Source organism: Lytechinus variegatus, chromosome 3 (assembly GCF_018143015.1).
Source record: "Lytechinus variegatus isolate NC3 chromosome 3, Lvar_3.0, whole genome shotgun sequence".
NCBI lineage: Eukaryota > Metazoa > Echinodermata > Echinoidea > Temnopleuroida > Toxopneustidae > Lytechinus > Lytechinus variegatus.
The window spans coordinates 70,151,913-70,224,001 of NC_054742.1; the positions used below are offsets into that span (position 1 = coordinate 70,151,913).

The window sequence follows — 72,089 nt, forward strand, 5'->3', positions numbered from 1 at the left end:
CAAAATTTCTTTCTTCGTATTGTATTGATTCGACTTAGTGGCTTGACTTCATACTTGCCTCAATTTAGTAACTGCATTTTACCTGTTCCAATTTGCATTTTAGAAGTTCCAAAACTTCTTTATCTGCATTGTATTCTCAAACTAAATATTATACTTTTATTGAGTTATTGCATTTTAACTGTTCCAAGCTGCATTTTACCTGTTCCAAAATTTCTTTCTTCGTATTGTTTTGATTCGAATTTACTGTCTTGACTTCACACTTGCCTCAATTTAGTTACTGCATTTTACCTGTTCCAATTTGCATTTTAGAAGTTCCAAAACTTCTTTATTTGCATTGTATTCTCAAACTACATAGTATACTTTTATTGAGTTACTGCATTTTAACTGTTCCAATCTGCATTTTACCTGTTCCAAAATTTCTTTCTTCGTATTGTATTGATTCGACTTAGTGGCTTGACTTCACACTTGCCTCAATTTAGTAACTGCATTTTAACTGTTCCAATCTGCATTTTACCTGTTCCAAAATTTCTTTCTTCGTATTGTTTTGATTCGAATTTACTGGCTTGACTTCATACTTGCCTCAATTTAGTAACTGCATTTTACCTGTTCCAATCTGCACTTTACAAGTTCCAAAATTTCTATCATACATTGTATTATCTAAATTACATAGTATACTTTTATTGAGTTACTGCATTTTAACTGTTCCAATCTGCATTTTACCTGTTCCAAAATTTCTTTCTTCGTATTGTATTGATTCGACTTAGTGGCTTGACTTCATACTTGCCTCAATTTAGTAACTGCATTTTACCTGTTCCAATTTGCATTTTAGAAGTTCCAAAACTTCTTTATCTGCATTGTATTCTCAAACTAAATATTATACTTTTATTGAGTTATTGCATTTTAACTGTTCCAAGCTGCATTTTACCTGTTCCAAAATTTCTTTCTTCGTATTGTTTTGATTCGAATTTACTGGCTTGACTTCATACTTGCCTCAATTTAGTAACTGCATTTTACCTGTTCCAATTTGCATTTTAGAAGTTCCAAAACTTCTTTATCTGCATTGTATTCTCAAACTACATAGTATACTTTTATTGAGTTACTGCATTTTAACTGTTCCAATCTGCATTTTACCTGTTCCAAAATTTCTTTCTTCGTATTGTATTGATTCGACTTAGTGGCTTGACTTCACACTTGCCTCAATTTAGTAACTGCATTTTAACTGTTCCAATCTGCATTTTACCTGTTCCAAAATTTCTTTCTTCGTATTGTTTTGATTCGAATTTACTGGCTTGACTTCATACTTGCCTCAATTTAGTAACTGCATTTTACCTGTTCCAATCTGCACTTTACAAGTTCCAAAATTTCTATCATACATTGTATTATCTAAATTACATAGTATACTTTTATTGAGTTACTGCATTTTAACTGTTCCAATCTGCATTTTACCTGTTCCAAAATTTCTTTCTTCGTATTGTATTGATTCGACTTAGTGGCTTGACTTCATACTTGCCTCAATTTAGTAACTGCATTTTACCTGTTCCAATTTGCATTTTAGAAGTTCCAAAACTTCTTTATCTGCATTGTATTCTCAAACTAAATATTATACTTTTATTGAGTTATTGCATTTTAACTGTTCCAAGCTGCATTTTACCTGTTCCAAAATTTCTTTCTTCGTATTGTTTTGATTCGAATTTACTGTTTTGACTTCACACTTGCCTCAATTTAGTTACTGCATTTTACCTGTTCCAATTTGCATTTTAGAAGTTCCAAAACTTCTACCTTTGTATTGTATTCTCAAACTACATAGTATACTTTATTGAGTTACTGCATTTTAACTGTTCCAATCTGCATTTTACCTGTTCCAAAATTTCTTTCTTCGTATTGTATTGATTCGACTTAGTGGCTTGACTTCACACTTGCCTCAATTTAGTAACTGCATTTTAACTGTTCCAATCTGCATTTTACCTGTTCCAAAATTTCTTTCTTCGTATTGTTTTGATTCGAATTTACTGGCTTGACTTCATACTTGCCTCAATTTAGTAACTGCATTTTACCTGTTCCAATCTGCACTTTACAAGTTCCAAAATTTCTATCATACATTGTATTATCTAAATTACATAGTATACTTTTATTGAGTTACTGCATTTTAACTGTTCCAATCTGCATTTTACCTGTTCCAAAATTTCTTTCTTCGTATTGTATTGATTCGACTTAGTGGCTTGACTTCATACTTGCCTCAATTTAGTAACTGCATTTTACCTGTTCCAATTTGCATTTTAGAAGTTCCAAAACTTCTTTATCTGCATTGTATTCTCAAACTAAATAGTATACTTTTATTGAGTTATTGCATTTTAACTGTTCCAAGCTGCATTTTACCTGTTCCAAAATTTCTTTCTTCGTATTGTTTTGATTCGAATTTACTGTTTTGACTTCACACTTGCCTCAATTTAGTTACTGCATTTTACCTGTTCCAATTTGCATTTTAGAAGTTCCAAAACTTCTACCTTTGTATTGTATTCTCAAACAACAAAGTATACTTTTATTGAGTTACTGCATTTTAACTGTTCCAATCTGCATTTTACCTGTTCCAAAATTTCTTTCTTCGTATTGTATTGATTCGACTTAGTGGCTTGACTTCATACTCGCCTCAATTTAGTAACTGCATTTTAACTGTTCCAATCTGCATTTTACCTGTTCCAAAATTTCTTTCTTCGTATTGTATTGATTCGACTTAGTGGCTTGACTTCACACTTGCCTCAATTTAGTAACTGCATTTTAACTGTTCCAATCTGCATTTTACCTGTTCCAAAATTTCTTTCTTCGTATTGTTTTGATTCGAATTTACTGGCTTGACTTCATACTTGCCTCAATTTAGTAACTGCATTTTACCTGTTCCAATCTGCACTTTACAAGTTCCAAAATTTCTATCATACATTGTATTATCTAAATTACATAGTATACTTTTATTGAGTTACTGCATTTTAACTGTTCCAATCTGCATTTTACCTGTTCCAAAATTTCTTTCTTCGTATTGTATTGATTCGACTTAGTGGCTTGACTTCATACTTGCCTCAATTTAGTAACTGCATTTTACCTGTTCCAATTTGCATTTTAGAAGTTCCAAACTTCTTTATCTGCATTGTATTCTCAAACTAAATATTATACTTTTATTGAGTTATTGCATTTTAACTGTTCCAAGCTGCATTTTACCTGTTCCAAAATTTCTTTCTTCGTATTGTTTTGATTCGAATTTACTGTTTTGACTTCACACTTGCCTCAATTTAGTTACTGCATTTTACCTGTTCCAATTTGCATTTTAGAAGTTCCAAAACTTCTTTATCTGCATTGTATTCTCAAACTACATAGTATACTTTTATTGAGTTACTGCATTTTAACTATTCCAATCTGCATTTTACCTGTTCCAAAATTTCTTTCTTCGTATTGTATTGATTCGACTTAGTGGCTTGACTTCATACTCGCCTCAATTTAGTAACTGCATTTTAACTGTTCCAATCTGCATTTTACCTGTTCCAAAATTTCTTTCTTCGTATTGTATTGATTCGACTTAGTGGCTTGACTTCACACTTGCCTCAATTTAGTAACTGCATTTTAACTGTTCCAATCTGCATTTTACCTGTTCCAAAATTTCTTTCTTCGTATTGTTTTGATTCGAATTTACTGGCTTGACTTCATACTTGCCTCAATTTAGTAACTGCATTTTACCTGTTCCAATCTGCACTTTACAAGTTCCAAAATTTCTATCATACATTGTATTATCTAAATTACATAGTATACTTTTATTGAGTTACTGCATTTTAACTGTTCCAATCTGCATTTTACCTGTTCCAAAATTTCTTTCTTCGTATTGTATTGATTCGACTTAGTGGCTTGACTTCATACTTGCCTCAATTTAGTAACTGCATTTTACCTGTTCCAATTTGCATTTTAGAAGTTCCAAACTTCTTTATCTGCATTGTATTCTCAAACTAAATACTATACTTTTATTGAGTTATTGCATTTTAACTGTTCCAAGCTGCATTTTACCTGTTCCAAAATTTCTTTCTTCGTATTGTTTTGATTCGAATTTACTGTTTTGACTTCACACTTGCCTCAATTTAGTTACTGCATTTTACCTGTTCCAATTTGCATTTTAGAAGTTCCAAAACTTCTTTATCTGCATTGTATTCTCAAACTACATAGTATACTTTTATTGAGTTACTGCATTTTAACTGTTCCAATCTGCATTTTACCTGTTCCAAAATTTCTTTCTTCGTATTGTTTTGATTCGAATTTACTGGCTTGACTTCATACTTGCCTCAATTTAGTAACTGCATTTTACCTGTTCCAATCTGCATTTTACAAGTTCCTAAACTTCTTTATTTGCATTGTATTCTTAAACTACATAATATACTTTTATTGTTATTGCATTTAAACTGTTCCAATCTGCACTTTACCTGTTCCAAAATTTCTTTCTTCGTATTGTTTTGATTCGACTTTACTGTCTTGACTTCGCACTTGCCTCAATTTAGTAACTGCATTTTACCTGTTCCAATCTGCAGTTTACAAGTTCCTAAACTTCTATCTTTGCATTGTATTCTTTAATCTACCTAATATACTTTTATTGAGTTATTGCATTTTACCTGTTTTAATCTACATTTTGGAAGTTCCAAAATTTCTATCTTTATATAGTATTGATTCGACTATACTGTCTTGACTTCACACTTGCCTCAACTTACTGCTTTATACGCATTTTACCTGTTCCAATCTGGCTTTTGCGAGTTCCAAAACTTTGTATTGTATTCTTTAAACTTCATAATACACTTACACTTGCCTCAATTAAGTGACTGCATTTTACCTGTTCCAATCTGCATTTTACCTGTTCAAAAATTTCTATCTTTGTATTGCATAGATTCGACTATACCTATATCAATGTTTTGACTTCGCACTTGCCTCAGTTTAGTTTCCGCATTTTAGCTGTCCCAGTCTGCATTTTGTGTGTTCCAAAATTGCTATCTTTAATTGTTTTGCATTATTTTCACTAAAATTTAGCATTTTACCTGTTCTAAGTTACATCTTGCTAGTTCTAAGATTTCTATTTTCGTATCTTGTAACGTTAGCGTAGGGTTGTGTACTAGACTTATTCACAGTAACACTTGGCGTATCAAGCTTGCCTGCCATACCAGCACCAGTCTGAGATCTTGTGTCAGGCATTATTATTCTTTACGATGAAAGAAGTACAATAAAAGTACAAAATATGTCTAGCAAGTTTCACCTACAGACCATATTCCAAAGCGCCCTCTACATGATATACTTCTATTGAGTTATTACATTTTACCTCTTCCCCCCTTCAGTGTTCCACTGTCCTACATGCACATGATAATTAACAAGTTCTTTCTAGAAAAGTGAGTCTTCCATATGTTCTTAAGTAACTACCAGGTTAACACTTTCACTCCTTTTTCAGAACCTTGCACACCTTACAAATGGTCTAGTTCTTCAACTGGAAATTGTGATAGGATTGGATATTTATAATTTGAATTATTCCTGATTGGGGTGACGAAATGTCATCAGTGATATATAATTTAATAAGCCGTCATTGCCCTTTGAGTTTGAGAAAAGGCCTGATCACTCAGCGATTGAAGTGATGTAATACTAGATGTTAGCAAATATAAATTTTTCTATGACAGAATTCCATTTAAATCAGGTCCTCAAATACTATCTACATATTGTAAATCCACATCTGCTCACATCTCAATATCTTTCGAAATTTAATTGTTAGTAAGGTGTGCATGGTCTATTTTGATCACATACTTGTACCTGATTCTCAAATATAAAAAAAACAATAACAAAACAGACGGTAACATTTGTTGGAAGGTTTTATTCCCAAATATCATTATGTGACATTCAATTATGGGAACATTTAACAATACACTTTTCACCTTCATTTGGAAAGTAGACATATTTTGTTTGTTGTAATGAGTGCACATTATATCACTATCTTCTTTTACTCGCAAATCTATTCACAAAGTCTACCACCTCATGTAGTAATTAGAAGTTGACATAGCATAATACATAAAAACAAAGAGGAGTGTATGCAAATGGGCAGGTTCTCATTCCATGCATTCTGTACAACATTACAAATCCATGAATGACAACAAAATTTCAAAGGTGATGATGATTTGATCAAAATTGGTTAAGTAATGACTGAAATATCACAGAAATAAACATTTCAGTTTTTCAGGGTACTGGTTGAAAGTCACTCACTTGTAGAACCGATGAGATTTCTATCTATTTGACATGTATACGAAGCACAGTGCACAGCTGTACAGGAAACTACTGGTGTGAGTGCCAGTAGCACAGCGTAAAAAGTAGAGGTCAATATGTGATCATTTGAATGACTTTACTGAAAAGTCACCAGAAATCATGAGTGGAATATCAGGTGATCTCTCCATTGGATCTTTATATGGAATCTTACACGATATGAGACTATTTTCAATCAGCTTCATGCCACTTTCCCTTTTGCTATCACTTCTGAATCGTATCTATAACGGTAAAAAGGTTCGAGTATGCATCAATCACTCTGTTTAAATTTGATTGCTTGTATGTGCATGTACAACAGGTTGCACTGGAATACAATTCTTTTGACTCTCTGTTCATAGTAATCAATCTAAAAACTTAACCTATAATAATGCTTGCTGGTGTACTACTTCATTAGGATGCACTTTTTACTGGTGTGGACAAGCCATTGGCTGAATGGCTTCAGATCGAGCTTTGAGAAGATCCCAGTGCTCTTATGAGATTTTTAATTATACCTTATTAGGCATATACCTTCCTATGAGGTGTAATAAGTTCATCTGCAGAAAAAAATTGAAATTTAATCGGAGATTCCTGAACATGTGAATGTACAGCTCTGAAATGTGAACACTAGTGATTGATGTTTGTACACGGCACATTTGCAAACAATGTCCGAGGTTTCATGATAGAGAAAAGTTTTAAATGCTTGGCAATTTGTGCATAAATTACTGAAGTGGTTAAAGGAACTGCATAGGAATGGTCAGATTTTTTAGCTGCAAGCCATCACTGTGTGTGTACGCCATTAAAAAGTAACTTTAGAATGACAAATATGAAATTTTTTTAGCTTTAAAAATGACAGCATATTCCCACAATCCGTCAGCTAAAATCTACACACCTTTTCTTTTCTGTCTCATATTTTGTGTATGTGTGTGTGTGTGTGGGGGGGGGGGTTCCTGGAAAAATCTTCCGCAAACTTCCTCCAGTTGAATGAAGTATGATCTTTTTCATTGGAAAGGTGTTTAATGTTAATTTTAAAATATATGTAGTATATATATTACCAAATGATGTAAAAATTGTTGCAAGAACTAATTTATACCTTTAATAGCTTAAAGTTACTAGAAGTGCTTATATTTGCCCAGCATCAGTTGGGAATGGCAGCTATAGCACAAACCATGGGGGAAAAATCCATACAGAACCGTTGATATTATCAAATTGGATCAGCAATTGCTCATCTCAGACACATAATGCCTAATATGATCAGAAATAATACCAATAATTTCATATTTTTTGACAGACTTATTTTTTTCTGACTTACAAGATCATTTGATTCATGGTATAAATGGTACATCCGCAGGTCATCATTAACCACTACATTGCATAGGTTACTAAATTTTAGCGAACACATTCGCTATATTTTCATTTCCATGAGCACTGTCCACTGCTGCAGTCCTGCTCTTACTCTTTTTATTGTATGATTTCACTTTAAGACCAAAATCTTTTTTGTCATTTCCCCCAAGAACTGCTGCCAATCTGTAACCTTTTTACTCACTTTTTCTGAATTCTAAATCACATGTTTGGAAGCTTGAGTGTTTTTTTAAAGTGCAAAGTTTCCAATCCATTCTTTTGCTTGTTACCATTTCAAGTCACTTACTGTCAGTTCTTTGTACAGAACGAATGCATTGTCACATCAGTGAGTACTGTGATGTCATCCATTACTTCAAACTACTTTGAGTGTGTATATTCATATTTCCATATTCATATTCCACAAATCATGCAAGTACATGTCACAATACATAAACATTCCAAATGGGGTAAAATGCATATTCTAATACATATATATATATATATATATATATATATATACAGATCATAATGATTAGCAATAAAACAAGGTGGAGGGGTCTAATGGGATTGCACATGCTCCAAACTGGTCATGTGACTAAAACTGGGCGATATTCAAAAGAGCTATCACCCAAGTTGAAATTGAAGGTACTATGACTTTGCAATTGACTTGCCTTTGACATCGGATGAATTTTTAAATTAGCCACTTATATTGTACTGTACACATAGGACTGATATAATTTTAAGGGGAATATTAGCTAGGCAAAATGCCAATATGGGTTTCTAAAAAAACATTTTGAGGCAAAACATATACCGGTAGTGGTAATTCAAGCAGTCTACTTCCACCATACTTATTTTATTACCTTTTTTACTAACCGGTCTTAAACCTGCAATAAGACCTATTTAAGATTTACATTCATACAATACGCACAAAAACATTGATAAAGTTGATATAAGTCAAATTCCTTCAGCAAGAAATTAATCCACAATGTGCAGCACTCGACCCAGGTGAGGTAAATGGGGGCGTAGTAGGTTTTCATTCATTGAAATGCAGAGTGCCTCACAGCTGCTCTGCTAAAGCTGGGGTAATTATGCTGCATTATTTATAGTGCTTAGAGACTTCTGATAAAGTGTTAGGTGCTATATTGCTTGCTTGCTAGGTGCCTTGTCTGTTCCAGACATTGGCAATCAAGGCTTTCCATCCACTTCTATCTCTGATTATTTGCAATGTGCTGTTATTTCTGTTGCCAGTCAGCCTAATGAACTGGTCCATGTACTTTATGCATTGCCTCCCTCTATTTCTCTTTCCCACAAGTTTTTTGTACCTTCTCTTCTCATGGTATGCCAAACACACTGCAGTTGTCTTTTTCTTACGGTGTTAAGTGCTACATAAGCATGTACAATCATTATTATTACTATCATAAGTAACAAAATAATGTTGCATGCTCTTGAGTGGAATACACAAAATATCCAGCAAGATGAATGTAATATTTTGCATACATAGCCCTATACCACTAAAGAAATACAACATTATCAAGTTACATACCATTTGAGGCAACTAACATACACACACATTACACAAATATATGTAAATATGTATTTTCTTGTTTGATTTTATGCCATGGCTCTGAGGAAGACCAGTTTTTATGTACTGAACAGACCACCCTGAGAGAATATGTGAACTAAATAAATAAGTAATAAATAACACACACACACAAAATACATCTAATACAGAATAGGCAAGGAAAACTACATTGGAAAGCATGGAAAATCACAAAAATCTCTTTCCACTCTTTTTTCTCTGGGTTTTGCCATTTTGACATCAGATTAGAATACTGCACACTTAGACAATTAAGGTGAAGAAAAGCTTGCGTGTCCAAGTAGGTAAACAGAACACCCAAGATATAGTATGTTCTTGTACAGCAAATTAGCACAGTAGCCAAAATATGTCCATTACTGCATATGACAATCAAGATGAAAAAAAAATTGCAATCAATCCTATTCACATAAAAAGTACCATTTTCAACGATAGAATACAGATTTCTCAGCTTTATCTAATTGGCTTCATACTTGGCAATTATATCTATTTTGAGATGATCCATGTCTGTAGAGCCATTTTTGAAATTTGTACTCTAGGACTGCAAGATATGATGATAACATTATAATATTGTGACATTGAAACTTCAATGAATAGACAATAATGGGTAGACGACATATCACCACTCGCCCTATTGTAAAAATGGAGATTTTACTTGTTTCAGACATCAAAACTAGCCCATATTACAATGAATCTGTGACAGCAAGTCATAAAACCAAGACATCCCTAATCCAGCTCAACAGGGTCCAGGGAAAGGGTCATAAAAGTGTCCCCCTTCCAATGAATGATGTCTGTATGCTAGCCTAAGCAGTAAATAATATGGCATGTGAACATTGTTTGACAATTACTTATGGGGGATGATAAATTGCCTTATCATGATATTACGGCTGGTGATAATCGAATACCCAAATATGCAATATTGTGCAGCCCTATTGTACACCTATAGTTAAACAAAAACAAAAAAAATACATGAAAACTTAAATTATATAAAATTTGTTTCCCACCAAAATTGATTTAGGGGAAACAAAACCAATACCAGAATCTAGATCTTGAGCTGCAGTTCATATCTTCACCTTATAGCTGAAAGTCAAACAGCTGTTCCCATGACAACTAATAATGTGTTGAATGTGTTTGAAATAAAAAATAACTAGAATTTTTTCATCAAACATAACTAAAATTAAATAAAATAGGTAACCTCACATCTAATCAAAACATGAAGGGACCCCTCAATCATTTTGTGCGAAATTTGGTTTTAAGTGGTTTTCAAATGTTCCAGTTAGTGCAATTTGAAAAAGGTGAACTAAAATTTTGACAAGCTTCTGCAATGTGACCTAAAAATCACCTTTGACCTTGGTAAGAAATCTCCTATGACACGAAGGAACTGAAGTAAGGGCTTTCTGAAAAAAGGGTGAACGAAAAATTCAAAAGAATGATGGACATAAAGACTTTGGAATATAAGTGCTTCACTGAACTTTCATAGACACAACACAAAAATGTTTGCTTTACTATGAGTCCTGTTAACACATTGTAAGATGTAGCTACTCATACTGTGCTGTACAGATAGGGCAGATAAAGTCTTTCCTCTCTTTGATGGGAGATGTCAGTGATACGCATTCCTGGTGCATCCATTTACCACAGACATCACAACATACCCATGGCTTGTACTTTCCTCTTTGAGAAGACGCGAACTTGCATGTGAGCATGTCGCAGATCTTCTCTTGGTCCTTCGGGCTGACAGCATGCTCTAAAAGCTTATTCTGCACGAAGATGCGCATTGCGCAGGGGTTTGGTGCAATGGAACGAGGTTTGAAGCCCTTCACTATGGCAAGTGCATTCTGCAGAGAAAACAAAAATTGTTTTCCACAATTACTGTCATTATTTTTCAACCATTTTATCTTCAACAAATTCTAATGTGTTTCAATATATCCTGAATGTTTATACATAGCTCGATTAATTCAAACAGTGGTGAAAAAGTACATGCAGATTTAAAATAGTTTTTTTCAATGAATTAAAAAATCAGAACAGAATCACATAAAAATAAGATAGAATTCATTTTTGAAACTGTAGTTAAAGCTCAATATGGGTTACAGGTGTACTAATTCAAGTACAGTACGTTGTCCGTCCACAATTTAAAAATGCTTCTTCTTCGCAATTTCTTGTCAGAGTTCAATTCCGTTAGCTTTATATGATAGCACTTAAAATTCATTATATATATTATATTTTACGTGCCTTTAAAAAAAAAAACATGAAAAATTCCTCTTCATATGTGATCTGATTTTGAGTTTTTTAATTTCCATCAGGTAGAGTTACTTGAGGTACACAAAACTTCTGCAAAGAATTTTGACAATTTGTCTCAAACAGTGTTTATTATGATTTATGATGCTAATCTGTGCAAAATTTATTCAAAACCCAACAAAAATGCTTGATCTCCTACATTTGTCGACCGATTTTGATTTTTTTTTCATAATTCACTCAGTGAAAATTAAAAATTGTGTTAATTTCTTTGCCGGATGAGCCCAAATCATTGATGTGCAAGTTATTATTATTATTATTGAAAATGAATTAGACAATGGGTATGGTTAAAAAACACAAGTAAAATAAGAATGAGTACATGTATATACCCATCCAGGACACCAACTTAAAATTAAATGTGTATTTACCATCATTACGAATGCTCCACATGAATGACCATCCACTTGACTGGCTGATTGGAGACTCCCAAGGGTCCATTGCTTCTCAACTAGGTCCCCTGTTACGCTGGCCCTCTTCTCCATGTAACATCTATGAATGGGGGGGGGGGGGTGGAATGAATTGTGTAATATTACTTTTTGTTCATTTGTTCATAATATGCAGCATAATAGCAATCTTGTGATCAATGATCAAACGGTCACATTGTGTATTCCTTTTACCCATCTAAGGCTCTAAGGCTTCAGCTTAACTCTTTCCATTTCTCATTTAACTATTTTCAAGCATTAGCTCTACAAGAAACTAAAAAAAAAAATGGAAATCAGACTTGTTCCTAAGACTTGTTCTATTATGTATACTATCTTGAGTATTTGCCACTCCACAGGAAAAAGATACACATCATGCATAGAGCCATGGACCCTCCATGTGTCCAAACTCAAAACACTTGTGTACATATAAGTACTTGAGGCTTTTGCTCAATGTTAACAATAAAAAAAAATTAGGTGTTTAAGTTATGAAAATTGTCATTTTTTCAGAAAAAAAGCTGTAAAAACAAAGAAATTACAGTTTCTTGCTCAAGTTTTCTTTTTTAATATGGAGCTTACATATTCTGCATTAGAAAATGAAAGGAAGCATTGAAAAAAAATACTGCTACATTGACCACTGGACTTAAATTTGAAATAGATAAAAAGTGATACGGTAAGGGAAATTCACTTTTTCTGCAGTTTGCTGTCCTCTACATATCAAACTGGGGAAATTAAAGCTCAGCCACTACTTTTTTCTAATAATTTGAAGGCTATGCAAGACTTCTGTCAGGGTTTCAAAATGAAAAACACAATTTTAAAGTTTGGTCACTTTTTCTACCTAGTTGCACCATTGACCTGAAACAAGCATATATGAACCAGAAAAGAAACTTTCAGGTAAAACTTAACATTGGGCTCTGAGAGTTTGTTGACCCTTGCTAAAAATTGGATTTACAACTTAACATCGGGCTAACATTTTTTGCCATCCAAGTTTGGTCACAAACAGGCATACAATGTATATGGATACAAAGTTATTATGACCTATGACAGACTTGGTTGCCAAATTCAACATTGGGCTCTACAAGTTTGTTTACCCTGTTGGTGACCTTTGACCTTTTGGTGACCTTTATCTTTCTGAAAGACATCTACCAAGATTGTTCCCAAACAGGCACATGGATGCAAAGCTATGACCCATAATTGAAACTTGGATGTAAACAATGAGCTCTAAAAATTCATATAACCCCTGTCAGTGAGATTTACCCTGCAGTGACCTTCATACTTGGCAAAATGTTTAATTTCATTAGACAAATTATCCATCAAAGTTTGATTAGAATTTAAGCATTAAGTACATTGTTAATAAAGTGTTTTCAAAGATCAGACAATATTTTTTCATCATTTATCGAGTACAAACAATATAAAGTAACACATGGAACACTTACACTAAATCTTAATTGCAACGTACTACTCTGACATGAAAATAGGGACACCCAGGGTTGAGAAATTACCTGAACTTTTCAAAGTAGAAGTTCTTCGTTGCCTTGTTTGACAGGGAATCAAGGATGGACACCTCACCTTTCATTATTTCAGCTACCAGCAGAACCCAGTGGTTCCTGTTTACAACGATGGGGAGAAAAAGCCAGGAATACTTCTCCATGTTGACCTGTAATTTAAAGTAAGCACATAAATTACACATTTGATATCAAAACCGATTGACAAAAAAGACCACAAATTGTGGTCAGCTGTATGGCCAAGGGAAACGTGAAATAAAGCAAAATTTAATGTATGTCAATGGATTAACAAATATTATCTTTGACAATTTGAAAAAACACTGAAGTAAGTCTAGAACGGCTCTTCAACATATTATTACCTATTTACTATCAACTCCATTACCCTAAACATAGAAATGCAAACATAATGCTTGCCATCATACATGAAACAAATTATGTATTCTGAACTGGCACACATAACTATTAACTGTACGAATACTTACAGCTTTGAACATCCAAGAATCAAAGTGATTTCTTTCCCAGTGAACTGCGGCATATGATGGAATTGTGTACAGGTGATCTACATTGTTTTTGTTATTTTCTCTTTGAAGAGTCTTTAAATAGGCATTGATAATCTGAAAAGAAAAATCAAGCAACAATATGATATCAGTTTAAAAATATAGAAGGAGAAATTGAAATTAAAGCTTCTTGATAGTTTGCAAACAAACAGCCAGTGCATAATATCACGACACTGAGGCAATAATGCTCTTGTCTGTCTTGAAGAATAATTTGAACTCCAGAAGCTAGCTCAGTGGACACTTTTACACAAATGTCATCCACATGAATTGTACTCTGGAAACGGGCAATAACTTTTTTTTTTAGGAAGGAAGAAGTTAAGAATTTAAGCACACACTACATAATATTATGCAGTTAAGTTTAAAGCAAACACAATAAACTTTTGATGGTCAAGAGGTCATTCACAAATATATTATGTAAAACACTTCAAAGATTCTTCTGAATGGTATGAAGACTGAGAAACAACTTTTTTTCTCACAATCAAAGATTTACTGCCGATTAGATTTTATCTGCTCATTATACACATCTTCCGAAATATTGCTAGACTGATGAGATTGTGTTCATTTTTTAGCATACATGGCATGCACTGAAAGTCTGAATGATTAGATCAAATGCACCATTTGGGCTTGGGACTCTGAAATATTTTCCTGATGGGTCAGAGAGGCCACTTGTACATACACAAAGAGATTTCCAAATCTTAAGACAATTTCCATTACCATCTATGTGAGACCAATATTGAAATGAACACAGGGCTATCAATAATTTCAAATTTTTTGGTTTTTGGTTCTGGTATGAACCGCCAGGGATTATTTTGTTCTGATTTTGCACTCCCCCCAAAACACTATCCCAAACAACAACTTCACAGGAGTATCATTCACTAGAGGAAATATTTTATTTTTTTTGCAAATAACTTCTCTAGATGAACTCTCACCCTGAAAATTACTTCTTGCCCCCCCCGGGAATTAATCTTTGGCGAGATGTGACATGGAAATCATATCCAGCAGTAACCTATTATGCTGAGTTTACATTTTTGATACAACGGAAATGATAGTTCATATTTTCCCACAATGTTTTAAGTCTAAAATACACCATTCTCTCTCATGCATGTCATCTCAGCTGAAAAGATGCTGATCTCATCAGTCTGGCAATTTATCTGAACATGTCTGCAGAACCAGCTAATTAATCTACAGGTAATTTTTTTTTTATTGTGACAAAAAGAAATTGCTTCTCAAATCAAAAACATTTCCAAATGTTAATACCAAACTAAAATCGAACACACAAATAAATCTAATTTCATCCCACTTAAAGGTAGTAGCCCACATTTGAAAACCACCCAAAACGAAGCATGATGAAACGGGTCCATTATGACTTTGAAAGATAAGTTATAAGAGATTCATACCTCACCTCTCACCTTTGTCAATAATATTCAATTTGAGAGATATAACCAGGGTTTTAAAATCATTTCCAAACCGGATCGTCAGGACGCTTTTATGAACGTAAAATTAACCTTGAACAAGGGTAATTTGAGGGAACACGATGTTTCATTTTAAATTGTTTTACCCCAAAGTAAGAGGCTGATTACATGTTACTGTAATCATATCCAAATTCCATGCCAACTATGAGAATAATGACTACTGTTTTAAAATATTTTGCAAATGTGGGCTACTACCTTTCAAGAGACAAGATACATGTAGTTCTGCTCTTTGATGGAAAGCTAAAAGATGGCAGATTTTTGTTTGTTTTTGAATATGTATCATTTCATTGAACTATATCAACTATGAAAGCAATGTTCATTGTTTCATCACACACAACTAGTTTCCTTTTCAAGAAGCTACATACTAAAATGTTCCTAAACACATTTTTACATGTAATGTTCCTGCATGCAGTGATACTTTGCCATTGAACATCATTACATCAAAGCAAGTCATCATGATTTGATATAACTGTTGTTTGATTTTTTTTCCTCATAGTGTGCCACACTTTCTGATGATTAAAATATAGGTGATTTTACCAAAATTATTCGGTAGATTTCCTACATATGTAATAAATGCTGTTCACATGTTTAAATGAAAAAAAAAATATATTACCTTGTCATTTATCCATGACGGATACTGGAGAGATTTAAAATCTCGTAGTTCAAGGCTCTCTCCACATACATGCCATCTAGCATCTTCATGAGATAAAGGCAATGGTGTTTGGGTAAGTCCTTGTAATTCTGGAAGAATCTGTCCTGTGGTTGAAATTGAAATTTGGAAAAAAAAGAGGAAACACTCAGAGCACACAGACCTCTGCCAAGCAGTGCGATCCCCCCCCCACGCACACACTCTTAGATTTTCTCAATTTTTTTTAAACATCAATTTATATTGTTCAAACAAAGGAAATTTCAATAGCACAGGGCATTTTCATTTTATCTGAAAATGCAATGCATTAAAAGTACACATGAAATAAACCAAGTATACTACATAGTGAGGAGCTAAAGATACACACACACAACATGGCAAGTATAGCATGACACTGATATTGAAACATATTCTTCTTACTGGACAAATCAGCATTAAGGGTCATCTTTGTTCGTCTACAGGTTGCCTTCTGCTTTTTCTTTTGTTCTGTACATAAAAAGGCAAAGGAAAAGATGGACTTGATTTGAAATTAAGAAAGTATATGTATATGACCTTCAATTCTGCCAAAAAAGAGTGGTTCCTATACAAAATACATCATCACCTTTTGGCTGATATATTCGTGCCTTTAAGTCTTTGTTAGTGTTCAATACAAACGTATGGATGGACAGATATACTTTAACATTTTAAAAAATAAACGATCATTATTAGTTGGTTCTTGAGATATTGCGATAATGAGCAAGCACGACAAATGGAGGGATCACCATAAACATGATGCCTCTCGCTATACCCCTAGTGGTGAAGGCATAAAATGTGCACAATGCTTCAAGGGAAAAGATCATGAAATTAATTCTTAACATTGAGAGTTTAATTGCAAAACATATGGAGCTCTATCCTCCACCCCCCAAACACACACACATATTTCACCTGTTGGCTCATGATGATCAAGTACGTCCAATGTCCCAAGAGGAAGCTTTTGTGAATTACCTGGAAGGGAAAATCAAAAAGAATACATTCATGTAAAATCAATACAATGCATATCTAACCCAATTTTATGTAGGCTTGGGCTATTTTTTAGAAATTAATGATATACATGTGTCTTGGAAGTTGCATTCATTAATGTCTAGCCATGATAACTGTCTTTACTCCTTGCCTAATTAAATGTCATTGTGTGTGAAGAATGCTAATAATATATATTGGTACATCAGGAAACTATTGAAATTTCTCTTGAAAATTGAGAATTTGTAAGATCTGAATTTGTTATAACCCGTGTGGGTCCCTATTTTAGACGAGCCTCGATGGGTTCTTCCACAACAGAAAAATGAAGAAGCAGGATAGCAACATCGAAATTTACTGTTTGGTAGCTCTAGCTAGACTGCACTTTGCTGGGGAGCATTTGAGTTTTATTCGCTGATTTTTTTTTCTACCATGCATATACCTGAAATGAGCAAATAAGTATAACAATGCTGATTTTTTTTCTACCATGCAAATGCCTGAAATGAGCAAATAAGTATAACAATACACTTTACATAAATATTCATTTCAACATATCCACAACACAAAAACCTAATCAGAATTTAAATGATCTAATTAATATTCATAGAAAAGTAGACTAATTAAAAGACAAAGTTGTGGTGTGTCATGTGACTGGTATGGAGGGAAGATTGTTATGGGGTCTGTGTTTGGTGTCATCCTCTTCAACTACTATAAAGTGATATTCAGTGGAACCAAGTCTTGTATTGTAGCTAAGTTAGGTAATTATTAAACTCCAAATAATATAAGTGTCATCATTCCATCCATGTGTTCTGTGCTCTGTTGTGCATTTGTAGAGACATTTAACCAAGTAAAATCAGTGGTCTGTTTCTAACTCCGCCATTACCCATCACCACATTCATAGTAGTTCTTGACCATAAACGATTTAACTTTACCTCTGTTCAACCTCCTCCTCTTCCCGTCATATTGTTTTGTTGCTTCGGTAAACCGCACACGTTTCTTTTTACGAAGAGGAAGTGATGCCTCAGACCTGGAATTGGACAAAGTCCCTCGAAGCAGTTTCTTTGAATTGCCTGAAAGAGATATAAAACAATTCAGACAATGTGTCTCCTTTATGCCTCAACCCCTAACCAGTAATTTCAGATAATGAACTCAGTGAACTTTCATCTAGTCAATTCTTAATCTAATTTGACCATCTTCCTTTGGTGATACAAGTAGATGATATTAAGTTTAAGGTTCATATCTGAATTGGTTCTTGAAATTTTGGCATAATGAAGTCTAAACGTTTTTTTCTATAAGTTGACCTCTAAGACCCTTGATATCTTTGTACCAAAATCTAATCAGATCTTTCAGTGGTGAAACATACGATCATCAGAATTGAAGTTCACTTAGGTATGACATCATCAAGTTGCTCTTGAGATAACACCATAACAAGAAAGCAGGGCACAGCCTTTAATTTTTTTAATGAATTAATTCAAGCCTCATCTATTAATGTATAGCCATGTTCAATGTCTTCAATAATTGCCTGATTGCATCTAATTACAGGCAAAATGCCACTTACATTATATATTGGTACATGGGGGAAACAATGTCTTAGGGCAAAAAAATGTAAACTTACTTAAAATAATGCAATCTTCTTTAGCATAGTTAATTCAAAGCGAGTGTAATTTTCATGATACCATCTGAGCGGAACAAACTTTGAAAACAAATTCTTTAGTGTATAGCCGAAGTGGTTATCAGTTCCTATTCGTCCCTCATGGTCTTACACCAGATTAATTTTAATTTTAAATATACAGTCATACAATTTCCTTTTTTGTGCTGGTAATTTCCTCTTTACAATTTTTACCTGTAGCTGTATTTTCGTTAAGGAGTACGCCTTCTTGACGACTTCCATTCTGTCGCATGTAGGCCAATGTTGATTCTAGCTGCAGCATTACCTCCTCAAGCACTAGCCTGTCATTGGAGAGATATGTTAACTCTTTGATGAGAGCTAGCTTCTCACGGCAGCCAGCTGCAGCTTTCGTTGCACTGCTCGCTGCTGATGCTATTGGAAGCAGCTGCATATCTTGGTCATCACTTTCCTGGAAATTAGGTGGAACATCCTCTCCTTCGTCTGGAAACATGCAAACATCCTCGTCCAGTGTATGAAATGGGGAGTTGCGGTAGGCTGCTGGAAGACTCTCCCAAGACAAACCCTCCATGCAATTTATTACCCCAAAAATGTGCTTACACGGAAGCTTCGACTTTTTCCATGAGAGACATTCGCACTCTGGGGACTCCTGTGCATTTAGTTTCACCAAGTATGCACAACGGCCTTGAGCACTTTCACTTCGCACCTGATATTAGAAAACATATTGAGCCCTATTAACAGATAAATGTTTTCAGTGTTAACACAAGAAATTGTGACATACAAAATGTGTAACTAATTCATACACACACAAATTAAATGTTAATATCAATTAATTCGGTTGAAATATATCTTTCTTTTCACAGAGACTGCATAAGCATAACTACAGTGACATATGATCTGTGACCCTATATCTAATCAGTTCATGATTACATAATGGTTGACATTAGACACTTCATGAAATATTGCTCATAGAACAAACCCCGTCAAGTTTAGTTTCATAGACATACATGTAGGATCACAAATGATGGAAAAAAGGTTTTGTATTGACAAGAAAAAATAAGGGATTTAATACATGAAGCTGATGAATAACTATTTCCTACGACTTAAGATATTTTTTTCAGAAAATACCTTGAATGTGTTTGAGGAAACTTCTTGAATATCTGCTTGCGATATTGCATAAGATCCTTCAAGCTTCTCCATGCAGTGGATCACAAAATTGGGGGGTCTGTTCCAGAGAAAGCTTGGAACATCAGGGCCATATGCCCGTCCATACTTGGTGTTTGCTTTGACATTTTTCATAATGTACCTATATATAGTAAAATGTACAGTAATTGAATTTATGTATGCATTATATTAGCACATACAAAGACAAGACAAAAATGAATGTTCCCCTTACAACAAATTGCATTTTTTTTTAAATCATGAACCTTTGGTGAAATCTAATTCACAGCATTTCTCAGCTACATTTCCTGTGAAATTTAGGGCAAACCCTCAGTCATGCTTCAATGCAGATGAATTAAATGTAAAATGGTCACTTCTTGAAATTCACAAGCCTTATACCTTGACACTGATGCAATGATATCGGAACAAACTTTAAGTTTTCAGTGTTTGAAGGCATGCAACATAAATTTTATCCGCTCCCTAACATACCAAATGACTTGTGCACCAAATTTCATGCTTGAGTGAGCAAGAGGTGAAAATGGCATAAACTGCAGTTTTGATATCTTTCCCACAGTAAATTTGATCTAATGCAGAGGAATTCATGTTTTGGAATGGTGTTACAATTATTCGCAAGTGATACTATAAATTCGGCATTGAATTAACACAAACTAAAAACAAAATAACACAATAATGAAATTATCGAGTACTAACTGCTTTATTTCTATGTACTAAAAATCATATTGATAACACTTTTAGCATGTTTATATGACTGGTGTACATGTATCATTAATCCTGTGGCATTTGTATGGAAAGTTCATGCTTCGATGAGCATGTTGGAATGCAAAACCTCTTTTTTCATGTATTGACCAAATTTCAGTTGCTTGATTTGGTCAACCCTCACAAGTCTTCTGAGGAATTTCATCAAAATCCTCAATATCTTATGCTTCAGTGAGCACATGAGATGAGAAAATTATGCAAATGAGTAAAAAGTTTGGAGCTTTGTCCCTGCTCCGCGCCGCATCAGATACTTAATTTGACATTGGATCCGGTTAGTAAGTGACCTCAGGAAATTATGTGCCAAATTTCATAAAAAAAACAAACAAACTAACAATAGAATGAGAATCATCAGGACAAATAAGTGAGATTTCCCTTTTTTTTCTCCTCCCACCATGACAATATGTACTGTCAAAGTGTCAAGGAGTAGAAATCTAACAAAAGTGAGTTTGCCTATTTTCATTGATGATTATTGTTCATTCTACTTAGTGGTTATTTCATGAAAATTAGCACATATCACACAAATATGCAACAAAAAAATAGACACACATTGAACTAAACACAAATGTAAAAACATACTTCTGTGTCATGGATGGAATGTAGCTGGAAATGAGTGCATCCACCATTCCTGAGAGGTTGCTGCTTTTTTTCTGTTCAAGATAGGTGTGCTTGAACACTTTATTTTGCCGCTCCAGCCCATTGTTGGTGTAGGCCAGAAGATTTTCTTGGTATCTAAAAGCCCATGCCCAGCGCTATGTAATGATAAATCAAAGCAAACATGAATTGTTAGAGGAACAATATATTACATATGGTGTGCTTAACGTTTTATATTAAATGCGACTGAAAAAAAATTGCATTAATTTAAAGTTTTCAGGTCGATTATTATGCCTCTAATTTGCTACAATATGCTAGATAATCATTACCTTTTTATCTTAATCCACTGTTATGGTTATTGTGACAAAATATGTCTCCTGATTGGACAGTTTTTAAAGTAATTTAAAAAAATTGAGAGCCACACAAAGCTAGTCCAAAATTACAATTGCATAATAAGCAATCTGCTTACAAATAATACAGTTTTTTATGTGACCATCACTTTTTATGCCTCTGCCACATAAGATGGTGCCAGATCTTCCGAAAGCATTATGTTTATGGGTTGTCCATGCCCCTTTCTCCTTGATAATTATCGGGATGTATCACTATAACATTCAATTACTTTTTGGAGTAAGCAGGTCAAAAGCTAAAGATCAATAGTCACAGACTTACAACAAGGCAACGTGCAGTATGAACTTCAAACTTGATGATAATAAGTCCCACCACATGAAGACATTTGATCAGAATTTGGAGGAAGTAGGTCAAAGAAGGTCAAGAGGTCCACTTATGAATGAACTTCAAACTTGATGAGATCACCATAGGCAGATGATTACTGTAGTAATTAGGTCTAAGGTCAAAGGTCACAGATATCAGTATCTGAAAATCCTAGTTTTAAGGGTGGAGGCATATGAAGCAGCCACTTTTGTTATTTTTAAAATATCCATCTGCAGCAATATCATAAAGAGAATGACATAATATCATCTGATAAATACCATGCAATGGGGCAGCCAGGTCTTGGTAAACCAGCGCTGAAGCTTCCCATTCTTTTTCCAGGCTTCAGATTGTTGCAGATGGGTCAGTGCATCCTTGTATTCACGCTCAGTTGGGGCATGAGCGCATCTTCTGAGCATGGCCAAGACGGTGTCATGGTACACAGCAGCACAGTTATCTTTCTTGCTGGTCCACCGACCCCAAGCCTGCTCTCTATGGAAGTCACACAGGAAGACCCGAGTACCTATAGTTCAGAATAATGAATTTGAGTTACAGAAAGCATGAGTTAATTTATTAATACTTCAGGTATTCAAAAGCTAGGCCTCTCCATGTCATCAAAGCTTTGACCCCCCCCCAAAAAAAAAAATTAGATGAATCCTCAACCGCACATGGTCAAATTTATGACTCCGCCATCGCCAGATAATAAATATACACATATGAGCCAAGTCTGCAAATGATTCATCAAATGGTTCTTAAGCTTTAGCGATCAGAGCCATTTTCATGTATACAATGACCTCTATGACCTTTTACCTTGAGACCCCCAAATCTAATCAGATCACTGTCCATCCTATATGCATACATGAGCCAAGTTTGAAGTTGATCTGTCAAATGGTTCTTGAGTTATTGTGAAAACAAGCCATTTCATGTTTATAATGACATCGATGACCTTTAACCTTTGACCTTGAGACCCAAAAATCTGATCACATCATTGTCCCTCCCATATGCATACATGAGCCAGGTTTGAAGTTGATCCGTCAAATAATTCTTGAGTTATCACGAGAATGGAAATGGGACGGACAGATGGATGACCCGAAAAAATAATGCCTCTGACACCCACCTCCAGTGGACGGAGGTATAAAAAAAACACAGGAAGGCTAGTTCTACCATTTAATGTTGATATAAGGGTAACATTATTATAATAAATGTCTGAAATTGAACTTTATTAACCGATTCATTACCAAATTTCTGATAGGTGCCTAACATAGCAATGCACATTTTGAAAGATCTTTCAACATTTATGTGCAAAGGACAAGTAGATGTAATATAAGGACTATGTGCAGCCAGAGAATTTCCCTATAAACAAAAATTAGTCAATAATTTGTCAACCTCCAAAAGCATTATAATAATGTTTATGGGTATTAATCTATTTATCAAAAACTCATTACAAAAAATTGAGGGATATATATACACATGAACATAACAGGGGTATACAATATGGAATGCCTAAAATATTAAAAACATTCACCAGGGAAGGTTTCTTCAATGGCTTGAATTTCTCTTTCACAGAAATCAGTCATGAAATATTTCGGTTTCCAGGTCATTTTCTCCCTCTTCATCCAATCTTGTATTGTCTGCAGTCCTTGCTTAATAGCATCCTTTGTCTCGTATTGTACCACAAACTCAGCCACAACACTGTATCCAACATTTGTCTTCACGGCTAAGAAAAAGAGAGGCAGAGCATATTTGGTCGTTCTGTAAGTGGCATCAAGTAGGCATAGGTCGTTGCCATACCTACAAGAAAATTAAATTCAATAAATTTGAAAATCTATTACAATTAGGAACACAACATCACAAACAGATCTGCCGATGGCACAGTCTTACTAACAGAGTCTGCAGAAGAGCTACAGAGACTCCTAGCTGTGAAAAGGAAAGTGAGAGCACAGGATTTTATACATGAATCCCATAAAGATGATGCCAAGAGCTACCCTATGTGACTTGTTACGGAAAGATCAGGACAATAAACAAGTCTCTACGTTTAACCCATAGTGGTACATAATTCGCCAAAGATCTAAATTAATCCTTTTTCCTCATCAAATTGGCACTACGGGTAATTATATTTTCATTTCCCTCCTACAACATAAAAAAATATATAATTCATATCTAATGATACTTATTAATGAAAGTAACAAAGTGCACCCAAAACTTGCCAATTTGTGCAAAAATAATGATTATACATTTATTTTGCATTGCAAATTTTGAGATCAACAAATAGTTCCATTCAATCTGTTCGAACTTAGGAAAAAAATTTCAATGACAGGGAAATACTGGAGGCAAGAGAAGTAGAGGAGGAAGAAGGGTACTTTGGATGGGCAGCTTGAAAGGTCTTCAAGAAAGACAAGTGAATGATCAAGGAGTAAAACTGATAGAATAGGACAGAGACAGAGAGGTGCGGAAAAAATGATCGCCAAGGTGTATAAGTATGGCACCTAGATATACATGTGTAGATATAGACAAGGGATATAGAGATACTTTTATATTTAAACATCATCAATTCTGAATGAAATGACTCCATACCTTCCAATGATTCTTCCTTTAAAGACATTGGTTAACACAGTTATGATTTTCAAAAATCTTGTTTTGTTCCTTGAAAATGGGATAAACATAAAGTATAGTATGCACAGGAAGTATTTCTAAATATCAAAAATGTGAACCAATGTTAGAAAAATATACGAGGGTCGGTTGCACAGAATACACATAAGGAGTGCGCATGCGTGTGTAACTCGCCTTACTGTACTGTGTGTACTGGCGAATCACGCGGCGAGAGGCACATAACGGCATTTTCAAATTCAAGCAAAGTGATCCTCTTAGTGATTGTCTCGTGAGACGAAGGATAATAAAATCGCCCTTTGTGTCGAACTTACACTTTTTAATTCCAAATCATGGTTGGTTTCAGGGTTTTTGAGTATAAATACAATTACTCATACACATGTTTCATCTCAGTTTGAGAATGTTTTAAATCAGCAACTCACAAAGTTACCCAATGCCTTGAAATTTACAGAGGAACCCTGTCTTTAATGCTAAAGTGATGACACTGCAATATTTGAATCACTTTTCTTTCAATGTGCTCATACTGCATCCACAGTGTTAATTTTTCTGTAGCAAATTAATAGAATGTCAAATATGCCTCCTCCCATGTGGTAATGTACTCCCTAACAATTTACTCACTTACAATTAAACACAAGCACATTTGATCTCCATTTTATACCATTGATAAACAGGCCCGAATAGGTCCCTTTAAATCATCTAAGTTATTACCTCTGCAGAAGATGCCTCTGATGTTGTGTCTGGTGGCAAAAGAAAAACTCATTGGGGGCAGAATTGATGGGGACAGCTTCTTCTTCTTCATTGGGGATTGTCTCATATTGTGGGATGGGAGAGGGGTCAGCAGAGGCAAGCTGTAAAGTGAACCGATCTTCCGGATTCTGCTTCTTCCACTCCACAACCATCTGCTGGAGGTTTGGCTGGTCCAGCTTTGAGTATCTGTAGGATACAGAAAAACTTTCTTTACAAGCAAGAACTTACATTGCCTTATTTTCCAAGTTTAAGCAACCAATGAGCCTTATTGGTAACATATAAATGATTGAAACTGCCAATCAAAAGATTTACAAGGGCAGAAAACAATTACAAAATTATTTTTTTAACATAATTGCCCCCAAATAATCTCACCTGAATATAATATCTAAAACTGAAATGCTGTGCAAATCTCCCACTTATGGATTTTGAAACCGTGCCCTTAATGAATTCCCCTGCCAATCATAAATCCACCCCCCAGGCTATTTTCTAGGGTGATTTCTTCATAAATACAACAAAAGAACTACATTTAGTGCATGTTTGATAAAGAAGAACAAATAATATGACTGGAGAGCATCATGCTAATAATACAGAATGGAGCACTCTATATCCTTGAAAATAAAAACATTTAAAAAGCAAAATATATGAGCAGCAAAGCAAGCACAAAAAGTTATGCAATCTTTTGGAACATACATATATAACTTGCTGAAAACACCATTGTATGAATGAAGTGCAAATGACATAGTACTGGCCCTAATAAATATTCATTATGAACAGTCATTTGCCCAAAGGCAAAAATCACCACTAGCGCAGCATGCACAAAATATGCCATCGACAATCATAACACATATGTTCACACTTTGGGAATGCAAAAATCAGCATGTATACCTGGGGCCCGTTGCATGAAACTTACTAAAGTAACTTTACTATTATAGTTATTCTTCATGGAATACTGAATTTTTGATTGGCTGTTGAGCATGAAGATTCAATGAAAATTAACTTCATAAGTTCTGTGATATTTCTTTTTTTGTACAAATAAGATTATACACTGCACACGGAATGAAATTTTGGATATATCTAGCTTTGAACAGGAAAAGCTGCACATTCATGACTGCAAGATATTTATTTTTACAAAACATGAAGTGTGTAATGCATGGAGTTAAAAATCGATAAGCACTGTAATAACTCTATAGTTTACACATGCTTCGCCATGCACATTTAATTTTATCAGCTATGCGGTACCTGTGGTGCATTATATAGGCATACATAATTGTCAACTTATTTGTACATGGGGAGCAAATCACTTGTCATAAAACAATAACTTACCAAGGATGCATCATAAAAATGACTTTTTGAACAAGAATTAACCAAAATATTACACTATCTGAGCAAGTGCACAATCATAAATGGTGCTATATAGAAAAGCAAAAAATAAATATACTTTCAGTGTGTTATTTCTACATTGGACGTATATATATATTTTAAAACATATATGCAGTGCTTAGCTTCTACTATTCTACAATCACAGCACAACGTGAATAATAAAAAGAGTATGTTAAGGATAGAAGAGCAATTAATGGGCAGAAAAACAAGATGAAAGAAGCACTTTGAAAGAATATTTAAAGGGGGTTTTCATGCTTGAGAAGACATGATTGAATATAGCAAAACATACAAAATAGTATATTCGAAGCAACATTCATCAATTTTATGAAAATTGCCAAAATCATTCATACCATCTCCATTTTAGAGTTGATACATTAATGGCAAGCATGAAAAAAAAATATAATCTTTCCAAGTAGCAATGAAAATCAAAATGCAAATTTACAAGCTATAAGTCCTTCTAATGATTCCATATTTCCGATGAGATGTATTCCAATGATGAAGAATATACAACAATGTGAATTATACAGTGCATACATGGCAACCATAGTGTTCATGTAACAAAAATATTCAGTACGAACTAAAAGTATAAGAGCAAAATGTAAATCGTGGTATAGAAGACAGCAAAAATTAATGACCAGCACCAAATCAGACAAAATGCTTTAGTTCCATACAGTTGAAAGCTGTTACTTACTCATCATATGGAGCATTTCATATTTGAAGATCCTGTTCTTGTTATAATGGGGAAAAAAAGATTATTTACACTACATGAAGAAGTATCATTCAGACATATGAGATCTTTCAACCCCGGTCATACTGCCTGACATAAGCTTTCAGAGGCCGTTCTGGGGCCCGTAACACAAAGGTTAGCAATCAATTGCAAATTAAACTCCATTCTGATTGGTGCAGGGTCACCTCTTTGAACGAGATGCACATGAAATAATGGTCTTGATTGGCTGTTAAAGCTCTGCGATTGATTGCAAAGCTTTGTTTTATGGGGCCAAGAACGGTTCAACCGTGGTGTCCAGACAGTAAAAACAATCAAACAATTCCAGGTTGCTTAACTTTTTGCAAGAAGTCAGAAACCTCATTTCCTATTATAACGCCAAAATGTAGCATAAAATTCAGCATGTATTGTACATTAATATATTGCGAATACAAGCTCATCATATTATTTAATTTGTTCATAATGTGTAATAACTTTCCTTTTCAAGATAGCATACAACCATCTTTTAAACCCATTAATATCGGGCATTGGATGAGACCATCAAACATGGAATTAAGTTCATTGCTACTGACGTAATACGACCTGGGAACTGGGGGCAGTGATAACCTGATCAGTCAATAAAGCAAAGTCAGATGAAACATTTTCATGAACATATTTTGGAGGTACAGGACAGGTTGGAAATTGGTGATATCCAATTAGTTTGGTACCATTCCAATGAAATGTCTTGGGGCACAAAGATTTACATTACCTTAGCTGCATTCTGGCAGCATATATATGCTGCCGAATGGTATTATCGGATGGATAATATGCGGTGTCCATAACAGATGGCCTTTTCTCAACATCCGGGAAGAGAACAGTGTGAAGATGGGCTCTTAGGTGCCGCTTCATCTCACTGACGTTAACAACACCATCACCAACAAGCTCCATGAGTTTAGCTGACACTGTCCTGTTCAGTGGGTTCATGAACCCCATCACCTAAGTAAAATAGAAAGAACATTGGTATATTTTAATTGAAAAAATTAATCTCGTGGCAATTATTTCATACTGAACAAACTGCAGCATTTTTTAAATAAATAGAAACCAACATCACATGGATATTCAAGTCTTGATGACTTTTTTTTCTCTTTGAGGATTACTCCTAAAAAAGTCTTGCAAGGTTGTTTCTGACGGCTGACTGCTCGCTCATAGAGATATCTCACTAGAATTATATACTGAAATTTGGAAAACTCTTTTCACATCAGTTGGTAATAATTCATGACAGCTGGCCAATATTTCAAATGCATCAAGTTGTCCCGACCATCAACAAGACAATTTACACACAGGACTAATGTCCTATTTGAAATATGGGTGTGTGCTAATTTAAAATATTCATGTAGACAATACAATAAAGCTTACATACATGTAATTAACATGTTGGGGTGGTTGCATGCACTAGATACCTTTCCAAGTGAATGCACACTCTGATGATCAGCTTTGCTGGGTAGCCGGATGTAAATCCTATGCTCAAAATTGAACTTCTCCCCATTTTTTAGAGCTAGACGAATATGGTCCGATATGGCTCTCCTTGACATCCCAGAGTCATTGTTAGTCTAGTGTAGTAGTTATTTAGGACAAGAACAAAAATAAAATTGTCTTCATTAGTTCCTATTGGAAGGCAAAAACTATCAACTAAACTACTTGAATCCTCAAGCGCTCGAAATCTAAGCCTCCGCCTTTGCCAGATCAGAATGGGAGATGTATTAGGATACATTTAGAGTACAAAACTGCAAAATAACAGTTCTATTTTGAATCTGAATTTGATCTATCAATGAGCAATTTTCATGTACCAGTACATGCAAAGACATCCATGACCTTCGACCTCTGACCTTGTGACCCCAAAATCTAAGAAGCTTGTTATCCCTCCCATATGCATATACGATTCATGTTTGAAGTTGATTTGTCAATTTTTTATCAATTTATCACAAGAACAAGTCAATTTCACATCATGACCTCTTTCATGCATATAATGACCTCTATGACCTTTGATCTTGTGACCTTAACATCTACTCAGATCATTGACCCTCTTACATGCATACATCAACCAAATTTGAAGTTGATGTCAAACGGTACTTAACTTATCGCCAGAACATATAATTTCCATGTATATAATTATATAATATTGACTGGCCTTGAGGGGAACCTCAAATATATTGCCAGCAAAAGAATCATATTGGCCCAAGTGTTTAGACGAGGGCAATATGGGTCTTTTAAGGGCAATATATTTGATGTTCCCCGAAAGAAGAGCCAGTCAATATTTTTATCATCATCCAAATCAGATATCCAGAGCAAAAATCGTGATAATGGTGATATTTCTTTTTAAAATAGTTATATTGTGTCTTGTTAATATAAGGGTCTAGGCTCTGCACTTTACCATTATGACGTACTTGCAAGTACTTGGATCCAGTGATGTCTTTATTATGACGTATATTGTTGGCGCGCAGATTCTTATGCAGCGTATCTCTTTATACGCATCCTCAAATGCCCGGATGTGAGACCAGGGAAAATACAAAGGTATATTTTGCGTCGTCTACCTCTCTGCATGCAAAGTAAATATGCGCATTGAGACCGAGGAAAATACAAATAATATACCTATCCCTTCCCGATATTTATGAATCTAGGGCGATACGGTTTTGTAAATGACCAGCTCAGATGTCTGATACGGGTGATAATGACCTATATGACCTTCGACCTTGTAACCCCAAAATCTAATCAGATCATTATCCCTCCCATAGGCATCATGAGCCAAGTTCGAAGTAGATCCATCGAAAGTTGAGAGGACAGATGGACAAATCTTTGGTGGATGGAGGGATAGACATGTCAAATATATGGCATTGGACAACCCAATAAAGCTTCACACCTGGATTGAACACACTCAGTCTAAAGACATGTAAATTACCACTTATCATCATATTATTGTAAAACTACCAGATCTCAAACAAACATAACTGAAATAACTATGTCAAGTCAACAATTCTCTCCCTCTCTCTCTCCTATTTCAGGGGGTTGTACTAAATGAACAATAATGATAACAATTATCTCATGGTGAAAGAGGCATATGTAATTCATATGACATTCTCCTATCCTAAAATCAATATTTATCCAAATAGGTCAAAATTGGAGGGTCAAAATTGAAGGGTCCAAAAAATTAAGTTGTGTTCGTAACTGACTAAATGACAATAACTACTGAGAGTGACAGGACTTTACCCAGTTGCTTTAATGGCACCATGGAGACCTTATGATGGCTTATGAATTAAAAATACTCCCTAAATAAATCAAAATGAAATGTACATTTTCTACAATTCAATTGATAATTGCCTATATTGTTTATTTAGCAATGTTATACATACATCATAGTCTGTGAAACGAATGACTTCCTTCATTTCTATCACTGCAGGACAGCCCTTTTTCTTTGAACCCTGCAGACGTCTGTATCTTCTCTTTCTGGGCAGAGGATGGTCTTCCTATATAATAAATGGACATTTATTTGAAATAACACAATGGCATTTTTAAAAATCTGATGAAAACTGAGCATAAAAACTACAGGTTGATCACATGTTAATATGATTTTGTGTACTAAACGTAGGGGTGGCAAATCTTGGTGTTTAGCACATAAAAATCCTTATAAAACTGTGGTATCACTGGCACATTACACAGAGCATCAAAGATTCTTTAGCACACAAAGCACGTTTGGATAAAAATCCATACAAGGTTCCTCAAGATATGGAGGGAAATAAGAATGTTTTATCAGCAAATTGACAAAAATATGAGGAAATATTGTTTTATAAAACTATCTCTTAAAAATGTCTGTTTTAATTGATTCTTTTCAGAAAAACAAAATTGGTGAAGGATAGTTTTATTCTGTCACAAGTTCACAATAAATTTGCCGATTTGCCTGGATCTATTTTGTTCCTCATTTTATCAAAAACTTAATTTTTAGTGGTAAATTTTCAGCAAACCTTTTTTTCAAACGTATGTTGTTTTTCTGCTGACTTAGCAAATACATGTATATCATGTATTCTAATTTGAATAGTATAATTCTTATTCTTTGGCATATCACCCTGGCACAAAACACAATTTTGAAGAAACAAACGAAACAAATAATCATGGGGCTGGAGTTGGCCTTTTGGCCCACCGACATGTGAAACAGTAGGTGACCTATCCAAGACTCCACTTCTTACCCCCTACATGTACTTCTACTTTACATCACAAGAACAGATACTAATAGTCTAACCTTCAGTGCTTTTTCTGCCAACTCTTCATTTCTTCTTTTAGCAGCTTGATTTTTATCCTTCCCATACATGCAGCGGAGGCTGTATCGAGAAACGATGGCAAAGGGAACACCATCAGCAGACACAACCTTGTCTCCTATGTCAGAAAACCGAACCTTAGGCATATGAATCAGCCCACCATCTGAAAAAATAAATATAAAATAAAAATTAGGTTTGATACATAATTTGCAGAGAGTGAGCTATCATTAACATAGATGTGTTTCTTCTCCATTCAATAATAGCTCATTACAATTCATCCCCTGAAGGGTGATTTATCAAAAGAACGTGCATGCATGAAAACATCTATAGGGAGATGTCATGACAGTCTGTTGCATGTACCAGGTACACTTTCTATAAACAGAATTGTTTCTGGTGATGGAATTGACAAAATTAAACATTGCACATTGCACTTACAGTGTACATGATATGTGATGGTATTGTGAAGGACAATCATGCCTTTACCATGATCTAGGTCTAGGTATGAAGGGCAAAAGAGGTACCAGGAGTCTGGTAATATTGACTCTATTTCATTCTGAAACAATAACATTAAAGAAAGACATATATATGTTGGGTTTCAACAAGGAAACACAGACAAATCTGTATTTCAGACAGTGCCAAAAAATAAATTGCTTCTTGCTGCACAAGCTTACAAAAGAATTTGGAGACAATAATGGCTTCAACAGGAATATACACAATTAATCTTTGATATACATATATAATTAAGTTAATTTTGTGGTACATTCCAACTTTCAGAGGTTGGGGGAAGAGAATTCCATAGAGCAGCCTTTGCAAATGAGACATTTCATGTCTTGGCAGACTTGGGTATCACATGCCTCAGTACACTTGTACACTGGCTGACCGGTGTCAAATGATTTTGATTGTGGTCAGGCCACAGCCACCGTAGAGATCCTATTGGCACTAGAGGGCATATTCCCCCAGATTGCTGTAATGAATCGATCTGGCCATCCGCCATCTTAATCCGGGCAATTCAAGGCAAAAATCAATGTAGCCTGCAGGTCACCAGTTATAGGGGCTTGGCTTAGCAACTGTAACATTACAAGGTAAATAAAGGCACCATTTTGGGCACAAAACTTCCTTATGGACTAAATGTTTAAATGTCTGGAAGGATAACCACCCAAACTGATGTTGGGGTCAGGGTTTGGGTCAGGGGCAGGGTGGGGTGACCCCTTAATGCTTAACTGAACATTGTATGCAAATTAGGAAAGCTTTATCGTGGAAAATAGGCACAATTATTTAAAATGATTGAATCAGTTTGTTGGGGCAGCGCAGCACCACCCCAAAGTGCCCATGGAGCAGAAATAGACAGTATTGATTTTGTCAATGAGATGCAGCTGGACTTTGACCAAACTTGGTAAGAATCATCCTTTTGCATAAATTAAAACTGTTCATAATCTAATTGTGCTTTCATAGGTTAATATAACATGGGGTGTATGTAGGCCTACTCAATTTGAACAACTTTCAGGTTGCAATGCTTTGGGATGATTCATGAAATAAAATTTGGATAAACTCAAATTGTGCATTATTGAGAAGCCCCAAAATGTGCATATCAAATGCATCGTGGCCACTTTGGGATACTCCAGTAAACTGATTAAATGTTTTCTCTGGATTTCTCTGGCTCTCAAACTCTTTCAATTTCTCTCTAGAATACTGCTCTTGTGCTCAGTCAAAACAACTCTTGCTCTCCACAAGTATAAACCCACAAGTCTAGGTAGGTGAGGCAAAAAAAAATTAACTGTCGACTTGATCAGTTCCTGAGTTGCACTGATTTTACTCAAGGAAATTTGAGTTTAAAAAAACAGAACAGAACTGACATCATCAATCAATATCCAATCAAAAACATAGAAAATAGTACAGTCAAGAAAATAGAAAAACCCATAGAGAAGGGAGAACCAATAGGATGAACATGAGGTGGCCTGAATACAAATGAGAACTAAACAGGATCATGTGAAGAGCAAGTGGAAGTGGAAGTGATATGAATATGGAGCATGTGACAATGTGAAGTGGAAATGGAATGGAAGAAAACAGGAGTGGCAATGGAAGGGTGACTTGTGAAGATAGAGGGATGAATACTGATGAGCTGAACTGTAAATGAGATGCATGAAAGTGATAATGAGTTGTGAGAAACTGGAAATCATAGAATACCAGGTATGTAAAGCAACATGTAAAACTAGAAAATCAAATACAAATAGCAAAATACAACTGTTACACTCCTACGGAGTCCTACCCTTTCACTAGGAAGTGAATCGCATCTGAACAACTTCCATATTCCAATCAGATATGTGGGAAATTGAATTTTTCCTTTATGTTGCTTACAGACTACCATCCTTACAATGCTGTGGGTGTGGTCGAGGAATGTTAAATGCCGAAAAAAAAACCAGATCACTGTAAAAGGGAACATTGTTCAGCATCCAGATGATGGACTGTAGATCTAGATCTACTCATCAGTTAATAACAGATTTAGATCTACTCATCAGTTTGAATTACAGTCAAAATAGAACCATAGACTAACAGTTAGACAGTAGACAGTCAGAAGACTCTAACTGTTAAAGAGTCACAAGACTCGATTTTTGTTGTGGAATAGATCTAAAGTTAGACTTCTAGATCTCAAAAGTTAGCCTAATAAATCTAAGTCTAACTGTAAAGAGCCTAACATTAAGAGGCTAGAATCTAAGGTCTAACTTTTAACTTCTAAGTCTCCCTGGATAAATTGTAATGTCATCTCAGACTCAGCAACTTCTGTAACTTAAGCTGTTTTAAGAATAGATCTAGATCTAACGCAATGTTAGACTGATAAATTATTGTTGTCTAAAAACCATGATCTGACTTGTCAATGACGGAGCATGCTCAGTGAGCCTGATACTCTAAAGTCACTTTTATTTTATAGTCTATACCCAGTTGTTGGATGTCCGGACAGGTTGTGTATCCGGACAGTCGATTTAAACAGCAAATTGGAAAACTTAGTCTGAAAAGTTCACCAGTTCAAAATCAAATCTAGCCTATGGCCTATACCTGATTGATAGCACAAACAGTGTTAGGCCTATAGATCTATGCATAAACCTAGATCTAGAGTAGAGAACAAATAGCATGAATAGGGCCTAGATCTATTGATGATGATTAGCACAAATCAATCATCAATGCATAGTTTTTGTTAATCCAAAGAAAAAAAAGAACTTAGGTCTAGAGTCGAGGCTTCATTTTTTTTATGTGTCCATGGTCATGATGGTGTCCGGACACCCAACCCCCATCCTAACTGTGTCAGACTAGGGCCTACTAGAAACTTACCCGAGTTCTGCAAGTGGAGAATTCCATTCCCGAATCCCACTCCTTTTCGGTCACCTACAAAAGTTATCGAATTGGCAACCTGCCATTGCTGTCTCACGTCCTCAGCCTCCTCCTTGGTGCTCACCCATCCTCTGAGGTTTTCTTCCCCGGCGTCGCATCCCCCGGGCTCATGGACTGGAGTCCATACTTCAGTCCAGGTGGAGGCAGCCATCGAACTGGAGGCAGCCATCGAATCCGAGTACATTGTACACGACATCGAAATCGCGAAATGAAGATTTGCTTAATTTTCGCGCGGGTGCGCGAGCTTATTAATATTCATAAGGGGCGGAACTAACATAGATAATACAGTGACGTGCGCAGCCCGCTAGTTGTTCCAAAATATTGCCTACCCTGTATCAGCCAGTACTTGCGGGGGACACTTCTGCTAATATTCATGTCAAACTCTCCACTAAGGACTGATTTTTATATTTCCGATCATTCAAAATACATTCTATAGCTTCTGAACTATCCAATAGTATCTACACTTTGTAACAATGGCGGAAGAACCGTACGTATTTGTCAATTATGTTGGGGTTGTGCTTTTGTTGAGTTGTACAGTCCCATATGTTTATAATTGTGATGGATGTCCAGAGTACCGTATGATTTCACTGGCGCTGGCACTGCAGACGCGATTGAATGTGACAGAGCTGCGGCTTTCTTGCAGGCACTCACACGTATTGCGAGGTTAGTATGACTAACCTTACACTGCGAATGTGTTTACACAATGGATTTTAGAGTTGTCGGTTAACAACAACATCGCGTTGCTTCTAACGCCGGGGGGGCCACTTACATTGACGAGTGGATACCATGCGCGACCAAAAAAAACACGTAAAAAGGATGTCCTTTTCACGATAGGGCACGTTACGTACGTAACGTGAAAAGGTGTCAAAAACACAAAAATAATGAAAAAGGGTATCTATTTCGCTAGGAAAATTACGTGTTTAGGATCGAATTTGCGGGGATGATAAAACAAAATTAAAATGTTTTATAAAGGATGTCCTTTTTGCCCCAACACTACGTGTTTAGAGTCCTATTTGCGCTAGGTGTAGAAGGTGGGGTCGTACTAAACCAAATAAGGTAAAGCCGACAACCAAAGGACCCGTAACAATAAAACATTCCTGTACTTGTTTAGGGGTTCATTTCAGGGAATATTTGCCAAGAGTATCGATTTGTTTCCAATACTTGTTAAGGGTAGGGTTTGACACGCAATATTTGTTAAGGGGTGCATTTTCAGAATATGGAAATTACGTGTTTAGGGTGCTTTTCGAGACCCCATGGTCGCGCATGGTATCCACTCGTGAATGGAAGTGGCCCCCCCCGGGTTCTAACGCTACTACTACTAGTAGGATGGCTTTGTCTGGTGAAAACTATCATTAGAAAGCGTTTCATTTTCAATTCTTTAAAATATTTTTTGATATAAAAAGCACATGAAAAGATCAAAATCGCTTACCTCAGCCTGGAAAGTGGCTTCACATGTCTCTTCCAAGGAAATAAAAGGAAGGCCGTTTGTGGGTGAGACTACCACATATCGACCACCTTGCGAGCATTAAAATTATTGCATAATAGTAATACAAACGATACGCACGGGAGAGTAGGCGCAGTGTCCATAGAAAGGGTAAGAATCAATTTTTACGAGAAAAAAAGAAGCAAAAAAAAAGTAAAAATTTGTAGAATTAATCAAAATTGTATTGACCAAACCCAAACCCCGCTGAAAAACCTAGAAATCCGATAGGAAACGGCTTTAGAACAAATATCCATCGTCAGGTGTCGAATCATGTGCCGGAGCTCGCAGTGGAAGTAGTGAGACGATCATTTAGCATGTTGACATCATAGAACTGATTTGGAAGAGTAAAAATATTTCGCCACCGCGACAAGAATCGGCCGTAAACTTAGTGTATCGCGGGTGGTCGGTTTCAAAAGATGGGTGCAAATTAGCAAATGTAAAATCGTCGTATTCGTTGTTAGTCGATATATACGCGGATTGAATCAGAGTCGCCAAGCAAAACATGGGAATCTGATCTGCTCAATTTTCTGCACAAATGAGACGAAAACTGGGTAAAATTGATATTTTCGCAGATACGATGCTTAGAAGATTAGGTGGTCGATCAGGGGTAGTTCCAACCATACAATTCACAACCTAAATTCAGCTTGTCTGTATTTTTAAAAACTAGATTCTTGATTCATTGTATGGCAATTCCCATGATTGTTTGATAAAACAGAGAGACCAATAAATATAAAACGTACTTTTATATTATTTTTGCTGACGTTAATACTTTTTGGAAAATATTCAAAGCGATGACAAACACAAAAAATAGAAAATTCTTCATACCTTGAACGAACCCCGCAGTGCTACCGTTCATCTTTACAGTAAAAAGATTGGACACTTTGCCGACTTCGCGAAACGCTTTGCATTGATTTGCGTGTAAAATAGTTTTTGTGCCTAGTCTTTCCCTTGTGGTGTCTCTGATATGAAGATAAATCGTGTGCCCTCTTTAGCTAATTAGACAAAAAATTTGGGGGATAGAAGCAAGCTCCGTATTTTGTCAATGAGAATAAAAATCAACGCTTAAATGATGGTATTTTAGGGATATTCATCATATTGGGAGGAGGACTTGATTTGATATAACCTCTTCTGAAATTCGCGGGAGTTTGTAGAAATTTTGCATGTGCCATGCCTTCAATTTTCCTGTACACAGCAGCAGTAATGCACCCATGGGTTCTTGCAGGGGCCCCGTTTCTCTACTTAGCACTAATGCAGCTTTGCACTGGCGGACTTCGAGAGAATTTCCCCACCAGTAGTTGTTCACAAATATCATAGCAAGTCTCTCAAATCAAGGTCAATATTAATAATGCCCACTGCTTTTCCGAGTATCGCGATTGGGAATTGCTGTATTTCCGAAATTCTGCTTCGATCTCAACGTTGTTGGCATACAGCATTTCTCTGGCTTGGATTCTCTGTAATTTAGATATGGAATGAAGTTAGCAACGTACTACAGCTGGCCCTTACGTTTGCTGCATGATTTTGGTTGCGAACTTCATCAGGGTTCATGCTTTTGTCAGTTTTGAAAGTTGTTGAAGCAAGGGCTTCTTTAGAAAATCAGGGCAGGTAAACTTGATTCAAATAAGTGTTTAGGTTCCAAAAACAAGAATGTCCAATTATTTAAAACGAAAAAAAATAAGTTATGTATAAAGTAACCCTGAGTGAATTTATCATATTTCTTACCTTTTTCCAGGATGACCGTGGACAGTCCGGAAACAGCAGACTGGTCAGGACGATGGACACACATCAGAAAACTATTGGAAAGATCAGGACCTTTGGCTACTCCAGAATTCGAGCCAAGTTCAGAGGTATATCTTTCAAAATTTAGGCATTTAAAAGTTGAATTTTTAGAAATAATAATGCCTGATCTTGTATTATATTGAATCATCTCAAAAATACCTGCTTGGACTTGGTATTATGCAGACCACTTACCACCACATAGTCATATACTTGTATTTATGTATGACTATGTATTGATTCAATTATTTTTTTTCTATTTCATATAATTAGTTTTTAAAACCCTCATTTCACCAATTTGTGACAAAGCTAAGGAAAAAATTGTCAGTAAAATAAATCGAATCAAACCTGTCTTTACAGAGTGTATCTTCTCATTTCTGTTGCATATTCTCTCTTAATAGCTTCTTGGAATCATGTTGGAGCATCTGAAAGTCTTGGTGATTGGGGCTGGAGGTCTTGGTTGCGAGATTCTAAAAGATTTGGTAAGATTCCCAATTGCATTTTTATTATCATTCTTATGAGAAATTAGCAATGGGACTATTGAATAAAAGACACAACTTGACATCACTCCATTTGTTGGTTGCTTAGACAATATCAAATTATAACATAGTGACGATTTTTCAAAAGTTTGATGTTTAATATTCTTGTGACATCATATGCGAGCTGCCCCAAGGTATGTCATGCAGTATGAAGTGTCATAAAATGGTTTTTTTCATAAATTTCTAATTATTTGTAACTGTACTTTAAAATTACCTAATCATTTATTATAAAACTGACAATGGAATTTATGATGTAAAGCTTAGCTCTGTTACTTTTTGTTGGATTTCTGCCAAACTATTTTGATAAATACATATAATGTGTCTTTTATTTTCCCACTTCCCACTACAAAGGCACTGCACAATTCCCACTCAGTCAAAATGAACAATTTTTTTACACAGACTGGCATCAATAACTTTCACTAAGCATGTGTCAATAATTAATCCCATCCATCCATATTTTATTGTTCGAAATAGACACCAGAAATGAAATACTCTGAAATTTTGTTTTGCCCAATTGATCGTGGGCCCGGCAGCCGCTGTGCAGCGCCAGATTGACGAGGCTCTGTCCCCCAAAATTATGATTTTTGTTCAATCACACAGAGGTTAAAGCCTCTCACATTGATTGGACTCAGATTCCAAAGTCACAAAATGGCAAAAGAAAGACCGATGAAAATGAGATGGGATGAAGAACTCCACAGATTATCACGCATATGCATGTTAAAGTGATTGGCTTAGTCACAAATAAGGTATATGAAATTAAAATCAAAATTTCAAATGACTGAAACAATCACACAGCCAGATCCCCAGGTTATGTCCTGGTAAGTGGGGGATAATCTAAACACAGTGTTTGTCTGTGTGTGGCTGAGGGCGGTACACATTGATACACACCGTGTTGAGATTATCCTCTGCTTGCCGGGACATCCCCAGGGGTGTTCGTGTGGGCTGTAAGTGATTGTTCAGTCATTTGAAATTTTGACGTTAAAATTTCTGAAACTTTTTTTTTTTAATCCTTTCTTTTGCCGTGTTGTAACTTTGGAATCTGAAACCGTTTGATGTGAGGGGCTATAACCTCTCTGTGATTGAACCAATCTCACTATTATTCACGCGTGCTTAGTAAAGATTATTGAAGATAGCCAGTTTAAAAGTACCATTCATTTCGACTGATCAGGATTTGTGCAGTGCCCTTGTGAAGTTTGATCATTTTCTTTTGGAACCGAGTTTAGTGTTAGGGCTGACTTTAGGGGAGACCAGGGTTAGTTGGAACGCGGCATAAGTTGAAACATCATTATTTTCGATAACGCATGTAAAATGAATTTATATAATACTGCCCGCAATTTATTGCTAGTAATAATACAACAGTTGTATTATTGATAGCAATAAATTGAGGGCGGTATTGTATAAATTTATTTTACAAGCATTAAAGAGAATTACTATGTTTCAACTTACCCCGCGTTCCAACTAACCCCGGTCTCCCCTACCTTCCAGTGTATATGCTAAGGATAAACATAATATGTTATCATCTTCATTAGATAGCAAACATGTTATCATCTTCAATAGATAGCAAATATGTTATCATCTTCAATAGATAGCAAATATGTTATCATCTTCAATAGATAGCAAATATGTTATCTTCATTAGATAGCAAATATGTTATCATCTTCAATAGATATATATCTATATTCACAGACCGGACTACCGGTAATCATTATTTCTTGACAACTCAGTATGCGTCTTTTGGTTTTCAAAGGACATTGTGCAAATTTACTCTGACATGTCCCAATTTCATGGTACATTCTCAATGGCCCGAATTCACAAAGGTGGTTTTTGAAACCATCAATTGAGTCCATGGTTTGTGTAGATTTTCTGTATAAATTGTGCTTATTTACTGCGTATATTAGAAAATGTCCAATGCTGATGCTTTCATCACAGTGCCCCAAGTTGATGCCTGTTGCCATGGTTATCCATGCTATTTTATTCATGAGTCTACTGTTTAAAGAATGGACTCATTATTTCAAACAGTGGACTCATGAATAAAGTAGCGTGGATAACCATGGCAACAGGCGTCAATTTCGCACACTGACAAAAGCATGCATCATTGCATCGGCATCTGAAATTTTATAGTTTATACTGGAAATCTGCATAAGCCATGGGTTCAACTGATGGTTTTAAAAGCTGCCTTTGTAAATTAGATTGGTCTGTATCTAACATTTGATCTAAATTATCTGAACTTATTTGAATGCATACAAGATAGATTTGGTTTTCATCTATCCAACTCTACAGGAAAGTCCCTATACAGCAAATAATGCATTCTTTATATATAAAAGGCGATTCCTGTTGGTTATTTTTGCTGACATTTTAGCAAAGCTTTTGAGTCATGTGACTACGATATGCTACTTTCACATTTAGATCTAGTAACCAAATCTTATTTATCTTTAACAGGAATGCAATTTTTCTTCCATAAGTCAGGAGTAGGTTGGACATTTCTTTAATCTCCCTTCTGATTTTCCTTCTTTTTTTGCCATATCAGAAAAAAAATCAGGACCTTTTTCTCTCTTAGGCATGAGTTCATTTTTTGTATGATTTGCAGAAATAGAGGACAGTTGAAAGAAAGAGAATTAACAGAACAAATTCTGGCATGTTTAGCAGACTATTACAGGTTCTCCTGTGACAAATCAAAGGTAGTAGAATATGCCTTGATATTTGATATTTACGTTCTTTGTACATGAAAGCTCAGTTGGAAAAAGTTTGTTAGGCTAAGGATATTTTGTTAACTTTCTACAAGTCCAAGTTTACTCATAATAATTTCCTTCCAAAACTCGTGGTTTAAACGGATACATGTATACTCAAGTATGTGTCATTTATACAAGTATTGAGAAATTTGATCTTTGAAATCTATTCTTTTCCTAGGCCTTGAGTGGTTTCCGGAATATTGATGTGGTCGACATGGATACCATTGACCTATCAAACTTAAATAGGCAGTTTTTATTCAGGCAAGTGAGAAATAGTTTTTCTATTATATTGCATATTCGGTATTAGTTGAGTCATGAATTACAACAATCAGTAATAGTTTAACAGCAAAAGTTGAATTGTCATGTAAAGTTATTTGTATTTCCATGCATACCGTGATGTGTGGTCATATTCACATTCCGTCTATTTTTCAGTAATCCGTTTTTTTTTCACCTAACATAATTTCTGCTGCCCTCACTTCCAGAGCTACCAAGTCTCACGTATTATGCATGAGACTCAAGCATTTTGGACTCTTGTTCATCCCCTCAAATCTCTGTCGCAACTATACACGGCCTATCCCCATATACATCCATATACATTGTACACAATGTCTGTGATCTCACTCAGGTTCACAGAAAATCTCACGCATAGCTGGTCTTTGAACTTGGCATCTCTGCACTTCTCCTCAGGTATATAAGCCTGTATCCTGAATGCAGATCTTATTCATACTCCAGTGTAAAGTTGTGATTTATAGTTTGGATCTCTAAATGCGACACAAATCTCTTACAGCAAAAATCAATTTATTACCTCATTTGGCTTTCTACCCTTCCTTTCCTACCTGCTTAAGCCTCTCACCTGAATTAGAATGATAGTAATACAATTAGTAATATTTTGCTAAGATTGGTTGGTCAGTTAATCAGGAAAAAATGTGCATCAAATTCCTGTATTGTAGGAACAAGGGGTGGTATTCTTAGATCCATTTTATCTCAGATAAAATAAAATATTTTATCTCCGTTAAAATCAGTGAGATAAAATACCCTTAAAATCTCTCCGAATTGGTATTCTGAGAACCATTTTTGTCTCACCTGCGAAGCAGAGTGAGACTATAGGCGCCGCTTTTCCGACGGCGGCGGCGGCGGCGTTAACATCAAATCTTAACCTGAGGTTAAGTTTTTGAAATGACGTCATAACTTAGAAAGTGTATGGACCTAGTTAATGAAACTTGGCCATAAGGTTAATCAAGTATTACTGAACATCCTAGTAGAGTTTCATGTCACATGACCAAGGTCAAAGGTCATTTAGGGTCAATGAACTTAGACCATGTTGGAGGAATCAACATCGAAATCTTAACCTGAGGTTAAGTTTTTGAAATGTCATCATAACTTAGAAAATATATGGACCTAGTTCATGAAACTTGGACATAAGGTTAATCAAGTATCACTGAACATCCTGCATGAGTTTCACGTCACATGACCAAGGTCAAAGGTCATTTAGGGTCAATGAACTTTGGCCAAATTGGGGATATCTGTTGAATTCCCATCATAACTTCGAAAGTTTATGGATCTGATTCATGAAACTTGGATATAATAGTATTCAAGCATCCATCACTGAACATTTTGTGCAAGTTTCGGGTCTCATGATTAAGGTCAAAGGTCATTTAGGGTCAATGAACTTTGGCCGAATCGGGGGTATCTGTTGAATTACCATCATAACTTTGAAATTTTATTGGTCTAGTTCATTAAACTTGGACATTAGAGTAATCAAGTATCACTGACCATCCTGTGCGCGTTTCAGGTCACATGACCAAGGTCAAAGGTCAATGAACTTTGGCCGAATTGGGTGTATCTGTTGAATTACCATCATAACTTTGAAAGTTTATGGATCTGATTCATGAAACTTGTACATGGGAGTAATCAAGTATCACTGAACATCCTGTTTGAGTTTCAGGTCACGTGATCAAGGTCAAAGGTCATGTAAGGTCAATGAACTTTGGCCATGTTGGGGCTTTTTGTTGAATAACCATCATATCTCTGTAAGTTTATTGGTCTAGTTCATAAAAAGTGGACATAAGAGTAACCATGTATCACTGAACATCTTATGCGAGTTAGAGTAGTATTCAAAGTCAGCACTGCTGCTATATTGAACCGCGTGATGCAGGTGAGACGGCCAGAGGCATTCCACTTGTATCCTCATTTTATCTCTGTAAGACACACCTATTTTTTAATCAATATCCAATTAGAAACGCGCTTTTATAGCTCTCTCATATCACTCAACCAATTAAAATCCATTCCGCCAGGAGGTGTGGCAAAGGGGTAAGATTGCGTCAATTTATTGACTTCAAATACGCTTGCACTATACGCTTACGCGTCTTTACGGAGATTTCTTTTTAACAAAAAGGACAATACTCTCATCTTTTTCGAAGTCTTTATCGCATCTTTTCAAGCATCATTTCAAAGACAATATTAGTCAAGAAAAGTCTGATGAAATACTCACTGATTGTACAGGAACAACGTTAAGGTGTTATTCTCAATAAATATATAATTTTTCTTCATTTTCATGTCACCATTTGGGGTTAATTCACCAAGAAATATTGGTGAAATCAACGTCGCAGAGATAAAATAGCCTCTACCCTCTTTTAAGTTTATTTTATTTTTTCTTCAAAGTAACATGGGCGCAAGCACATCATCTGCGTTGCAATGGCCAGATACGCGATGGGTATGTGTACGCAGGCATTGTTCTGTTGCGTATCATCTGTAGATACGCCAGATAAAATATATACGCAAGATAAAATCTAACATTTTATCTGAGAGATAAAATGTCATCTCAGAATACCAATTTCATTTTAAGAGATAAAATAAAATATTTTAAAGATAAAATGACCTCAGAATACTACCCCTGGTCATGAAATGATGGTAAATCTTCTGATAGTTATCAGTTATGTTTGTTTGACTGTATCATACGTGTTTGTTTTATTCAGAACGAAGGATGTTGGTAAAGCGAAGGCGACCGTAGCAGCTGATTTCATCAATGACAGAGTTGCAGGCTGCAAAGTTACACCGTATCCTTTTGAAATAGTGCCATTGTTTATGTATCGTAATTGTTATTCTTAGGATCTCCAATATTGTGACACTGTTTGATGTGACAATGATGCACCTTGTCAATATTCTGTGCTGCACCTTTTAGTAGGAATCCAGCTATAAAGGAATAATACATAATTTCAATAGTGGGATGTTTGCATTCACCATTATTTTTTCTGCAAATGTCGAAATTGGGTAAGAAAAGCTGCTTACAGAATAGATACAGCTTTGATATGCATCTCGTTTGTACGTTGTGCACCAAGCTATTATTAGAAGGACTTTTTGATTGAGTTTTAGATGCATGACAGTAAAGACATTCAATTGAATTAAAAAAATTCAGATTTGTCAAACATTCCCATCTGCCAATTCAGAAACTCATGGTCAATTTACACTTACAATAATTTGTAGTAATATCTTTTTAAGCAAACAATTATTTTGAAATAAAAAATAATTTTAAGGTCAATAAACTCTGTATGGAGTTAGGTCTCTTTGCCTTAAATTAGATTTTTTTAAAATTTGATGGGAAAATGATGGAACAACAGTAAATTGCAAGAATATATACAGTTCAAGCATGAAATTGCCATTTCTAAGCTTTGCCTGCCACTGGGGAATATACCCCGATTGAAGTAACACTTATCATCTGTCAATCCAAACACAGTTTTCAACAATATTTATCAAGCCAAAATTAAACAATGGAGACCTTTGTATAGGGGGCCAAACATAACAGGAACTGGGCCCCGTCTTATAGAGAGTTACAATTGATCCAATCAATCCTAACGCTATGGAAATCAGTGTCATAATTTTTTTCTACAAAAAATTTGCACAATGTCCTTTTTATGCAAAGATACGGTAGCGCAGTGAATTTTCAAGAAAACAGCGAATGCATGAATATACATCACAGCTAAAAAATATTTTGAACAAATATGCATAATAGATGTTGATGTTGCTGGCCGTCCATAGTTGCGATTGATCGGATCAATTATAACTCTTTGTAAGACGGGGCCCTGGTCAAATGATCTGCTTGAAGGAAGACATCAAAGTGGGGTTCCAGAATGTATTCTTGGGGTGTGGAATCCTCTATTCAGTAATCACTTATTAATATATGGTTATCTCATGTGTCCGAAATATAGGAGGGGAGAGGCTTTGGTACGTGAACATGAAGATGAAGAACAAGCACCCTACCACGAGTGCCCACATCAAGGAGGCGTTAAAAAGCCGCTCCTGATTGGGCCACTCCTCAGGGGACATGGTAAAGTCAAATCCCACCTCACTCAACCCGATAACCCATGGGTTATCGAAGTGCCAAAGAAGGGCCTGCCAATGCCTTTCGGTGAACGTACTCGCTTGCTTAGGGTGAATACCCATTGCAATCTTCCAGGTATTTTGTCCCTCCTGCAGCCTGACCAACTTGTTGACGAAGTCAGGAGATATGTAACGCTCTGGGTCACAGTAGTTTAAGACCCCTCCGACCAAGTCATCGGGTTGCTCAGGCTGCTTCCCGGGTTTCCCGAACTCTTCTTTTTGTTTAAATTTGGTCCAGGTGGAAATGAGTATCATAGGATAGGCAAGGGTTAAGTGTTGGCTACTGTACAGCAGTCAGTTACTTTTCCAGGCCCCTACCCCTGCCTCGTCCTATGGGGGGGGGCACAGCAATGTTGGCGCTGCCTCGTATTGTATGGGGGGGCAGAGGTTGGGGCACATCCATGGTGATATCCCTCATTTTTTCGCCGCCTTTCTCTTCCTTCTCTCGTGCCTCACCCGAGTTCTTTTTGGGGAGGCAGTGTATGAACTGGGAGACTTGGTGGGGGGCTTCCTTCTCCTGATGGGGGCCTTCCTGTTCCTCCATCTCCTCCTTGAGCTGGCCAATAGAATCAATTCCTCCGTAGGAAAAATTGTGTACAATTGTGGGACTTCCCAAATGGATACCACAACATCACTCTCAGTAGCAATACTCACAATATTATCGATAGTGTCTACTGGATCTCACAGCACTGACAACCTCACCTGTCTGGGGTTTGCCCGAGGTGTAAAACTGATCTCCAATAGCCCATGTCCTAAGAGCGTGTGTCGGGTTGCACTACCCTTGATCCCTGCTGTTGTAACTCCTTGTCTGCTCTTTGCAGTCTTACTGGCAGGCTAGCTTCCATTTTGCATGGTGTGCCATGGCCGCATCCAGCTTTCCAGCGGCCCATTTTAAGTTAAAGTTAGAGATTTATAATTCTCTAACAAATACACTTGAAACTGTTTAAGAGGCAGGACTAGTTTGTGACATTGTCTGTCTGGCTGCAGTGTGAAAAATATTAAGGTTTCCAGAAACAAAGAGTCAAGAAAAAAATTAACAAAAAGCTGAAGTTTAAATCTGATTAGCAAGTAAGCATCTTATATTCTTAACAGTTTGGGAAAATTCCTAACTGTCAAGGTAAGAATGAACACACTTTTCCGATTCTGTCACGTGGTTCACACGTCCTTGCATTCTTTGACATATTTTAGAGGCACTGCCCGCACAGCTGTAGCTTAGCTATCATTAAGGTCTTGTCCTCGTCTCCCAAAGAATAACAAGCCCATGCATTGGTATTCACAGGCCATTTATGATTATGTTTTGTTTTGCTATGATTTATGGTTTTGTTTTGCTATAAAGACCTGTGCTCTTCTTTCACAAATGTGCTTTTTCACTCATTTGAATAATCACTTTGTCGAATAAGAAAACTAAATTTAGCATTTAAAACTAATCTTTTTCATATATATCATGAAACTGAATTTCTTCTCTTCATCTTTTGGTAATATTAGTGCAAATAAAGATATCAGACAAATGAAATACAGATGTGGATGCATGCTGCTTATATGGATCCATTTCGTATGAGTTTACTCTTTTAATAACTTTTCTGGTCAAATTATTTGCCTTGACTTTGATATTTCTTTCAGTCACTTTGATAGAATAGAAAGTTTTGATGAATCTTTCTATAGACGTAAGTATAATTTTTTAATAATTGATGACAGTGTATTGATTGTGATTTTGATTATTTGAATGAAATAAGTTTGTCAGTATGAAATATTGATAGTAGAAAAAATATCAGACTCTCTTTATCTCTCTTATGTATTTATTTATTTATTTATAGTGCTCCGTAACACAAAGATTAGCAATCAATCGCTAAATGAACTGACCAATCAATATCAATGTTACATGCGCATTAGGTTTAAAATACTGACCAGGGACCAATCAGTGGGATTCTTTCATATTTGCAATTCATCGCAAAGCTTTGTGTTACGGAGCCCAGGATTTGTTGGGGGCAGGGATTTAAATGTATCTGTTCACATTATTGCAGTTGTGGCAAGTAAAAATTTACTGTATTTTCTCTGAATAGCAGAAGATTCAGTCTTGTCACCATGCAAACCTTGAATGCTTGTATAAAGTTACAATGTCATAATTAGTTTGGTTTCCCCTTCTCATTTGCAGAATTTCATTTGATTATTTGCGGCCTAGATTCCATTGTAGCAAGAAGGTGGATGAATGGAATGTTGGTAAGTATTGAGGAGCTGCTTCCTTGCACTACTGGGTATCCTGAGTATCCTGAGTCTTGTCTTAAAGACATTGATTCAATTCATTCTTGATGATCGTGCTTCTCAATCTTATAAAGCTGTATAATTATGTCAAAGGATAATCAGGAATTTTTAAAGGTAGTACTATTAAATTAAGTTGAACCCTGTTCATGAATGTCCATAAAAAGTGCATATCTGTAAAATTGCTGCAACTTTTTTTTATTTTTTGGAGATAGTTGCTGCATAAGCAGGGTATTAATGTAATATAATTGTAATTTTGTTCTCCCCTTTTAAAGTCCTTGTTTACATATCAGCTAAGCCTGGAAAGATATGAGTAACATAAAGCAAGACACTGGTATGATAGATGATGGCACGGAAGGGTTCAGAGGTCATACGAGCATCATCAAAGCCTTTATGACCCTAGTATTATTTATGGTTTCTGTTTTGTGTTAATTCTATGTTTTACAGATAAGCCTGGTAACCTGGTAAACACTGTTTAAGCCTTGACAGTGGTACAGAGGGGTTCAAAGGTCATACCAGGGTCATATACATGTGTGCTATGACGACCCGGGTGTTCAATGATTTTTCTTGTGTTCCATGTTTTACAGCTAAGCATTTTTGGCTATCCAGACACTGTCAAGCCTATGATAGACGGTGGTACGGAGGGGTTCAAAGGTCATACCAGGGTCATATACATGTGTGCTATGACGACCCGGGTGTTCAATGATTTTTCTTGTGTTCCATGTTTTACAGCTAAGCATGGTTGGCTATGATGATGAAGGAAAGATGGATCCAGACACTATTAAGCCTATGATAGATGTTGGTATGGAGGGGTTCAAAGGTCATACCAGGGTCATCATAGCATAGATGACCCTGATCATGTCATTTCTTTTCTTGTGTTCATTCCATGTTATACAGCTCTGCATGGTTGGCTATGATGGTGAAGGAAACATGGATCCAGACACTATTAAGCCTATGATAGACGGTGGTACGCAGGGGTTCAAAGGTCATACCAGGGTCATCATAGCATAGATGACCCTGGTGATGTAATTTCTTGTGTTTATTCCTTGTTTTACAGCTCAGCATGGTTGGCTACGATGGTGAAGGAAACATGGATTCAGACACTATTAAGCCTATGATAGACGGTACGCAGGGGTTCAAAGGTCATACCAGGGTCATCATAGCATAGATGACCCTGGTGATGTATCTTCTTGTGTTTATTCCATGTTATACAGCTCTGCATGGTTAGCTATGATGATGAAGGAAACATGGATCCAGACTCTATTAAGCCTATGATAGACGGTGGTACGGAGGGGTTCAAAGATCATACCAGGGTCATCATAGCATAGATGACCCTGGTGATGTAATTTCTTGTGTTTATTCCATGTTTTACAGCTCAGCATGGTTGGCTACGATGATGAAGGAAACATGGATCCAGACATTATTAAGCCTATGATAGACGGTGGTACGGAGGGTTCAAAGGTCATACCAGGGTCATCATAGCATAGATGACCCCGGTGATGTAATTTCTTGTGTTTATTCCTTGTTTTACAGCTCAGCATGGTTGGCTACGATGATGAAGGAAACATGGATCCAGACACTATTAAGCCTATGATAGACGGTGGTACGGAGGGGTTCAAAGGTCATACCAGGGTCATCATAGCATAGATGACCCTGGTGATGTAATTTCTTGTGTTTATTCCTTGTTTTACAGCTCAGCATGGTTGGCTACGATGATGAAGGAAACATGGATCCAGACACTATTAAGCCTATGATAGATGGTGGTACGGAGGGGTTCAAAGGTCATACCAGGGTCATCATAGCATAGATGACCCTGGTGATGTAATTTCTTGTGTTTATTCCTTGTTTTACAGCTCAGCATGGTTGGCTACGATGATGAAGGAAACATGGATCCAGACGCTATTAAGCCTATGATAGACGGTGGTACGGGGGGTTCAAAGGTCATACCAGGGTCATATTCATGTGTGCTATGACAACCCGGGTGTTCAATGATTTTTCTTGTGTTCCATGTTTTACAGCTAAGCATGGTTGGCTACGATGATGAAGGAAACATGGATCCAGACACTATTAAGCCTATGATAGACGGTGGTACGGAGGGGTTCAAAGGTAACGCAAGGGTCATCATGCCCGGGATGACCCCTTGTATCGAGTGCACCCTTGACCTTTACCCTCCTCAGGTATGTTCATATCAAATTATTTTAACATTAACTTTGATGATGTAAATTCACAAGAGGGATATCAGTGCTGATTGGAATTTTAGTACTTTTGAGAAAGATTTTATACTTCATTGACCAAAACTTTATTTCGTTTCATTTATTTTTTTATTCCTCTTTTAAAATAGATAACATAATATACATAACAAATGTATTTGTGAACATAGTGTATCAATGATCAAATTAACTATCTAACATAAATGTTTAAGACAAGGTACACTATAAAATGTAAAAAAGTGAGGAGCCTAAATAAAGAAAATTAGGCTCCTATTGGGAGAAAATATGAGTTGTTACTTTGAGCAAAAAAATGTGGAAACGGAATACATATTTATTACATAGATTGCTATACCCAAAATTGAAGTTACCAGAAAATGATGGAGTAGAAAAAGAATGAAAATAAAAATAGTAAGATAAAATGAAAATGGAAAACAACCAAACAGACGGATGGGGGGGTCAATGGATAAATAAAAGAGAGTATAAGAAAGAAAGAAAGAAAGAATAGAAAAACATAATTATAATTATGTTTATTAGCAGTCATCAGTATAATGATATGATAAATAGTTAAATTAGGCTGCTCTAATGCATTTCGTTTTTTCTTTTTTATGAATTTCATAGGTGAATTTTCCTATGTGTACAATAGCCCACACTCCAAGGCTACCAGAACATTGCATTGAGTATGCAAAGGTTTTACTCTGGCCACAGGAAGAACCATTCGGTGGTAAGTAAGACCGTATTATGCATGAAACAATCTGGTTTTCTCTTTTCTGGGTAGAAGTAATGTTTCTTAATATTTCAGGTATTTAATTGTTTTGAGGCTTTAAATATGCAAAGGTTTTGTTTTTGTTTTACAAATGTATTTGCATTTTCATCACTTCTTCCCAGAGAGGCTCTACAGGGGGTAGGACTGCCCCCCCCCCCCTCCTACCTTATATTTCAAGTAGCTACATGAAAGAAAAAGGGGATAAGAAAAAAGGAAAAAATGGGGGGGGGGGGGGAGAAAAGAGAAGATAAATTAGATATATATGTGGATTTCAGTAGCTTATAACAATTGTCATGGACAATCACCATTGTTTCTTGAAATGCTCCCCAAAACTCATTATACATCTCTTATATTCATGGCCTTGTATATTTTGGCAGCTGGTGTAATCATTGACGGAGACGACCCTTCACACGTTCAGTGGATCTTTGAGAAGGCACAGTTGAGAGCTGATGAGTTTAATATCAACGGAGTTACTTACAGGCTTACACAAGGTACCATTTCAGACACCACATTCTGTTTATTTGATACTGTTATTATCATGGAGGAGTTAATGCATTTGTATTGTTTCAATATTATTGCCAACCCACGGTATGTAAATGCCAGAGGTACGTTTTGGGGGATTCCATGACATTTGCTCCAGCGACAGTTGCTCCGATGGAAAATCTGCATATTAAGCCATACATAAATCCCATCCTCCTAAACTAAATAAACCCTAATCCTTATCTTTACATCATTCTGAAACAAAAAGTCTATTACAGTCCTAACTCTTACCCTGTGCCCTCTGAGATACTTGGCCCCAAGCAAATGTCGTGTAACCATTTTGGGTTGTCTCTCAGTCCGTCCATTTTTTGGTCTCGTGATGACGTAAGTTCTGTCAGATGATCATCTTCAAACTTGATTCAATTATGAATATAGGTCTGTAGGAATGACAATGACCTGACTGCATTTTGTGGTTGTGAGCTCAAAGGTCATCCAAGGTCATTGTATTCATTTAAAGATATCTTGTACTGAGGTGACTAAGAATCAAAGTTAGGGATCAACTTCAAACTTGGCTCATGTATGTATGTAAAAGTCAAGAGGGTCTAATTCATGCTTTCCTCACTCTTGGTCTTTCTTTCTCTTTATCCATTTCTTTTATCCTTTCCATTCATCTATTCCTCCTAGGTGTTGTTAAGAGAATAATCCCAGCAGTAGCGTCAACCAATGCAGTCATCGCAGCGCAATGCGTCACCGAAGCTTTCAAAATCGCAACAAGGTAAACATACAGACAAATATACTATGAAAGGAAAGAATCGTACATCAGCTTTGCACATTGACACTGAGATAAAGATAAATCTATATGTTTTTAGAAAAGTTCCATCAATATAACTATATCTTGTGATAAAAACAATGAGTTAATAATGAAAATTGTTTTGTATGTGTCAGTTGATTTATACAGGTCTGATTTTATGTTGTATTCTCTGTGTTTTTCTTTTTAGTTGCTCCTTCCCTTTGAAGAATTACATGGTCTTCAATGACACAGATGGCTTATACACATACACATATGAGGCTGAAAGAAAGGTATCTTTTCAAACTCCGCTTTAACACTCTGAGGGCATTGCTAGGATCTTGCTATCAATTGCCAATCGTGTTGAGATCCCATAATCAATTTTAAGTTTAGGATTGATTTCTGATGATCTGCTTTGTGTATAAAATATTTAAGTATAAAAATGATTGTGATTAATTTTATTTATATACCATTTGAGTTAGTCCTGTCATGAACCGGTGTGTTGGCACAGTTGGTAAAGCGTCCGTCTCACAACCGGAGGTCAAGGGTTCAAACCCAGGCCGTGTCAGACCAAAAGACGTTAAAAGATGGGAGTTGCTGCTACCCTGTTTGGCGTTCAACGATTAAAGGGATAGAGCCTCGTCGATCTGGCGCTGCACAGTGGCTGCCGGGCCCACGATCAATTGGGCAAAGCAAATTTTCAGAGTATTTCATTTCATGTCTATTTCGAACAATAAATTATGGATTTTCATTTTTTCATTTCATTTTTTCATTTTCATGAACAAAGGAGAACATCAGTGCAGCGATAATAGACCACCTTGAAGGGCAAGCTAGGCTGATAATCAATTCATTATTTCAATTGGGGAATATGAATATTTTATCCTATTTTGCTTACATAATATATAAAGATCAACTTTGTAAACATATACCCTATAAGAGTCGAGAAACTGCAAGTGAAAATTATTTTATGCATCCTTTTCTTTTTCCATTTTCCCACAATCAATCGCTTCTTTTGTCCATTCATTCATCCATATATTCATCAAATTGTTCACTCTTTTCTTGACTTACATTATACAGGAAGACTGTATGGCTTGTAGTAGAAAAACTCAGACTCTAGAACTACAACATGATGCTACATTACAAATGCTAGTCGACCATCTCACAGAAAGTGCCACATTGTAAGCTCTTCATTGATTGCTTGATAAATCAATTATATAATTGATCGATTAATTGCTGATTGTCTATTTGATGATTGCTTGCTTGCTTGCTTGCTTGTTTGCTTGAATGTTTGTTTGATTGATTGCATGTATGATTGGATTGCTTGGTTGATTGCATGAGTGATTCTAAAATTGATTGGTTAATTGCCAGACCAATCAATTGATTGCATGATTGATTGCCTATTTGATGATTGGTAATTGATTAATTACCTGTTTCATTGTCAATTTCCCGATTGCTTGCCATATTGAGTTAAGTACAAAAAATGAATCCTCTTTTCAGCACATAAATACAAAGATTTAAACTCAGATCTTGCATTGCTGCTCTTGTATGCTGTGCAAGTAGAAGTATTGCCATCTTCTCAATGATTGAATCGTAATTTATGGACCTTCATTTTTTAGATAAATCGTTTTGCAGTATGTGAAGGTTTTCTTATTTCCTCCATTTACTCTGTAATTCAATCCATAGATTGTATAAATAGCATTAAGAAAACATGATCTACCATTTAACATACATAACTTTACATATTAATATTTAGACACTTACATGTACATGACACATTTTGTTGGTAAAGTCGTTAAACCTCAGTCAGAAATCAATCAATCAGTCAATCCTCTTTGTCTTGCCTGCGTAGACTGTAGCCGCTTTTTTACAATGGCGACATAGAGCTGTAGAAAATTTAAACAAATTCCTTTGAAAAAGACCAGAAGAAAGAAAACATTTCTGCAAGAGAAAGTGGTTTTGAGTAAAGGTTTGAAAGAGAAGTGTCCAGGAACTTCCATGTCTTAAAGCAACATGAATACTAAATCATTGTGTCTGTAATTACCCACAATACTTGTTTTTCTCATCAGGATAGGCCATAACTATCCAGGGGCCTGTATTAAAGCATAGCAATCATCACAGAACAATATTTTAGGATTGATTGCATTGACTAAAATGTACAATTAATAGTGAAAATGAAGCGTACGATTTAGCAATAACTTTTGTTTAACGGGCCCCCAGATCCGAAATATTGTATATTCGATTGAGAATTTTTCCTTATTGTTAATTGCAGACAAATGAAAGCACCTAGCATCACGACGACCATAGATGGAAGGAATAAAACCCTGTACATGCAGAGTGTGGAGTCTATCAGGAAAAGAACAAAGGAAAATCTACCAAAGAAATTAACAGGTCAGCCTCACCTTCAAGTCATCAAGTTTAAAACCTGTCTAAATCTTTGTCAAAGGCTCAATATATACCGGGTACTTGAGAATTATCTAGCATGGCAATCTTACTGAAGTATAATAGCCTTTGGATCTATTTTTAACAACCAATTTTCAAATATGTGATTTCAAATTCTTCGGCCAAATCTAACATTTTTGACAAAAACAAGTCTGCTTAAAATATATATGTTAAGTGACCCTATTTTTACAGTTGGTCTGATAAGGGCAACATAACATTTGTTTAGGCCTTATAATGGGTTTCCCTTAAAGTTAATTTCTTATTTTTAATTATATCTCACTCCTTCCCCTTTCTTTCAGAACTTGGACTGTCCAGTGGCAATGAATTAGCAGTTGCAGATGCTACAACTCCTTCCTGTCTCATCTTCAAACTCAAACTCACTGAAAAATGAGAGGTTATTGTAGCAGTCTGTAGATTTTTCATGAATTGGCGGGCAAGCCAGGATCCAATGACCAGGGTAGTAATACTCTGTATAGCACTGTGAGGCATTGTTGCAATGTAAAGCGTGATTTATGAAGCGGAATAAATACTGTTATTATTTTGGTATGTCTGAGAATATGTCCCATTCTCGGTCTGAAATGAAAATTATTTAACTTTTATGAAGATGTCACCTTGTAACCATGGTAACTGTTTGTATGACATGTAGTTGAGTGGACGTAGAAATGTTTGAGGATTATCTGTTTGTTTTATGTGAATGCTAAGAAAGCTTGAATACTTGCAATAAAGCAACCAGAAGACCAATGGCTTGGATCATTTGTGAGGGTCGGGATAATGAGAAATGAAGCTTTCTCAAAGAACATTAGCACATTTACTTCGGTTTGAACCAAGGTTGCTGGAATAGAAGACCACCACTCGACCAATAGAGCTTGAAGGAAAATGGATGTGTTCCAGGGTGCTATTTAATCTCTTCTATGCAAATGTAGTGATGTATGATGGATCAAGTAATGGGCCCCATCTTACAAAGAGTTGCGATTGTTCTGATCAATCACAACTATGGATGGCCAGCAATGTCAACATCTATTATTCATATTCAAAATATTTTTCAGCTATGGTGTATATTCATGCATTCATTGTTTTCTTAAAAATTCACTGTGCTTCTCTTTACCTACAAAGGACATTGTGTAAATTTCCTGTAGAAAAGATATGACACTGTTGGATTTCAAGAGAGTTACGATTGATTGGATCAATTGTTACTCTTTGTAAGATGGCTTCCTGCAGTTGGAAGAACAGAGTTCACAAAGAAAACCCCTTTGGAATTGCATAGGCTGCATTCCGCTGCAATTAATCAATCTGTAGAAGAAACAGAAATACATGGATTATGAATGTTTATCTAATATTTGCGCAAATAAATGCTGACGTTTTTACTTTGGGCAATTCCAAGGTAACGTGACATTCAGAACCATTTCTTTTCTTGCATTCAAACAAACATATCACCCACAGTTGAATAGTTATTTGCAAAGTTATGGTACCTGACAGTAGTTGATAAAACCCACTTTTCAAAATAATAACATTTATTTTGATCCACTGAATTAATGAGATATGAATATTCATAAACATGGTTACGGAGTGACGCAAAATGGACATGCATAATTGAGGAGATAAGTTTTTGCTCAAACTCTGTTAACTTTAAGTTGATATCACACGATTTGTCATAGAGCATTGGATGTTGCTGCACCCACTCCATAATTTCCAACCTGTCCTGGTCATTCGAAAGGGGGACTTTTGCCTGTTTCTTTTTCTTCTGTTTCTTCGCTAGCTGAATCACTATGTCCAGATTGTGGTGCAGTTGAATCTCCACCTTGGCCACCTGAAACAGAAAGGACAGGAGATTTCTTGCCCCTCTTAGTCTTCCTTTTTGTCATCTTGCATCAATATGGACAGAACAATCAAGCATTCAAATTAAGTGCAGTGCTGATTTGGTTATGGCAGAGCTTTTATCGTGACTGATTGCACAATCAGCAAAAACCTGATGAGAAACAGTAGGATCCAGCATGAGTACACCAATAATTAGCAACTATACGCAACGGTACGCCAGGTCTACGAAAGTCTACGTCAGTCTATACGCAACAATACGCCTTCAAAAAAAGGCGTTTTAAGAAACCAGGGCATTTTGGCGTAGTGTTGCATAGGAGTGGCGTCCAGTTGCGTAGGCTTGCGTATGTCCTGCGTTCTCTGGCTCTACACCAACAGTACGCCAAAAATTAAATATGTTTAATTTTCTGCGTTCCTCCCGTGTACCCACTTGCGTAGACTAGTGTATGTAAAACTAATGGCGGCGTGGTGTTGCTTAGTCTCTACGCAAATCTTGGTGTGAAAGCTCCATAAGTTTTAACTAGACCAGTATGACCAGATCGGTAAACCGATGTTCCAATTTCCAGAGTTACCAGTTGAAATTATACTGGTCCAACTGGTATTCTGGGTATACTTGATTAATTTACTTATCTAATTTATTATATGATCTTATTGTCTTACCTCTTGAGTGTATATAATGACTCAAACAAGACTTTAATTACCTGAATAATTGGGGCCCGGTAAGAGTAGTTAAATGTGTCTATAGACAATCAAGTCTCGAAAGGTGTGGTTTAAACAGAGAGTTACACACCTTTTTTTGGTCCTGTTTGCATAGTTAGGTCTTTTTGAAGAGGTGTCTTTGGACTTGTCGTCAGTTTTCTCTTCTTTCTTCGAAGAAAAGGTGGTGCATGAATTGCAATCACCTTACTCCCTAAGTAGGCATTGATTTTGCTGATTTTCTTTAGTTTTAATTTGTTTTTCTTATTCCATTGGATTTACATTCTGCCATTTTTAAAATAATCTGAGAGCATCTTACGCAAATGTATATTTTTATCATTGATCCGGGCTCATTTCAATGCCTAATGATTTGATCGCATCTGGAGCTGTAAATTCTCTGTGCTTCATTTTGGCATTTAGATTTTTCCTTTTAGTATAATCATTCAAAATTACAGTCGCTATTGCAACACCAGTAGTCAGCCATCATCACTGAAAGAAAGTAATGAATTAAATTAACAAAAATTTTCCCCAGTACCAGCACCCTATTGATGCGATCATGTGAGTGACGTGCAAGTTCAGAACCCGTGCAATGTCAATGCTTAGACTTAGCAAATATAACTTTTGTCTCCAAATTTTCTTTATGACCATCGGAACTCTTTTTGATTTATAAATTTCTGTCTCCTATTGACCTTGAGCTAACATTAATGCACAAAAAGCCACTACAGTGAAATGTAACCCAAAATATCAGCAACTGACTCTTATATATCATGTGTCATGTAAACAGTGTTTTAGTACCTGCATAGCATCTGGATGCCTTCCTCGGTGTATCATATCATTGCTTGATATGGCATTCAGGTTCTAAAAAAAAAATATGACGTTCTTAGACAAATGTAGCATATTGTACCTCGTTTCAATATACTATCTCAGACCACCACACCACTCCTTTTATGTGAGTTCTCGCAAAGGTTTGCACTTCTCACTGAGGCTTGGCAAGTACTTGCTGAGATAGTTTGCAAAGCTTATGTATCCCTGAATGCCTTTCACAACTGTTGGATGAGGAATTTTGAGGATCGCTTTCACTTTACTCTGATCAGACTTCAGGGGAGCGTTTCATGAAAGGACTTGTCAGACGTTTTATCCGACAAGTCCCATTTTATCCGACAGTTACCATAGGAACAGTGCCTCTCAGCCAATCAAAATCATGGAAAGATGTCAGATCTGACAACTTGTCGGATTAAAATATTGATGAAACGCTCCCCAGACCTTGGGAAGTTGCCATGTGACTGAAAAGGGTATTTCAGTTTCCTTCAGCTTGACTTTCCATCTGTTCAACTCCAGATTTTAACTCACAGCTTCTCTCCATACTGGACAACCACTGTGTAGATCTATCAACCAGTGTGATGATCTTGTTCTTTTGTTAGCCTATCTAGTTCTGTCTTGACTTTTTCTCTCAGGGCCACATCATCCATCTCTAAATGATATTCCCCTTCCAGATTGCCTGTACCCAGAAACACATCTGGGTATTCCAAATATTCCGCAATATTCCACAGATGCAGATTTAGGCTTGGGTGAATTTAATGGCAGAATTTTTTCATTGTGCACTTCTACGAGACCCATCTCCTGGTAGGTGTTTCATGAAGCTGTTCGTAAGTTAAGAGCGACTTTTAAGAACGACTGGTGATCCTTTCTTGTGGTAAATGGTATATTCATTGGTGTGGTTAACTGCGTAAGAAAGGTTCACCAGTCGTTCTTAAAGTTGCTCTTAACTTGCGAACAGCTTTATGAAATGGCCCCCAGGACATTAGTGCTTCCAAGAATTGATGCTACATCAGCTGCAACAACAATCAAGTCAACAGAGTATCATGATTGCACAAGTATATAAGCTAATATTGATTTGCTAAATTCTCTTCTCTATAAAATGTGTTGAGTTGTGTTCTGCCAGTTTCCTCCAGAGATCGCCGAGTTGCAATTGCTTCTTGTGGCATGATGACCTTGGTATGAAGCAAACCTCCCACTTCCCTGGTCTTGCTTCATCCAGATTAACCAGAGTCAATTTGAAACCTAACCTGCTGTCCTTCCAACAAGCATACTGGCAAAGATTGTCTTTGAGGATTTCACCTCTTGCTGCATCGAATGTACTTTGTCCACCATCTTCAACTAAGCTCAGCTACAGCTGCTCCTCCATATTTTTCTATGATTTTGTGGACTTCCTCTGCTGGCTATGTCTTACATACAGCTTTGAATGGTTAAGCTTGTAATATTTTCCACACTCCTTTCCATATGCAGGACATTTTCCTTGACTTGTTCATGCTGTCTCCCACAGAATTTACAGCTCTTCACCATCTTTACAGGCTTAAACTTTGTTCCTTCAATCTCTTTTGCTTAGAATATTTTACTGCACTTTTCGCTCCTACTGCATGCTGCTGTATACCACTTGTGTCTAGCTAGCTTTTTCTGTGTCTTCATCAAGATATTTTCAGCCTTTGACCTGTTGTCTGGTATGGGAATTTGCACCAATTTTCTATTTTCTTACAGGAGCTTCTGATCAACTCTACATGTATCTCTTCCTGTCGCTTGCTTGGTTACACTTCCTTCCGCTTGAGGGAAGCAAGGAATGGTGAAAATATGAGCACTGCACTCCATTCACAGTATCAGTGTTATGCTTCTTCCTCTGAGTTCATGTGGAGAAACTGCCTTCATAAGACAAATTAAACATAGTTGTCTATCACCACTTGCATCTTTGCTTCCTTGGACTTGGCTGTGAACTTCTTGCACTGGCCCGTCCAGTGACAATATCTACTAAGCAATGTGTACACAACATACCAGATCTACTACCGAACTGTTTAGTGTCAAGTGACAATGTCAGACTTAGTGATGGTGTCTGCGACGCTTTACTGGTAACAAACAGTTCCGTTGTGGAATCGGATAGTTTGCATCTCCGCAGATTTACACCGAACCCGAAATGGTGCAAGAAGTCTGCTCCTATAATGGCCTGTGAAACATCGGCAATGAAAAATACCCATCTGAACCGGCATCGCAACCCCAAACTGAGTGTTAGTGACCTGGTGCCAAATGCATTGATTTGGATGTGATTAGCAGCATATAGTTGGTAGTTACTGTTAGACTTGTTTTGCCTGCCCTTCCAGGTTGGTGGTATGACACTAACGGAGGTCCCAGTATCAATAAGGTATTTTATTCCAGTTTGCTAATATATTGAGCATTGCCAGGGCTGCCCGTCGTGAAAAACTCTTGGCTCTTTAGTTTCCCTGGCTGTTAGTGTTGGATTCAGAGTTGGAATGTGAACATGGAGGTTTGCAACGCTTGGCTTTTTCTCCATATTTCCAAGGATACCAACATTCAGAGCCTGCTCGCGTTGAGGATCGGGTGCGACTCTTGCTGCGGGAACGTTTAGCTGGCTGCTGATCCATCTGTTGACCACGATCCTCAGGAAGGTGGCAGAGAGCCTTCACACGTTCGGCGAGCTGGTTCATTGTCGCTTGTAATCTCGCCACCTCTGAGTTGGCTGGAGTGCGAGGAGCTAGTTGAGTCACCGAAGGCTTGATGGCGTGGATATTTAGGGAAGGAGCTGCCACCTCAAATATTTTATCCGCCATCTCTGAGAGATGTTTGATGGGGGTTGTTTCGGACGAGGAGGTGAGTATGAGACGTACGTTGTCTGGAAGTCTCTGTAAGAAGAGTGTTTTTCATAATACTCTCCTCCACTGCTCAGTGTGTTCTCCCCCAATAGCTGTCTCATTTTGCGGAGAAGTTGAGGAGCTTTCCTGTCTCCCAACTCTTCAGTGATAAGGAGCTGGTGAAGCCTTTTCTGCTCAGACTCCAGTCCTCTTAATCAGTTCTGCCTTTAATTTGTTGTAACACTCGGTGGCAAGAGGTGAGATTATAAAGTCCCGAACATCCTGAGCATAGTCCTGTTGAAGAGAATTGATCACATAGGCAAACATTGCGTCCTGGCGAACAATGTTCCGGGTGAGAAATTGTGCCTCTACCTGGGCAAACCATAGTGCCTGGTCACTCGGCCGAAAGGGGGCCAACTTGAGAGCTACATTATACACCATGTTTGATTTTGGATTTGGGTCTTGCTGTTTGTCTGTGGTTGGTGTGACATCCATCTCTTTTGGTTCAACACTCATGATCAATGAAATAAAAGTTTCAAACTCCAAGAAATAAAACAAAAGATTGAAAGTGAAAGTTCGCTATCTGTGGATCATTTTGGGGTCACCAATTTAAGAAATATAAGTTGTGACTCCACTTACCGTGCGGACTGCTAGTCTTGATTTGAATGTTTCACTTGGCACAGATCAATCTCCTCAGATTAAGTGTGTGTTTTTTTTAAGTTCAGTTATTGCACATTCAGATAAATGTTATTTACAATGTTCACAAAAAGTAACGCATAAAAGATGACAATAATGAATCCAGTGCACACAAGATGATCCAAGATAAAAGGAAACAAGCAAAATTATTGCTCCAAAGTCATGAGAATCCTCCAAAATTTAATACAATGGGATGAAGTTGGAGAAAAGTGACTTGCTTGACAAAATGAGAATGTGCATGAAAATAAAGAAGTGTAGTTTCCACATGGAAAGTTTCTCAAAAAGGGGAGTTTCTGCTAGGCAAAAATGAGGATGGCAAACTCTGCCTCCTAGCTGGTAATTGAAAGTGGATTTAATTGGCTAAAAATAACTGTCAATGTTTCCATGACAAATGAGGGTGTATTTCTGCATCCAGGCGCCATCTCCCAATGATTGGGTGATGTCGCCAGGAAAGACTGGTGTTCAGAAACACAAGGTTAATGGTCAATGTATCATGAAATTGTTTACAGTTTGCAAAAGGAGCTGAAAGATGGCATAAACTGCTCCAAACAATCAACCTTTCATTCCTGCATGGCAATGAAGTTGGAAGAAAAAAATTGACAGTTCACTAGAAGTTTGATGAACTTCAGAGTTAAAGGTCTTTCCTGAAGAATATTTCCTTTGATGAGAACTGTGGGCCATTGTGGCTGACCATGAGATCTTGAATGCCGTATCTGATGAAATGAATGCCAAGCTTGCCCGTAATATTCTTAGCAGATGTCTTGTTGACTTTGTCTAATTCATAAAAATTAGAAAAGTAACAAAATGTTACAAGGTACCAGTATCCGTTCCCATCCATAGTTAGAATGTCTACACCAAACTCCTCCCATGGTCTGTCTAGAATCGGATACAACATGGGTGGTTGAGGGGCTTGAGCACTTGAATGTTCCATACAAATCTTGCAGATCTGGCCAGAATACCAGCTGCTTAGCTCGTCTCAGGGTCCCATCCACTCCTTTGTGGCCTGTATGGAGATTTCTCATGACCATTATCCGCATTGCTTCGGCATCACCAGCCATTCTTCTTTGAAGAATGGTCAACTTATCACAGATGTTGAAGTATAGTGTCACAAGAGGTGAAGCCTGGTGCTTCTGGTCAGGCCAACCCTCCAATATGTGTCTTCTTCAATTCCTGGAATGTTGCAGCACTTGCAGAATGTTTTCTCCACTCAAGAACCTCTTCTTCTGGTTTTGACAGGTGGGTGACAGAACTGACCACCTGAAGACTTTCTTGTCCATTCTGCTGTAGCAGAAAAGCACAACTTAGCGTGTCAGCAAGAAAGTTCTCTATGCCTCTCACGTGCAGCACACCAATGTCATAAGGCATTGCTCAGAGGAGCATTCCTTAGGTCCACTTCAGCGCCCTGTCCAAGGGCTACTTGACAACTCTCTCAAGTGACTTGTGATCTGTGTATATCTTAACTTCTTGGCCAGAAGTGAACTGGTTCCTCTCTTCTATTGCTGAAAACAATGGCAAGCATCTCAATCACAGAGTACCGAAGTTTAGCATCTCTCAAGGCCCTACTGGTGTCATCAATGCTCCCAAACCACAATACATAATAAATAAGCAGTATTTCAAATACAATATTTAACTAATTAGAAATTGACCTAATGCAATTCCAAATGAAAAGGATTCTTAGAGATCTCTGTTCTTCCAACCTTAGTGATTCATAATAATACCATTTCTCGGAATGGTCCAAAGTGGACCTACCCCTTTGAAACAAAACTCTTCATTTCATGAAAACATCCACACAAGGCATTCAACATTCCACTCACATAATCTAGAGACAATACTCTGTTATTGATGTCTGTGGGAAACTTCCAGCATTGAGTACCATATGTGCATATTGATTGCACACCTATTCCCAGAAAATCTCATTGGTTTTCATGGGAGCGGCTGTGTGTAAGACCAATGTACAACATTCGGGCCTGAATTCACAAAGGTGGTTTTTAAAAACGATGGGTTGAACCCATGATTTATGCAGATTTCCTGTATAAATTTTGCTTATTTACCAAGTATATTAAAAAATACCCAATGCTGATGCGCGCTTTTGTCACAGTGCGTCGAATGGATGCCTGTTGCCGTGGTTATCCATGTTATTATATTAAAGAGTCCACTGTTTCCTCAAACAGTGGACTCATGAATAAAATAGCATATTTTACCATAGCAACAGGTGTCAATTTTGGTGCTCTGTGACAAAAGTGCGCAACAGCATTGGACATTTGTTATTATCACCCGTATCAGACATCTGAGCTGGTCATTTACAAAACCGTATTGCCCTAGATTCATAAATATCGGGAAGGGATAGGTATATTATTTGTATTTTCCTCGGTCTCAATGCGTATATTTACTTTGCTTGCAGAGACGACTCAAAATATACCTTTGTATTTTCCCTGGTCTCACATCCGGGTATTTGAGGATGCGTATAAAGATACGCTTCATAAGGATCTGCGCGCCAACAATATACGTCATAATAAAGACATCACTGGATCCAAGCGCTTGCAAGTACGTAATAATGGTAAAGTTCAGAGCCTAGACCCTTATATTAACAAGATACAGTAGAACTATTTTGAAAAGAAATATCACCATTATCACGATTTTTGCTCTAGATATCTGATTTTGATAATAAAAATATTGTCTGGCTCTTCTTTCGGGGAACATCAAATATATTGCCCTTAGACCAATATTGCCCTCGTCTAAAGACTCGGGCCAATATGATTCTTTTGCTGGCAATATATTTGATGTTCCCCTCAAGGCCAGTCAATATTATATGAATATACATGGTAAATAAGCGTAATTTATACAGGAAATCTGCTTAAAACCATGGCTTGGGTTCAACCAACGGTTTAAAAAACCACCTACGTGAATTTGGGTATCAATGTTTGTACATGTAGTTTATTTCCAGGGCCACCTCTACACTACTGAGTAATACTGTTAAAAAGTTTGACCATGCTATCATGAACTTTCCTCATTGATTAAATCATGTAATGTGGACGACTAACAGCCCATTATGAAAAACAGGAGCAATTTCTATCATTGTTATCATTTTGATGTATGCATGCTCTTAGGAATATGCAATAGGTGGGCTAATTATGTCATGTCCAAACTCTCTTGTTTCATTACATTGAAATCATAATAAATTCAAATTTCTGAGATTATGTGTATTATGCCTCCCTTGCAACCAAAAGCCAAGCTTTAGCAGTGATGAGACTTGCCCATCATAGAATTATTCAAAACTTTTTTTTACATTCTTGGAGGACAAAATTTGACTAGATATGATTTCATATAATAAAAAGTGATTAGTGGAGAGATGACATCAGCTCACTCACTGCATATTCATGAAGACAGGCATAGAAGTGCATGAAAATTTTTATATCGAACTTTGTCATTTCTTGTCTTATATTAATGAAATTTACTTTTCTGATTTATTCTATCTGTTCAAATTTTTTTCGTTCTCGAGATCTCGTTTAAACCCTGATTAGACTATAGTATTTTAGAGGCAGGAAAGAACTGGAGGTGGCCTAAAGATCTCGATTGTTGATCGAAAATGGGCATGCATGTCACCCATGACATAATCTATGAATTATTCAAATTTATTTCTAATTGTGTGGAGACCATTTTGGGTTCTGGTAAAATGCACTTTAAAAAATAATTGGTGTCAAAATTAATTCCTATGCAAGTTATTTTTATGGATTTTTTTTGAATGAATTTCTTTGCTTTAGTACTTTCATTCTTAATTGCTTTTGGTTTGAAATTTCTGTTCATCAACAACATGAAATTGATCAAATGTTTTAAATCAGTAAAAATATGATAGATACAAACTCTGCATTGGATTTGTACACAAAATTATGTTTTGGAGCAGTATTTGGTATGACATGCACTTAATTTATGTTGGGTTTTCGGAATGGTGTACTTGGCTTGGGCATCGCAAATTTCGTCTCAAAAGTTGCAGGAGACTTGAAAGCAAAAATTTGTGAGGTGACGCGGCATAAACCTTTCGTGTTTCGGATTTAGCAGGAAAAATATTTAGGGGATAATTGAGGGGATACCCCCCCTTCCCATCTTTGTAGAATACAGGAAAACTGGGCCTTTGATGTTTCTTCCTTGGATATAGTACATCATCAGAACTGAAAATACTAGATACTCAAACATATTTGCATATTTTTGTTTTGTTTTAATGCAATAATAATGTAAAAGTATACAGGTATATAATTTTCCACATTATATATTCAAGTAAAAGAGTTGATTATTGTTTACAGAATTGAACTCCAACCTGAAGGGGAAGGTCACCCAAGGGCCCGTCTTACAAAGAGTTGCGATTGATCCGATCAATTGCAAACATGGAAAGCCAGCAAAGTCAACACATAAAATGCATGTTTGTTCAAAAAATGTCTAGATATGAATGTATATCCATAAATTCATTGATTTCTTGACAATTGGGTGAGTTCTCCTTTGTTTACAATTGACATTTTTCAAAGTTCCTGCAGAAAAAAATTATGGCACTGATGGATTTCCATAGAGTTATGATTGATTGGATCAATCGTAACTCTTTGTAAGATGGGACCCTGAGGTCATTTGGTTTGATCATGATCTGAAAGTTGAGAGAGAAACATGTCAGTAAAGGTTTGACCCGAAGATCAATGAAATTTTAGACATGTGAGCAGCTCCCCCATATGACATGTAATATAAATTTCAGAATTTGCAATTTTGATAATCAGTCATAATTACTGAATGGAAATTTTCATATAAGAATTTTCAAAATGTTTCTTCACATATATTGAATGCACAGGTATCAATGTTTTTTTTAAGAAAAAAAAAACATTTCATGAAATTCATCTACCAAGACAAATGAGAGAGCTGCTTGCATGTGACGTCACAGAATTAAAAAAGCTTTTAAATACGCCATAACTCTTCTATTTTTCAACAGACTTTAGCCAAATCTTCATGAATCTGTTTTCTCTCATTTTTCTGCTTTTATTAAATGCAACTTGTCATCATGATGATATTTCCCTGTAACATATAACCTTAATGTAAATGGAGTCATGCCTTATTTGGAGCAAGTCAAAATTTACATCACTACAAAGAATACCTACTTATTATCCAAGCATGAAAACATACCACACAAATATGGTATCATATCATTTGGGAGAAGACACTCTTTCCGGACATATTAGATATGTACTCATGTAAAGATTTTCCCTTAAATTTGGGATTTGTGACATGTCAAGTTTTTGGGGACTCACACTGTATGGTATATCTGGTAGTTACATACACTGAATTTGTGAAATAGTAAAATCTAAGTTGAAAAAAAAATCTCAATGTAGATTGCCAACACATATAAGCATATGTGAGACAGTATATTACTTGGGAAAAGACCCGTAATTATGCCTGAATCCCATGCTTATTTTGATAATTTCTCAGTTCTTACACAATTTTCTTCCAAAATTCTTTGGCATATATTTTTCATTTGTGCAGCCACTTGGGTGGTAATTTCATTGGATTATGAATCAACTCGTTTCGAAATCATCCAAACTAGCATTCATCTTCAACCCTGACTGTATCCTTCAGCCAGTTTCACACTGGCTTGCTGTGAGGTTTTCAGTGTCAGATGATAGGACTCGTTCTTGATCCCCATTACTGGGGAGCATCTCGTGAAAAGTTTTATCAATGATATTCACTAACAGATGTTATAAGCCACTGAAATCCTTGCATCTGATTGAGCAAACTAGTTAGTGGAAATCACAGACAAAACTCTTCATGAAACGCCTTCAGGGGCTGACTCGTTAATAATGACCATCCACGGTGAAATGAAAGGAACAACCATCTATTTTGTTTCATTTGCCAAAGACTGGGAAGTTATGCATAAAAATCATTGCTAATGATAATAATAATTTGAACGATTCAAGAAAGCCATTAAGTATCATCTATTTTGCTGAAGAGAACAATTAATTGCATGGACTAAGCTGACCATTCTGAGGTGTTTAATTGTTCTTTAAGTGGCCAAAACATGGGGCAGTGTGTGCGCAGCGCTATGTAACCAAAATGAAAGGCACTATATCAAATGAACTTTGGATTGGATAATAACAATAAAAATAATTCAATTCCACGCCCTTTTTTTAAGAGTTCTATTTTTCATTGATCCTCATCCAGTCAGTACCAGTAGTAATTAAGAAACAAATAATGTATCAAAGACTTTTGCTGAAATGTAGTTCATACTTTAATACTAGTACATCTTTTTCCCCATTTTCACAGCAAATTTCACCTTTAGGGGAGGACTCTTTCCAATGCAGGAATATATATTGCACAGCTTTAATGAATTGGCAAAAGGCTTTCCATAAAGGAGTCGAACCTTATTGATACTTAACATTAAAAATATAATAAATACCTAACCACAATGGGTGATTTCAATTTGTTGTTGGTGTCGGTGTTGGAAGACCAATTAAGTTGTTTTCCATAGCTACAACACTTAATCTGAATCTACAAAATTTTCCAAATCACATTATTAAGAACAAAGTGAGGTTTTTCTCCCAAACCAGTCTCTTTTCATATATTTTGTTTCAATTGACCCAACATCAACAACAGCTTTAAATCACCAATCGCCAGTGTGTCTGACAAAAATGACTAACAATCCATTAATTATTCAAGTTGTTTTGTGTCATGCTAAACTTCCCATAACCATATTAAAGGAGAAGTTCACCCATACTAAAAATGTTTATTCTAAAAATTGCAGAAAAAAAATATTGGTGAAGGTTTGAGGAAAATCCATCAAAGAATAAAAAGTTATTAGAAATTTATTTGAATTGTGACATCATATGTGAGCAACTTTCCTATATATCGCATGGTAAAAAAAATCAATGAAATGTCATTTTCTCAGAAAATTGAAAATGGTTTTTATTTTACATCCAGTATACATAAATGATTTCACACCCACTCCTTAAAAGAAAATTAACAAAATAAGCAACCACAAACCATTAAAAAGTGATATTTATGCATTTCATATTACATAACATATGAATTTATGATGTCACAAGTCAAAAACTTGAAAATCTAATAACTTTCTTAAGCTTTAATGATTTTCCAAACATTCACAAATATTTGTTATTATTTTTTCTGTTATTTCTACAACAAAGTTTTTGTCAGGGTGAACTTTCCCTTTAACAGAGAGGATGGGGTGGTAGTACTAACATACAACTCAAAGAGTGAAAACTGTATGTTATAAAAAAAAGAACAATGTAGCATATTATTTATTGAAAGTTGTGTATTTCTATGATGTATTTCTGTTATAAAGCCATCAAAATTCACATTGATCAGATACCTTCTAGCCATCATGTTGTAATTACATTTTCCTGGAAAAATAATTTCCAAATAAGCATGGTGTAACTTTTATATGTTGTAAACATAAAAATAAGATAAGAATAAATATCTATATAAACAATAAGATCAATGCTTCTTCCTTGTGTCATTTCTTTTTGGATTTCCGTACAACTGTCCAGCCATCCTCTTCTTCCATGGGTTCTTGTCCTGGAGAAAATATAAATAAACATTGAAAATTCTGTCAATGTTTTGAAAGTCACAAACTTGAAATATGGAAAGCTTTGAATCTGTGTTCGTTTTGGTTGTGAATGTCAGTTAAATTGTTCCTGTACATGTGGGATACTAGATCACATCTTTCAAAAAAAAAAATTATGATGTACTATTAATAACACTTCAATTTACCTGAAATAAGGTTTCAAACTTTGAAAGCGAATAACATCTAGAGTTGCTTAAACTTATAGAATTAAACATGAATTCTACCTTAAAAGTTACCAAATGCAATCACTACAAATTCCTGCCTGGAAACTTGTTTTTCTGTAACCCTTTTATGCAATAACATTTGAACAACAAGCTTTGAATACAATTCTTTCACAAAACATTGGTTCAGAGTCAAACTTTTAAGATTAATAACCTTTGGATTTACCTTAACTAACAGAAATTGAAATAATATTTCCTGCAGGAAAAATTGTTATTATGCAATCAGCAAACAAGACCAATAACATACTTGAGTTTGATGAAGAACTAAATGACTCTGCTGTTGATCCTGAGAATGATGTCGATGGTCCAGCCATCTCACTGTTATTTTGTGGCGAAGCGCCCTCTTGTTCGTCAGGTGGTGGTTGACTTAACCTCATTCCACCCAGCATCGCCTGCATGTTAGCATCCTGCACCGAACCATCTGCATCATCTCCCTACAAAGATAAAATCACAATATTAATGTTCGTACTTGGATTAAAGGAAAGGTAATGTCACAGAACAGATATAGTTTTCCTTGTAAATTGAAAGAATTCCATGTGTTCTAATCTTCATTCAGACATGTGCAAACATTGGCTTAGGCCTATTTTATATCTGGGGCCTGTTTCATAAAAGATTTATGGTACCTTTATGCTAACTTCCAAGGATATCTAGATGTTGAGACTGAAGTGCTCCAGCACCACAGTAATTACTGTATTGGCACATTTAACCTAAGTTTTTTTTTGGGCATGCCCAGTAAATATCTATCTTCAGTGTTTCATAAAGCTGTTCGCAAGTTAAGAGTGACTTTAAGAACGCCTGGTGATCCTTTCTTGTAAATGGTGTATTCATTGGCGATGGTTACATGTAAGTGCATAAGAAAGGATCACCGCTCGTTCTTAAAGTCACTCTTAACTTACGAACAGCTTTATGAAACGGGGCCCCCCAGGAGCATAGGGTGCCTAAAGACAGAGATTGAAATTGATAACATCAGATGGAGTGGATTATTAAATCAGATTGAAACAAATTGGATTGCATTTGATTAGATTTGCCGATAATCAGCAAGCACCAAATTTCCATTTAATTGGACAATTAGATTCATTTCAATTCAATTTGATTTAATATTTGAGTTGCATTGATAGCAACGGTAAGAATTGAATTGGCCTGGACCTGACTAAATCGGATGGGTGGGGATAATTTTCATCGCATAGGATTGGATTGGATGAGATTGGATAAGCATGAATTGGACTGAAATTGACTGGATGAAAACACTGGCAACATTAGCTTGGACTTGCCTCTTCCATATCCACTGTTGCATCAGCCACACAATCTCCTATCCTTGCTACTGGACTTTGCTTAATCTTGTCACGTACGGCTTGGCATTGACCAGTTGTACATAGATGGAAGTTTCTGCAGATATCTTGAGAAATCTGCAAAGGAATTAATTAAATAACATGATCAACTTTATTAAATATTAAATTTATGAAAAAAATATATATATTTGTAGCATGTTATACACCACATTTGATTTGATTTGTTGCGGTTTATTGATTAATAACATTTCAAAAATTATATTTACAAAAGATTGAGTCAACCAAATGTAAAATATCCAATTATGTAAAATACAATAATTATATGGGATTATATGGTGATTGCAGTAGACAAATTTCTGTTTTGTATTACAGTTACATGTAGGTTTGTGTTTCACACAAGTGCCTCGGCGTATAAGCTTTACAAAATCCTGTAGAGTTGGTAAGAGAATCATTTGGTGCCTTTAAATGTTTGTAACAGATATGTTAAAAATTTCATGTAACATTAGCACACATATTAGTTTCATAAATAATACAGCAAATCTACATCCAACAAACCAAAAACTCTGCTCATTCAGTAAAGAGAAGTTGAAAAAAATGTCAGAACATACTTGATATTATCTACAAGTTAAATCTTTCGTAAATCTATACCTTGTTCAAGCTGCCATCTTCAGCCAATGTATCAAATTCATGATCTAGAATGTCAGCCAGACAATCTTCAAGCTCATAAGGTTCAACTCCATCTGTAATATATAACACAGAATACTAGAATTTCATTTGAAACTAGATCATCTTCATAAAACACTCTTTCATTGACCCTGTCCACTTCATCATACATTTTTTTTCCTTCTTTTCATAAAACATGGATAATGAGTTCAACACCACATTTTAATATTAACGACATAGGAGAACGTTGTGAACATATGTTTAGACAAACAAGATATATATAACTAAATTTACTCAAAGTCTATAAAACAAAGAGTTGGGTATGAGACAGTCTCAAACAGGACTGAAATGAGACATACAATCAGTATCAAGATCAAGACATTTCTGTAAGAAGACATCCAATAATGACAGCCTGAGGGCAAGAGGGAGATAACTGGTCAAAGCTGAGCTCTTCTTCTTATACAGTGTCTTGCTAATGTCTAAGCCTCCAAGGGACCAAGACATTAGCATTTGAGACAAAGACCGTA

The 72,089-nt window shown here is 36.1% G+C and overlaps 3 protein-coding genes across 3 annotated transcripts in view; 1 reads left to right on the forward strand and 2 right to left on the reverse strand.

Moving 5' to 3' along the window:
* Nucleotides 1-8,963: 8,963 nt before the first annotated feature.
* Nucleotides 8,964-35,421, reverse strand: LOC121411820. Its single transcript, XM_041604691.1, has 19 exons — nt 35,046-35,421; nt 31,706-31,884; nt 30,822-30,935; nt 28,875-29,024; nt 28,184-28,410; nt 25,293-25,517; nt 23,503-23,768; nt 22,259-22,500; nt 21,255-21,427; nt 19,869-20,046; nt 18,957-19,446; nt 18,046-18,183; nt 17,045-17,104; nt 16,541-16,606; nt 16,088-16,230; nt 13,928-14,059; nt 13,443-13,597; nt 11,890-12,010; nt 8,964-11,064 (listed from the first exon to the last, which is right to left on the reverse strand). Exons 1-19 carry the CDS (start codon nt 35,299-35,301, stop codon nt 10,768-10,770), a joined length of 3,612 nt encoding a protein of 1,203 aa, XP_041460625.1. The 5' UTR covers nt 35,302-35,421; the 3' UTR covers nt 8,964-10,767.
* Nucleotides 35,422-35,432: 11 nt separating this feature from the next.
* Nucleotides 35,433-55,962, forward strand: LOC121411819 (NEDD8-activating enzyme E1 catalytic subunit-like). The gene is made up of 15 exons (XM_041604689.1): nt 35,433-35,592; nt 38,318-38,432; nt 38,763-38,843; nt 41,808-41,890; nt 44,605-44,685; nt 47,627-47,670; nt 48,159-48,223; nt 50,281-50,439; nt 51,091-51,193; nt 51,613-51,726; nt 52,400-52,490; nt 52,714-52,795; nt 53,580-53,680; nt 54,772-54,890; nt 55,241-55,962. Exons 1-15 carry the CDS (start codon nt 35,579-35,581, stop codon nt 55,330-55,332), a joined length of 1,344 nt encoding a protein of 447 aa, XP_041460623.1. The 5' UTR covers nt 35,433-35,578; the 3' UTR covers nt 55,333-55,962.
* A 12,105-nt stretch (nt 55,963-68,067) lies between these two features.
* Nucleotides 68,068-72,089, reverse strand: part of LOC121411821 (pre-rRNA-processing protein TSR2 homolog) — a 7,024-nt gene continuing 3,002 nt past the window's right edge. The window contains exons 3-6 of the mRNA XM_041604692.1: nt 71,548-71,639; nt 70,882-71,016; nt 69,858-70,044; nt 68,068-69,340 (exon numbers count right to left, since the gene is read on the reverse strand). Of these exons, the coding sequence (XP_041460626.1) occupies nt 69,279-69,340; nt 69,858-70,044; nt 70,882-71,016; nt 71,548-71,639 (476 nt within the window). The 3' untranslated portion in view covers nt 68,068-69,278. The remainder of the gene's footprint in view (nt 69,341-69,857; nt 70,045-70,881; nt 71,017-71,547; nt 71,640-72,089) is intronic.

Bases quoted from the DNA above. Each gene is read 5' to 3' on its own strand.
- LOC121411820 (XM_041604691.1), bottom strand. From the start codon at position 35,301: ATGTCGTGTACAATGTACTCGGATTCGATGGCTGCCTCCAGTTCGATG. The intron at 29,025-30,821 runs GTATGTATAACA...CTACTACACTAG, and splicing joins TTCGTTTCACAGACTATGAT to ACTAACAATGACTCTGGGAT. The intron at 16,607-17,044 runs GTGAAATATGTG...TTTTATGTACAG, and splicing joins TGATCATCATGAGCCAACAG to AACAAAAGAAAAAGCAGAAG.
- LOC121411819 (XM_041604689.1), top strand. The intron at 47,671-48,158 runs GTAAGTATAATT...TCTCATTTGCAG, and splicing joins TGATGAATCTTTCTATAGAC to AATTTCATTTGATTATTTGC. The intron at 54,891-55,240 runs GTCAGCCTCACC...CCTTTCTTTCAG, and splicing joins TCTACCAAAGAAATTAACAG to AACTTGGACTGTCCAGTGGC.